At 65.7% G+C, this 62,908-nt stretch overlaps 7 protein-coding genes across 14 annotated transcripts; 3 read left to right on the top strand and 4 right to left on the bottom strand.

Annotated features, from left to right (window-relative positions):
- Positions 1-7,487: 7,487 nt before the first annotated feature.
- On the bottom strand, positions 7,488-12,441 carry LOC129516956 (uncharacterized). 4 transcript variants are annotated; one of them, XM_055336549.1, is made up of 3 exons: positions 12,312-12,441; positions 9,438-11,900; positions 7,488-9,126 (listed from the first exon to the last, which is right to left on the bottom strand). In XM_055336549.1, exons 2-3 carry the CDS (start codon positions 9,915-9,917, stop codon positions 8,509-8,511), a joined length of 1,098 nt encoding a protein of 365 aa, XP_055192524.1. In that variant the 5' UTR covers positions 9,918-11,900; positions 12,312-12,441; the 3' UTR covers positions 7,488-8,508. The 4 variants fall into 4 exon arrangements, with proteins under 4 accessions (XP_055192524.1, XP_055192531.1, XP_055192540.1 ...); XM_055336556.1 differs by having other exon boundaries at positions 9,438-11,486; positions 11,580-12,367; XM_055336565.1 differs by having other exon boundaries at positions 9,438-10,503; positions 11,705-12,367.
- A 119-nt stretch (positions 12,442-12,560) lies between these two features.
- Positions 12,561-15,036, top strand: LOC129516972 (carbonyl reductase [NADPH] 2-like). 2 transcript variants are annotated; one of them, XM_055336581.1, is made up of 8 exons: positions 12,561-12,708; positions 13,152-13,327; positions 13,452-13,606; positions 13,699-13,741; positions 13,829-13,928; positions 14,061-14,125; positions 14,407-14,524; positions 14,621-15,036. In XM_055336581.1, exons 1-8 carry the CDS (start codon positions 12,615-12,617, stop codon positions 14,722-14,724), a joined length of 855 nt encoding a protein of 284 aa, XP_055192556.1. In that variant the 5' UTR covers positions 12,561-12,614; the 3' UTR covers positions 14,725-15,036. The 2 variants fall into 2 exon arrangements, with proteins under 2 accessions (XP_055192556.1, XP_055192563.1); XM_055336588.1 differs by having other exon boundaries at positions 13,230-13,327; positions 14,621-15,034.
- A 2,356-nt stretch (positions 15,037-17,392) lies between these two features.
- DCXR (dicarbonyl and L-xylulose reductase) lies at positions 17,393-19,828 on the top strand. Its single transcript, XM_055327797.1, has 8 exons — positions 17,393-17,511; positions 18,192-18,289; positions 18,684-18,838; positions 18,934-18,976; positions 19,054-19,153; positions 19,244-19,308; positions 19,401-19,518; positions 19,645-19,828. Exons 1-8 carry the CDS (start codon positions 17,460-17,462, stop codon positions 19,746-19,748), a joined length of 735 nt encoding a protein of 244 aa, XP_055183772.1. The 5' UTR covers positions 17,393-17,459; the 3' UTR covers positions 19,749-19,828.
- A 1,926-nt stretch (positions 19,829-21,754) lies between these two features.
- RAC3 (Rac family small GTPase 3) lies at positions 21,755-24,048 on the bottom strand. Of its 2 annotated transcripts, none has more exons than XM_055332393.1 (6): positions 23,875-24,048; positions 23,581-23,652; positions 23,198-23,315; positions 22,998-23,060; positions 22,405-22,568; positions 21,755-22,260 (listed from the first exon to the last, which is right to left on the bottom strand). In XM_055332393.1, exons 1-6 carry the CDS (start codon positions 23,907-23,909, stop codon positions 22,200-22,202), a joined length of 513 nt encoding a protein of 170 aa, XP_055188368.1. In that variant the 5' UTR covers positions 23,910-24,048; the 3' UTR covers positions 21,755-22,199. The 2 variants fall into 2 exon arrangements, with proteins under 2 accessions (XP_055188368.1, XP_055188362.1); XM_055332387.1 differs by having other exon boundaries at positions 22,409-22,568; positions 23,875-24,038.
- A 359-nt stretch (positions 24,049-24,407) lies between these two features.
- On the bottom strand, positions 24,408-32,189 carry LRRC45 (leucine rich repeat containing 45). 2 transcript variants are annotated; one of them, XM_055332366.1, is made up of 17 exons: positions 31,682-32,189; positions 30,921-30,982; positions 30,739-30,809; positions 30,306-30,484; positions 29,915-30,043; positions 28,791-28,903; positions 28,414-28,472; positions 28,072-28,149; positions 27,667-27,802; positions 27,497-27,574; positions 27,153-27,264; positions 26,980-27,050; positions 26,504-26,596; positions 26,171-26,263; positions 25,457-25,630; positions 25,229-25,376; positions 24,408-25,027 (listed from the first exon to the last, which is right to left on the bottom strand). In XM_055332366.1, exons 1-17 carry the CDS (start codon positions 31,899-31,901, stop codon positions 24,831-24,833), a joined length of 2,013 nt encoding a protein of 670 aa, XP_055188341.1. In that variant the 5' UTR covers positions 31,902-32,189; the 3' UTR covers positions 24,408-24,830. The 2 variants fall into 2 exon arrangements, with proteins under 2 accessions (XP_055188341.1, XP_055188350.1); XM_055332375.1 differs by lacking the exon at positions 24,408-25,027 and having other exon boundaries at positions 25,250-25,376; positions 25,457-25,650.
- Positions 32,190-32,347: 158 nt separating this feature from the next.
- Positions 32,348-35,709, top strand: CENPX (centromere protein X). The gene is made up of 5 exons (XM_055335964.1): positions 32,348-32,459; positions 34,608-34,659; positions 34,851-34,904; positions 35,146-35,234; positions 35,323-35,709. The coding sequence occupies exons 1-5, from the start codon at positions 32,430-32,432 to the stop codon at positions 35,335-35,337; spliced, it is 240 nt and encodes a 79-aa protein (XP_055191939.1). The 5' UTR covers positions 32,348-32,429; the 3' UTR covers positions 35,338-35,709.
- A 1,016-nt stretch (positions 35,710-36,725) lies between these two features.
- Positions 36,726-59,699, bottom strand: ASPSCR1 (ASPSCR1 tether for SLC2A4, UBX domain containing). 2 transcript variants are annotated; one of them, XM_055335953.1, is made up of 16 exons: positions 59,525-59,699; positions 58,709-58,764; positions 57,125-57,239; positions 55,644-55,744; positions 49,089-49,146; positions 48,192-48,265; positions 47,621-48,038; positions 42,001-42,140; positions 41,714-41,795; positions 41,240-41,306; positions 40,524-40,586; positions 40,057-40,109; positions 37,415-37,466; positions 37,148-37,217; positions 36,895-37,070; positions 36,726-36,817 (listed from the first exon to the last, which is right to left on the bottom strand). In XM_055335953.1, the coding sequence occupies exons 1-16, from the start codon at positions 59,624-59,626 to the stop codon at positions 36,804-36,806; spliced, it is 1,641 nt and encodes a 546-aa protein (XP_055191928.1). In that variant the 5' UTR covers positions 59,627-59,699; the 3' UTR covers positions 36,726-36,803. The 2 variants fall into 2 exon arrangements, with proteins under 2 accessions (XP_055191928.1, XP_055191933.1); XM_055335958.1 differs by lacking the exon at positions 59,525-59,699 and adding an exon at positions 59,019-59,380.
- Positions 59,700-62,908: the final 3,209 nt, after the last annotated feature.

Below are 62,908 nucleotides of genomic sequence, written 5' to 3'. Positions count from 1 at the left end.
TTTTACACATAACAAAGTGTGTCTTGTAATGCACATGTACTAGATGCATAATCAGAAAACGTTAAAATTGTATGAATTAAATTTAAAAATTAAATTGTGAGCACTTGGACCTCCATCTAGCATGTTTTGAACGAGTCTTTAATAAGCATCAGGACACACCCCCAGGCCAGTACTAGAGGGACGGAGACCACAGGGCAGGCCAGCTGCTGAGAACGACTGGGGGTGGGGGGCAGGGAGCGGCTGATGATGGGGGGGCCTCCTTGGGGTGACGAAAGCACCCTTGTGCCCCATTTGAAGATCCTATCTTTGCAAATTTGCCCCCTTAACAAAGTTGTAATCAAGATCAGTACTTCTTGTTTTCCTGGTCATTGGAAGACGTGCAAATATTTGCACAAACCCAGCCACATGGGGCCCTACCTCCGAGATGAAGGCGGGTGCGGGGGCTCGGGGCCCGGGGCTGGGGTGCGAATCCCCCCTCCCGCACCTGTGGGCAGGGCAGCCTCAGGCAAGTTCTCGGAACATGTCAGAACCTCGTTTTCTCTTCTGTAAAACAAACAGAATCTAGTAGAATGAATTGTTTTTCAATTTCCAGGGTTACTGTGCATGTTGCATGAGGTCACGTGAGCGCATGCACGCACGTCCTCTAAGAGCAATGCCCCTGCATTAGCCCTCTTGGTATTTGTGGCGACTCCGTCCCACCGTGAATAACAGGGATTAACCTTATTTTGGGATTAGATAGTGGTGGTTACACAACTCTGAGAATATAATGAAAACCACTCAACTGTACACTGTAACACCGTGTACTTCCTGATGCGAAGAATATCTCAATAAAGATGTTGTTTAGACAGGGAGCCAAGATGAGATTCAAGACTGGAACCGCCCAATTCATTACATAATTCCAACAAATGAATGGAAACGTTCCCACGAAGACATATCCAGCATCAGGTGGTTTCACTGGCAAATTCTATCCAACGTTCAAAGAGGGAGGAACATGAGCAAGTCTTCGGGAGCACGGGTAAGGAGAGGCCTGGGCCCTCGTCTGTGAGGTCACTGTGACTCTGGCACCAACGCTGGGCGGGCAGATACATTTCAAACAAGCTGAATCTAAACTTTGTATGAGGGGCACCCGGGGGGGCTCAGCGGTTGAGCGTCTGCCTCCGGCCCAGGGCGTGACCCTGGGGTCTTGGGATCGAGTCCCACGTCGGGGTCCCCGCAGGGAGCCTGCTTCTCCCTCTGCCTGTGTCTCTGCCTCTCTCTGTGTCCCACATGAATAAATAAAATCTTTTTAAAACTTTTAAAAAATAAAAAAAAAAACATTGTATGGAAGCGCTAAGCACACAGGATCTTAGAAAAGAACAGAGTTGAAGGACTCCCAGAGGCCGCCGTCAGGACCCACTGAAGCTACAGTAGGGACAGAAGTGTCGACCCCGGGGCGGACACAGGTGCACAGGTGCACCATCACGGGGGTCCCAGGAGAGCCCCCAAAGCAATCCAACAAGGAAAAGTCTTTTCAACAAATCATGCTAGAATTAATTTATTAATTGGTTTGTTTTTACTTTTTTTTAAATTTTTATTTATTTATGATAGAGAGAGAGAGAGAGAGAGAGGCAGAGACACAGGCAGAGGGAGAAGCAGGCTCCATGCACCGGGAGCCCAACGTGGGATTCGATCCCGGGTCTCCAGGATCGCGCCCTGGGCCAAAGGCAGGCGCCAAACCACTGTGCCACCCAGGGACCCCGGTTTGTTTTTACTTTAAAAAAAAAAAAAGGGGCAGCCCCGGTTGGCTCAGTGGTTTAGCGCCGCCTGAAGCCCAGGGCGTGATCCTGGAGACCCTGGATCGAGTCCCACGTAGGGGTCCCCGCAGGGAGCCTGCTTCTCCCTCTGCCTGTGTCTCTGCCTCTCTCTGTGTCTCTCATGAATAAATAAATAAAATCTTTAAAAAAAAAAAAAAAAAGCCAGCTTGGAGCGTTAGCCAGGACGGGCGTGGTGGTGGCACAGAAAGGACTAAGCCCCCGACATGCGTTTGCTCCCGTCACAAGGTGCTGGCAAGGGTCAGGAACCCGGGGCGCGTCTCCCCTTGGGGCTCACCGCCTGTGCTTTCCTCGTTGCCCCAGCGTCACCCGGTAAAAGGGAGGCGGAGAGAAGAGGGTGTGATGAGCAGAGGCTCAGCGCCCCAGCCCGGAGGGGACACACAGTCACCTCCAGAAAGTGTGGAGCGGCCCTGGGTTCGGTGAGTGCCCTCGACCGGCGACTCTGAGCCGACTGGAGGGCCTGGAGAGGAGCCGGCGCCCAGGGCCCCGGTGCTGTTGCGGCGCCGGCTTCTCACAAAGCACCTGTTACCTGTTATCACGAGAGACACAAACTCGGGTTTTCAGCCGGCGTGAACCACTGTGCTCACGGCCCAAGGTTTTCCTCCTTGGAGTGTGGCGCCGGGCCTGCAGCCCCCCCGACAGGTTCTGGAAGGAGAACAAAGGGAAGGAGAAAGGCGAGGGAGGAAGCAGGGAAAAGCGCAGAGGGCGGGGGCCGGCGCCGGCTCGGGGGCCCCTGGCACGCACACGCCGCGGGCGCGGTCTCGTGTCTCCTCGGAGGAGAGGACACCAGCACCGCATTCTGAAAGCTCAGTTGCGGGGAGTCACCGCGGCGAGGGGGGTCTCCACGGCGTCCTGGCTGCTCGGCAGGGGCACACGGGGCTCAGTTCCCACGCCCGCACCCAGACGCACCCTCCAGGTGGCTTCGCCGGGCCCAGGGCCGGCCCTGCTCCGCACCCCAGGCCTCGCCCCCCACCCAGCCGGGCAGGTGGGCTTCCCTGCCCCCTCCCACAGCCACAGAGCCCCGGGCCACTCCCCTCCCAGCTCTGGGCCCCCAACCGCCTGAGGCCACTTTCCCAGCCGCGGTCAGGACAAGGCCCAGGCTGCCTGGACCCCGGAAGGTGGGCACCTCCCTGAGGGGCTCGTGTAAGAACCTGAGGGGCGCCTGGGGGGCTCAGTCAGCCGAACGTCCCGCTCTGCATCTCAGCTCGGGTCTTGATCTCGGGTTCGTGAGTTCCAGCCCCGCATCGGGCTCCACGCTGGGCTGCAGCCTCCTAAATACATAAATAAATAAGCAGCTTGAAGCCACACCCAGGGCCCCCGGGCCCCCAGCCTGTCCCCCGTTTCCCTCGCCTGGGAGAAAGGAGAAAAGCTGCCAAACGTGCGGCTTTGGGAGGAGGTACTTCCTCCCAGAAAGGTCCCCAGGACCCTAGGGCGGCCGAGCCGCTGAGCTGCAGGCTGGGGTCAAGTCCCGGGGCGCGGGTGGGCCCAGACACCTCGGCAGCCCTGGCCCTCCCCTCAGGGGGCAGCCCCATGGCTCTCCCCTGAGGCTCTCCCCGTGGCTCTCCCCCGTGGCTCTCTGCCCCCCCCAGGCTCTCCCCGGAGGCTCTCCCCCGTGGCTCTCCACCCCCCCCCGGCTCTCCCCGTGGCTCTCCGGCCCCCCCCCCCCGAGGCTCTCCCCCGGGGCTCTCCACCCTCCCCCACCCCCCCCCGTGGCTCTCCCCCGGGCATCCCCTTACAGCCACGCCGCCTCCAAGCCTCAGGCAGGAGCTCCTCAGCCTCCGGGGACATCTGCCCGCAGGCCCTCCGGGTCTAGCCTTTGTCCCTTCTGCCATCGCCCCAGTGTCCTGGGTGCAGGGGCCTCAGGCCTGAGCCCAGCAGAGACGCTGTCAGCAGTCAGAGGGCGGCTCCGGCCCAGGTCCCGGGAGCCTCCGGGCAAGTGACCCTGACGCCCAGGTGTCCCCTCGCACGCCGGGGCCCGCACCAGGCTGCCAGGCAGTGAGCTCCCGAGAGGCCAGACGCCGCCCGGCCCGGGTGGGGTCAGGGCCTTCCGGAGACGGTGGAGGCAGGGGGCCTCCCTGAGGCTGCCAGCGGCTCGGCAGGGGCCAGGCTCGGGCGCAGCCGCGGGGTAAGGGCCTGCCCCGGACGGGCCGCCGTCCCACGGGGCCTGACGACGGGGCACGGACGCGCTGCTCCCGGGTCCTCCAGAACCAGGACCGACACGGTGGCCCGGGCGACGCAACCTCGAAGGTCTTCAGTCTTTTCAAGCCCCTCACTGTCCAGAAGAAAACAAAATACAATGTCGAGATGCCCCTGGCATCCCCTGGAGGGGCGAGCGCCCCGTCCTCACCCACGGGTGTACTCAGAGCTCCCAGCGTCAGGTGCGATCCGGCCCCGCAGGATCCCGGCAGCCCCAACCCAGCCGCGCAGAGCCGCACTGACCGCCGGGCGGCGATGCAGCCAAGCCTGGGGCCCCGGGGCCCCCCTCCCGCCGGCCAGACGTGTGTACACGTGTCCTCCCACACGTGTGCCTGTGTGCGCCGTGCAGCTGCGTGTGCACACGCATGTGCTGGCATGTGCACACCTACGTGGGTGTTGTGCCCATTTCCTATGTGCACCTGCTCAGTGGGCGCACACGCGTGTGTGCCTGTGTGTGTCCCTGCATGCACGTGCGCCCACGAGCGGTGAAGGAGTGCTGGCCTGCGTCTGGTGACCTCAACAGACTTTCTCTCCCTCCTAGGGTCCTGTTGTGCTTCCTCTCTGCGGTGCCTGCCTCCTGCCTCCTCCAGGAAGCCCCCCTGTGCTGCCCTCATCCTGATGTTGCTCTGGGGGGTTTGTGTCCTGCTTGTCTCCACTTCAGGATTCACGGTGCTGTGTCATTGCCAACAGTGCTTTCTTGATCACATCCTATTGAGAGTGACAGCACCTCCGCCCATCCTGGGCACAGGCCAGGAGAGGAAGACGACGTCTCCACGGTGATTCTTACCTTGTGACCGCTGAGCCACAGGTTCTCTGCACAGCCTGCACTCATTGTAGCCACAAGTCGGCTCCCCGTTGTTCTAGAATGTGCCGGTCGAGGACACTTGGGTTGGCTGAGTGTCTGACTCGGGGTTTTGGCTCAGGTCGTGACCACGAGGTCGTGTCAGGCTCCTTGCTCAGCAGGAGTCTCTCTCTCTCTCTGCTCCTCCCTGCTCCCTGCCACCCTGCTCTCGCTCTAAAATAAAAAAAAAAATGTTTAAAAAAAAACAACGAATGTGCCGTTCATTCGTTCGTTCACTCATTCCTTACTCCACAGACACGGTTGGAAGCACAGTCTCTGCCAAGTGCCAAGGAGACAGTGGTGGATGGCACACGTGTCCTCCTGGGGTTCAGGCTGTCACGTCAGCCCTGGGGTCACCTGGGGTGCAAGAACCCAGAGGGGCGACCCCCAGAGAAGCTGACATCCCAGCCTGGCTTCATGGGCCCAGAAGCCCAGACGGTGAGGGAGCAGAGAGCCAAGCAGGCAGCGGCCAGCGGGGACGGAGCCCGGGCCTCTCCCGGCAACACGCAGGAGCAGCAGGGCTGAGAGCTGGGCTGGGAGACTGCAGGTGGGCTGGCCTGGGGGACGGGAAACAGGACACAGGCAGACCCTCGTGGAGCTCGTGGAGCGGAGCCAGCGGGTCCTGGTGGGCCGAGGCGGCCAGCGGAGCATGAGGAAAGGCCTAAAACAGTGCAGGCTCCAGGCCTGGGTGGTGACGGGGCCCAGCAGAGGCGGCCGCTCTGAGAGAAGCCACTCGCTCAGTGTGAACAGCACAGGGCAGCCCCTGTCCCTCGGCCCTCCTGGCACCGAAGTGCCCTTGCTTGGGAGGCGGTGGTGGTTTCCAGGCGCTGTGCCCACCAGCGCCCTCCCCGCCTCACCACCTTCTGGAGGGACACAGAGTACAGTCATGCGACCCTGCCTGCCCACACCTCCCGGTCACAGAAGTTTCTAGGTGGCATCCCCACCGCATCCTGCTCCAGTGTCCCCTATGGGGTGTGGCTGAGTTTCAGGCAGGTCTGCTCAAGTGCAGTCTCCTTGTCCTGAGAAACAGGAAAAGTACTTAAAACCTCCCTCCCTCTTAAGGAAGGAACCTGAGAAGTTGAGAAGTTTGCTCTGGAGGCTTGGGAAGGACCTTTGTCCGGGTGCAGCCAGGTCTTTCACGTGGGGTTTCTGGGCACCCGGGCCTCCCCACCCCCTCACCCACCTGCCAGCACCTGCCGCATGAGAAGCCAGAGTCCTCGGGGCCTCGGCGCCCTGCCCACTGTCCTCCCTGCCCTGCTGCCCTGGCCCAGCTCTGTGGCAAGCTGCCCTCCCCGGCAACCCCTGGGCCTGTGCAGCGGGCAGGCCGTGAGGCAGGGCCTGGGGGGCCACTAGGGCTGCACACAGGGGGCTCATGCACAGGGTCTCCTGGGGAAGGAGCTGCTGAGAACAGCTTCTCTCTGCAGGTGTTTTTCTGCAGGTGAGAGCAGACAGGAGCTGTGGTTGGGGGTGCTGAGGGGGTGCTGGGAGCAGAGGGCGGGGGCGGGGGCAGCACTGGAGGGGGCAGGCTGTCAGCTCAGGGGGAGGAGGGTCGGCGTGAGGGGTCTGTGGAGAGAAGAGGAGGTGAGAAGGACTGGGAACCACGGGCGGTCACTGGAAAGTTCAGAGAGGCCAGGCGGTTTGTGGGGACCCAGCACACAGCCCGCTGCTCCCGGACTCACCTGGGCGCTAAGTGCAGGTGGGACCGGGAGGCTCAGTGCAGCTGCAGGGGGAAGCAAGGCCCATCACTCCCAGGCCCGCTCTGAGAGCCCCCACGCCACCCGCTGCGAGGACCAAGTTCCAGAGGGTGCAGCCACGAGGTGGCGACGTGGCGGAGGCTGCACAGCTGGCCCGGGGCCCGGGGGGCGTGGGGGTGGCTTCCCCATGTCAGGGCCCTGGGGTTCTGGGGCTTGTGATTGCAGCGCGGGTCTAGCCTGTGGCAACAGGGCTTAGAAACTGCAGCCTGGGGCAGCCCCAGTGGCTCAGAGGTTTAGCGCTGCCTTCGGCCTGGGGTGTGATCCTGGAGACCTAGGATCAAGTTCTGCATCAAGAAAAGAAAAGAAAAGAGAAGAGAAGAGAAGAGAAGAGAAGAGAAGAGAAGAGAAGAGAAGAGAAGAGAAGAGAAGAGAAAGAGAAGAGAAGAGAAGAGAAGAGAGAAAAAAAAGAAAAGAAGAAAAGAAAGAAAAGAAAGAAAAGAAAAGAAAAGAAAAGAAAAGAAAAGAAAAGAAAAGAAAAGAAAAGAAAAGAAAAGAAAACTGCAGCCCAGGGAAGCATCATCCCCAGGAGACCACCCCCATCTCCGACAGCGGTGGTGAGGTCAGGGGTCCCAGGGCCACCCTCAGCTTCCGTAAGTCGCTAGAGCAATCCACAGAAGCCCGGAAGGTGCTGCATTTAGGATCACAGTTTTATTACAGCAAATGGAATCAGAAAACCACCAAAGGGAGAGACAGGGTGGCACCTGGCGGGGTGGGGGCCTTCCCACGATCTCTTCCCCTTGGAGTCCTGGCCTGTGACACTGAGCACATGCTGCCAACCCGGGAAGCTTGCCTGTCCTGGTGCCGGGGGCTTGGGGCGCTCACTCGCCCACTGGCTGTGTGGCCGCCGGCCCGCAGACTACCGCCCTCCCCACAGGTGCCCATCCCGGGCGCCCCCCCCCCCCCGCCGCATAAACCAGCCCCCAGACTACCCTCAGCGAGGCCCCGTACACCGAGATGCTCGTCAGGAGGGACGTTGCAGAGGCTCGGAGTCACGAACCCAGGGCCAGAGGCCAGGCCCAGACCCCGCCGGCCCATCCTTCTCCCTCGGGGTTTGGCCAGGGACGCCCACGCAGCACAGCTGAGCGACTGCTCCCCACCCCCGCCGTGGGCTCCTGCCAGCCGGGTCACACCCTTCCTGCGGCCTGTTTCATGGTCCCCTTCCCTCTGGGTCCAGCACATGCAATCCAAGTGCAGAGCACAAGCCGGACATGGTTCCTCACGCTGTGCAGCGAGGAGCCAACACCCTCCTTTAGGAGACGGTGATGAGCCCGTGTGAGAGGCCCTGGGGTGGGGGCGCGCGTGGGGGAAGGCAGGGGGCTCGCTGGAGGCTGCGGGAGGCCGTGGGGCTGCCCTGTGCCCCAGCCGCTGGGGGGGCGCATGTTGGCACCTGTGGGCATCCGCAGGCCCTGGCCCTGCCCCCGTGGCCTCTGGGTCCCAGGCTCACACAGACGCTGGCAGCGGCTGGGACCCCACAGGAGGCTGGGCCCGGGGCTGGCGGCGGCCTGCTTCGCTGCGCACGGTGGGCTGTGCCCCATGGTGTCTGCGTTCCTGTGCCCGCAGCTGCGCACCGCTCCGCAGCAGGGGGGTGAGGGGCGGGGGGACGGGGATACAGGGCATGTGGGGACGGCAGGGACGGTGGGGGGACAGGGGGACAGGGGCGGCAGGCTGTGCTGTCTGCTTCTCCTGGCGCAGAGACACAGGGGAAGGGGCAGTCCCAGCACAAGGCCTACACAAGGGACCCGAAAGTGTCCTCAATAGTCCTGGAAGCGCTGAGCTTCTGCAGACGCATGCTCAGTGTCACCCCGAATGACGGTGCCAGGGGACCGCTCGGGTCCCAGGGACACTGTGTGAAAGCAGCAGCACCAACCGCTGAAGCACCCAAGGCACATTGGGGTGGGTCGCGGGGTCACACTTTGCACCCAGTGCGGGGAGCCCAGCGTCCCTCTGCCGAGAGGCCGCGGCAGTTGGGCTGCATCGTCCCGCCGCACAGGCCCCGGGCAGCTCCGGCCGCTCGCGCAGCGGTCCGTCCGTCCGTCCGTCCGTCTGTCCGCTGGGCCAAGTAGCAGCGTGACTTTGGGGACGGGTGTGCGGGACTCCGCGCGGGGACAACGGGCTGGGAGCGGCGCCGAGGGCGGAGGGCACACAGAGCGGAGAGGGCAGCCTGGCGTAGGCCTCCGCCGTCGGCCATCGGGGGGCACCGGGACGCACGGCCGCCGCCGCCCACCCGTTCCTGCAAGGCCACGGCACGAAGGGCACGAAGGGCACGAAGGGCGGATGTGGGCGGCTGCTCCTCCGCAAGGTGGGGAGGGAAGGTCACAGAGGCTCCTCTGCCCCAGAGAGCGGCGGGGCGGGGGCGGCGAGGGCCAGCGGGGCGCCGATCCCCCAGGACGACGTGTGGCCACCACGCTGGGCCGCAGAGCTGGGCGCAGTCAGAGGGTGGGGGCCGGGCCTGGCGGGCGTCCACGCGGGCGCTTCTCCCTCCTGTCCTGCTCCCGCCCCAGCTCCGGTGCCAGGGCGGCCTTACCTGGAAGTGAAGTCAGACGTGCTGTGGCCCGTCCTCCTGGGGGGGCGGACAGCCCGCGGGGCCCAGACCCAAATCCTCTCCGGCGCCTCAGAGACAGCGCGGCCACAGGGGACGCTTGCCAAGGCGCTGAGGACAGATGTGAAGCGGGAGGACGACGCTGCTGCGCCTGCGGTGGTCAGAGCCGACACCCGGGTCCCACCACCTTCCAACCCTGAGCCTCTCCCCGCCACCCCTGACGGAGACCCACAGCGTCTACTCACGACGGAACACGGGGCAGGCCCAGCTGAGGGACTTTCTACCAAAGAACTGACCTCTGGGGCACCCGGGGGGCTCAGGTGGCTCAGGTCATGATCCCGGGGTCCTGGGATCGGATCCTGCTCGTTGGGCTCCCTGCTCCGCGGGGAGCCTGCTTCCTCCCTCCTCCTCCCCACGCCCCCTGCCTGCGGTCTCTCAAAGAAAGAAAGGAAAAAAAAAAAAAGAACTGACCTGCAGTCTTCAGAAACGTCAAGGTAATAAAGGTCAAGGAAAGACTGAGGAGGGTTCCCAGTGAGGGAGATGAGAGACCAGGCCCGCCCCAAATCCAGGGGGAGCCTGCTCTGGATGCTTCCCCTGCACAGAACTGACACGGGGGATCCAGGCAAGAGGAGTGAGGTCCAGGGACGGCCGAGCCACCAGGACGCCTGCGCAGGGGGTGGGCCTGTTGATGGCCTCGATCGCAGTGACCGGTTCACCGCCCTTTGCCGAGGCCCCAAGGCCCCCAGGTGTATCCGTTCAGTGTTGCTCAAAACCATCAGCCCAAACTGCAGTCACTGAGGACAGAGACCCCTGACCCAGTGGACCTGGGCATGGCCCGGCAGGGCCCGGAAGCAAACTGAGAAACCCCGCTCCCCCCGGGAGGCCGCCTTGCCCGAAACAAGGTAACTTCCCTTCTCCTTCCCTCTCTTCCTTTGAAAACCTGTCCTTGAGACCTGGGGTGGCTCTGCCTTCGGCCCAGGGACTCGATCCCTGAGTCCCACATCGGGCTCCCTGCAGGGACCCTGCTTCTCCCTCTGTCTCTGCCTCTCATGAATAAATATAAATAAAAGCTTTAAAAATAAATAAATAAAAAATAAACAAAAACGTGTCCTTCCCTGCTGCTCAGCGGGGCCTCTCTCTACTCCCCTAAGTGGGAAGATGCCTAATCCACAAATTGACTGAGAAACCCAATTAGATCTTGCAAATGTGGGGATCCCTGGGTGGCGCAGCGGTTTGGCACCTGCCTTTGACCCAGGGCGCGATCCTGGAGACCCGGGATCGAGTCCCGCGTCGGGCTCCCGGTGCATGGGGCCTGCTTCTCCTTCTGCCTGTGTCTCTGCCTCTCTCTCTCTCTCTGTATGACTATCGAAAAATAAATAAAAAATTAAAAAAAAAAAGATCTTGCAAATGTACTCAGGTGAGTCTTTGTCACTTCACAGTGCCTATCAGGTAAACCTCGAGGAAGCCGTGCTTTTTAAAAAGAACATCGGGATCCCTGGGTGGCGCAGCGGTTTGGCGCCTGCCTTTGGCCCAGGGCGCGATCCTGGAGACCCGGGATCGAATCCCACGTCGGGCTCCCGGTGCATGGAGCCTGCTTCTACCTCTGCCTGTGTCTCTGCCTCTCTTTCTCTCTCTCTCTCTGTATGACTATCGTAAATAAATAAAAAAAAAATTTAAAAGAACATCACTGGGCTAGTTAACGAGACTTGGATGGGAGCTGGCGACACGTGCTGCTAGACTCCCAGCTATCGTGTGTGTGCGCGTGTGCACAAGCATGTGCTGTGCTTGTGCGGGATAACGTCTGTGTTTGAAAGAAGCAGACATGAAGCTACTTGGAGGTGACAGGGTGTGTTTTACTCTCAGATGGTTTAGAGGGAGGAGACTCTGTGGCATCCTCGTAATTCTGAATTATCTCAAAAACTATCTGTAACATTTGGAATGTGTCAGGAATGTGGTGGTGACCGTGGAGGAGAGGGGCACCTGCTGCCGGGTTCTGATTTGGGGTGTGGGTTAATGAAAGCAGGGAGATGTTTTTAACCAGCGGGTGTTTGGGAGAAGGCTCCCCAGAGGGACTTCTGTGCACAGATCAGGCAAGCGGCGGGCGGAGGGTGGGGGCTGTCCCCCAGGCCACATGGAAGCCAGCTGCCGGGGCTCTGGCAGGGGTGGGGCAGGGGCACTCCGTGTTGGGGATCTGGGTTTACACCTGAGGGTTCCATGGTTGGCGTGGGCTTAGCTGCAGCGAAGGTCGCGCTTCCCAGCCAGCCCTCGGTGCGTAATGGGGCCTGCCGGGCACAGGGCAGATTCAGCCTTCCACCCCCACAGCTGACACCCTTGGAGATGAATTTCTAACAAGTATCCGGGAAGAAAGTCAGATGGAATGTGCTGTGTCATACCCAGGGCGAGGGTTGCCAACCTTCTATCCCCAAGGGCAAGCCCACCTGGGTGCTCTGGAGTTCAGGGGTCTCAGAGACGCAGGATGGCTCTCAGGACAGGAGCCTGTCTTGCTGGGGCTGCACCTGGTGTCTGGCCAGGTCTGAGGGAGGGAGAGGCGGCCAGGGCTCACCTGTGTGTCCGGGCCACACCTGGAGGGCCTGGCAGGGGTGTTCATGTGCCCCGAACGCAGGACCTCCGGACGGTGGCTTTGGTCCCACAAGGCCCCCTGCGCAGGACTGGGAGGCACTCAGGACATGCCCCCGGCTCATCCCCATCAGAAGCCACAGGGATCAGTGGCACTCAGGAGCCCACAGCTCCTCGGGCACCTGGAAGAGTACATCGGATTTGCACGGAGATGAAATGCAAAAGGCGGGGAGGGAGGGAAACCAGAGAAGGACAACTGGGGAAGGAGAGGACCCCCCCTCCCAGAGCCACACCCGAGAGGGAATGTGGGCACCTCAGGACGGCCACTCCTGTGGACAGGGCTCAGCGCTGGGTGGGCGGCCAGAGGGTAGGAATTCCCGGGCTGGCCAGGGGCAGGTGAGGAAGACTCTGGAGCCGCAGTGGCCCCCACGCTGGGGCCCCGGTGGAGTCAGGGTCAGCAGGGCAGGAGGCCAGCCTTGAGCCCAGCGTGCCTTGGCCACTGTCTCCAGCCAGCCAAGAACAGGCATGGCCCCAGTCTAGGATTTATTTTTATTTACTTTTCCAAAACTCAGCGTTGAGCTTTGGGCCAGCACCTGTGGGGTGTGGGTGAGGAGGGCAGCAGATTCCTGTGAACAATGGTGAAGCGTCTGCCTTCGGCTCAGGTCATGAACAATGTCCTGGGATCAGCCCAGTGTCCTTGCTCAGCAGGGAGCCTGCTTCTCCCTCCTTCTCTGCCCTTCCCCCTGCTTGTGCTCTTTCACAACCACAAGCTCTCTGTCAAGTAAATAAAATATTAAAAAAAGAAGATTCCTGTGAACAAGGAAACAGAGCTGCTGTGATGCCCCACCCCTGCCCTGTGCCCCCACAACGGCCCGCCCCAGGCCTTTAAAACCTCCATGCCTTCCTCTCCCGCTGGACGGAGGCTCCGAGTGAGCACCATGCAGCTGAATTTCAGCGGCCTGCAGGCCCTGGTGACAGGGGCAGGGAAAGGTGGGTATGTGTAGAGCAGGTGAGGGCGCAGGAGGGGCTGAGCTGGAGAGGAAGGTGGGGTCTCCCCTGAAGCCTCACAGGCCTGTGTTGGGGATCCTGGGAGTCCCTCCATGCCTGTCACAGACCGCCCCGCCAGCAATTATCCCCCCCCACTGCACTCCTAGCAGCCCCTGGACCTGAGCCCAGGCTGATGTCCACCACCTAGCAGGCTATGTTGGAACAGGACACTGGCCACTCCCTGATCAGTGCAAGCAAGTCCCCCGCCCCTAGACGGTGGCCCTCAGGCTCAGAGATCCAGCCAGGGCCTCTTCCCCCGGCCCAGGGGGAAGGAGCTGCTCTCCGGGGGCTCCCGTGGTCAGATCCTGGTTGGTCGAGCTTCTGACTCAGACGGCCTCTTGCCCCATGGTGTCCATCCTCTGGCCAGCACCTTGTTCTTTCCTCAGTGAAAGGGGCTGCAGCCCCGGCCCTCAGCCTTGAGCTACATGTACTGAGCCACCTGCTCACCCACTGCACCCCTGCAGGGATCGGGAGGGACACTGTGAAGGCCCTGCATGGCCTGGGAGCCAGAGTGATAGCCGTGAGCCGCACCAACACTGACCTGGTCAGCCTCTCCAAGGAGGTGAGGCACACAACCTCCACCCCACCCCCTCACCCCCAGCGCCAGGGCCAGAGCCTGCTCCCGCACACCTTCATGAGCCTGCTGGGACCACCTCCTTTGGTCACCAGCCAATGCTTCTCCACAGTGCCCTGGGATAGAGACCGTGTGTGTGGACCTGGGTGACTGGGAGGCCACGGAGCGGGCGCTGGGCAGCGTGGGCCCCGTGGACCTGCTGGTGAACAACGCTGCCGTGGCGCTGCTGCAGCCCTTCCTGGAGGTCACCAAGGAGGCCTTCGACAGGTGAGGAGTAGGAGAGCTGGTGGACTGGGGAAGGGTTGCTGAGATCGTGGGGCAGATGTGGCCACGCACTTGACTCTATGCCCCTCCCCCAGGGCCTTCAACGTGAACTTGCGCTCGGTGGTCCAGGTATCCCAGGTGAGCCAGGGGGAGGACAAGGCCCGGCGATAACAAGGCCCAGGTGGGAGCACAGTGGGGTCAGATTGCCCCTCTCTTGGCTTCTAGATTGTGGCCCGGGGCATGATCCACCGTGGAGTGCCTGGGTCCATCGTCAATGTCTCCAGCATGGTGGCCCATGTCACCTTCCCCAACTTATCAGTCTACAGTGAGTCCCTCGGCCCAGCCTGTAGCCCCGCCCCCCACATTCCATGCAGGAGATGCTGGGCTCCAGGCTTAGCCTCTGTGCAAAGAAGGCTGAATCCCTAAGTGTCCTCAGCACTGCCCCCTCCCTCCACAGGCTCTACCAAGGGTGCAATGACCATGCTCACCAAAGCCATGGCCTCAGAGCTGGGGCCATACAAGGTGGGCGTGGAAAGGGGGCCCTGAGGGACGGGGGGGCGGGGGGGGGGGGCACAGGAGGTGGGTCTGCAGGCACAAGGTAGGTGCTGGGAGTGGGGCTTGCAGCTGGCAAGGGTCATGGGCAGCATGGGGCGTGGGGTATGGGAGAGGCCTGAGGAGGATCCGAGGCTCTGGCAGTGGGGTCAGAGATTGGACACGGAAAGTAAGTTCTGCGGGGGCGGGCAGGGGGGCGGGCAGGGGGGCTCACCTACCTGCTGAGGCCGCCGTGGGCCCCCGGGCCCTAGATTCGGGTAAACTCCGTGGACCCTACGGTGGTGCCGACGGCCATGAGCCAGAAGATCCTGACGGACCCCGAGCTAGTCCGGAAGCTGAAGGAGCGGCACCCGCTGCGGAAGTTCGCTGGTGAGCGGGGCTGCGGGCGGCGGGCACGGGCGGGCGGGGCCGGGGCTGCCGGGACGCGCCCCCGCTGACCCCGCCTGCCCCCGCCGCAACCCGCAGACATGGAGGACGTGGTCAACAGCATCCTCTTCCTGCTCAGCGACCGCAGCGCCTCCACCAGCGGCTCGGGCATCCTCGTGGACGGCGGGTACCTGGCCTCCTAGGGCGCCGGCGCGGGCGAGCCAGCGGGGCTCCGCTCGGTCCACCGCGCCGCGGCCACGCCCCCACTGGCCACGCCCCCGCGAGGCCCCGCCCCGTCGCGGCCCCGCCCCTCCCTGGCCACGCCCCCACCGCGGCCGCGGCCCCGCCCCCGGCAGCCCGTCCCCGGTGCAGGCCCCGTGTGTGGCCGCGCTCCGCATCCACAGCCGCGCCGCCGTGAAACTCGCCCCGTCGCCCCCGCCCACTGTGTCCTCCGTCGCTGGTGGGATTTGCCTAAATAAACGGAGGCCATTGTCCTGGATCCGGTGCTTGCCGGGTTTGGAGGGAGGCGCCGGGAGGTGAGGGGGCGGATCCCGGCCGCCGGGACTCCCCGCGACCTGGCTCCTCCTGGCTGCAGGGCTGCGCCTTGTTTGCACAGAGAGCCTCGCGGCCCAGGCTCTTCCCCAGAGCAGCGCAGCAGCCCTGCGCGGAGGCCCGAGGGCAGGGCAGAGCGCGGCTGCGGCCACCATCCCCACCCCGCAGCTCCGACCGCCAGCAGCCGGGCGGCTGCGGGTCCGGGAGCTGGGGAAGGTGCCCTGGACTGGACCAGGCCATCCCTCGGGAAGACGGGACCGGCCCCCAGCCGCTGGGACGGCGCGGTGCTGCAGCAGCCCAGTTTATCCCGCACACTTCCCTCCCCGCACCAGACCACTGGCCCGAAGGGGTCCGCAGCGGGGCCTGCCTGCTGTCCCCGCCGAGTCCAGACCCAACAGCTCTGCGGGCCCTGCGGGCTTTCACTGGAGCTCGCCTGAGTGGAGCCCCCACATGGCAACCGCGGGGTGATGCGGCCTGTGGTGGTCCCTCAGCTCGACTGGGAAAGCCTCCCTCCCTGGCCCAGGAGGCGGGGAAGAGGGGTTGGGTGGGTACTGCCTGGCTAGGAGAGCCTCCGGCCCTGGCAGGGGTGGGCACAGCTCGGGGCATTTCCGGCCAACCTGCAGGGCCCTCCCGCAGCAGGGCTTGTGGCAGCTGGACTGACCCACTGGGAATCACAGGACAGGTCTGAGGGTTTGGACACCGTTCTGAGGTCAAAGGAAAGTCACAGAAGGGGGGCAGCCCCTGGTGGCGCAGCGGTTTAGCACCGCCTGCAGCCCGGGGTGTGATCCTGCAGACCCAGGATCGAGTCCCACATTGGGCTCCCTGCATGAAGCCTGCTTCTCCCTCTGCCTATGTCTGTGCCCCTCTCTCTCTGTGTGTCTCTCATGAATAAGTAGATAAAACCTTTAAAAAAAAAAAAAAAGAAAGTCACAGAAGGGATCTAAGCCGATGTGCCTTCCCAAAAGGACCTCAGGTGGCCTCCGGCAGGCAGAGGACAGGATTTGCTGGGAAGCCACAGGGTGTGCACCTCAGGGCCAGGCTGGGTGGGGAGGGCTCCCTTGGCTGTTCTCCAGGGGCTTCTCAGGTCTGTGCCGTATGCTGCCCTGGCTACCGTCTCCTCCAGCCTGTCCACTCCTCTGGGCCCAAAACCCCAGTGACCCAGATGCCCTGCAATCACCGAGTCCCTATTCTTGACCACAGAAGGGACTCCAGGCAGTTCTAGGCTTTCTCACCATGACCCACAAATCAGCTTTTATGGGCGAGGCGGTGCACACACGGGGTCATATATGTCTGTAAATGACCCCACAGCCTCAGGAAGCAAAGCTTGCCCTCGCTGGACACCACAGCCCGACAAACCCAATCCCATGTCTCCTTATCCTGCCCCAAGTGTTTTATTTTATTTTTTTTAAGATTTTATTTATTTACAAGAGACACACAGAAAGACAGAGAGACAGACAAACAGAGGCAGAGGGAGAAGCAGGCTCCATGCAGGGAGTCTGATGTGGGACTCAATCCCGGGACCCCAAGATCACGCCCTGGGCTGCAGGCGATGCCAAACCACTGCACCACCGGGGCTGCCCTGCCCAAGTGTTTTAAACAGCTGGTGGTCTCGGGCAGCCCAGGTGGCCCAGAGGTTTAGCGCCGCCTTCAGCCCAGGGCGTGACCCCGGGGTCCTGGGATGGAGTCCTGCCTCGGGCTCCCTGCATGGAGCCTGCTTCTCCCTCTGCCTGTGTCTCTGTCTCTCTCTGTGTGTCTCTCAGGAATAAATAAAATCTTAAAAAAAAAAAAAGAGGGATCCCTGGGTGGCGCAGCGGTTTGGCGCCTGCCTTTGGCCCGGAGTGTGATCCTGGAGACCCGGGATCGAATCCCACGTCGGGCTCCCGGTGCATGGAGCCTGCTTCTCCCTCTGCCTGTGTCTCTGCCTCTCTCTCTCTCTCTCTCTGTGACTATCATAAATAAATAAAAAAAATAAAAATAAATAAAAAAGAGCTGGTGGTCTCAAGTGGGCAGGCCTTTACACTGGGGCTCAGCCCCCTGGAAGTTCCAGTGGACCTTTGTGGCAGTGGCTTCTTCAGGCTGACAGTTGTCCAAGTGAAGCGGCTGAGCCACGCCCGGGGGGGGGGGGGGGGGCGGGAGGGCCAGGCCGTCCTCCCCGCCGCGGCCTTCTCCGGGCGCCACCGACCACCCCTGGGTCTGCAACCGCCCGGCGGGAGGAGACGCGCGGAGGTGGACCGGCCGCCCCGCCCCGCCCCGCCCCGCCCCGGGCGGTGCTCTCGCAATGTCCCCGCCCCGCCGGACCCCGGCCTGTGACTGGTCCCCCGCGCCCCGCCCCGCGCCCTCCCGCCTGCGGTCCGGCCGCGCCGCGCGCAGAGACGGAACCGCGGCCATGGAGCTGGGGCTCGCGGGCCGCCGGGCGCTCGTCACGGGGGCGGGCAAAGGTGGGCCTGCGGGGCGGCCGGGCTCCGGGGGTCCAGGGGTGGCCGGGGTCCAGGAGGAGGGGTCCAGGGGGTGGCCGGGGTCCAGGAGGAGGGGTCCAGGGGGTGGCCGGGGTCCAGGAGGAGGGGTCCAGGGGGTGGCCGGGGTCCAGGAGGAGGGGTCCAGAGGGCGGCCGGGGGTCCAGGAGGAGGGGTCCGGGGATCCAGGGGGTGGCCGGGGTCCAGGAGGAGGGGTCCAGGGGTCCAGAGGGCGGCCGGGGGTCCAGGGGGTGGCCGGGGTCCAGGAGGAGGGGGCCAGGGGTCCAGGAGGAGGGGTCCAGTGGTCCAGAGGGCGGCTGGGGGTCCAGGAGGAGGGGTCCGGGGATCCAGGGGGTGGCCGGGGTCCAGGAGGAGGGGTCCGGGGATCCAGGGGGTGGCCGGGGTCCAGGAGGAGGGGTCCAGGGGTCCAGAGGGCGGCCGGGGGTCCAGGGGGTGGCCGGGGTCCAGGAGGAGGGGTCCAGGGGTCCAGAGGGTGGCCAGGGGTCCAGGAGGAGGGGTCCAGTGGTCCAGAGGGCGGCTGGGGGTCCAGGAGGAGGGGTCCGGGGGTCCAGGGGGTGGCCGGGGTCCAGGAGGTGGCTGGGGTCCAGAGGGTGGTGGGGGTCCGGGGGGCGGCGGTGTGCCACACGCACCCACACTCCCTGCAGGCATCGGGCGCAGCACAGTCCAGGCGCTGCATGCCATGGGGGTGCAGGTGGTGGCAGTGAGCCGGACCCAGGCCGACCTGGACAGCCTGGTCCGTGAGGTAGGCTCCACCCTGTCCCCCCTCCCCTGCCACGGCCCACGGGCCACGCGCAGGCGCCAGGCGCTGAGGCTGACCGGGGACCCTCAGCAGCCCCTCCCAGGGCACAACCGGGTGTCCGTGGGCGGCCGAGTGTCGGGGGAATGGCGACGCCGCCTGGGCTTGGAAGGAGCCAGAAACGGCTGCCCTGCAGCCTAGGGTGCGGGCAGTGGACCGGCCAGGGGCCCAGGGGCCGTGTTGGCGCCTCAGCCACCTCCTTCAGCCGCCTGGGGCGCCGGACCCTCCGGGACCTCTAACCCCTCCCGGTCGGCCTGGAAGGCCTCACATGGCAGAGGCCCAGCTGTGCCCCCCCCCAGGCATGGAGCCTCCCCCAGCTGTGCCCCCCCCATACACACAGTGTCCCGGGGTGGAGCCCGTGTGTGTGGACCTGGGTGACTGGGAGGCCATGGAGCGGGCGCTGGGCAGCGTGGGCCCCGTGGACCTGCTGGTGAACAACGCTGCCGTGGCGCTGCTGCAGCCCTTCCTGGAGGTCACCAAGGAGGCGTGTGACACGTGAGCCGGCCAGGGTGGGGGAACCCTAGGGCAAGGGCTGGCCCCTGCGGCAGCGGGCCCCAGTCCCTGACCAGGGTCTCCCCATCTGCCTCCAGGTCCTTCCATGTGAACCTGCGGGCTGTCATCCAAGTGTCCCAGGTGAGCTGCCTTCAGAGCAGTGGTGGGAACGGCCGTTGGGTGACTAGTTCTGCCTCACGTTCCCTCTGCAATTCCAGATTGTGGCCCGCGGCTTAATAGCCAGGGGAGCCCCAGGGTCCATCGTGAACATCTCCAGCCAGGCCTCGCAGCGAGCAATAGCCAACCACAGCGTCTACTGTGAGTAAGCCCCCCGCTCCGCCCTCGCCCGACCCCACGGACCCCCAAGCCTGTGGCCAGCTCGGACTCCAGGCATGCCGCTCCTCACAGGCTCCACCAAGGGTGCCATGGACATGCTGACCAAGGTGATGGCTCTGGAGCTTGGGCCACACAAGGTGAGCCCTGTGGGATGGCTCCCACCACCCAGCCCACATACCCTGGGGACCTAGTCTGCCTTGCTGACCTCCTCCCTATCCTCCTGGTGCAGATCCGCGTGAACACGGTAAACCCCACAGTGGTGATGACCCCCATGGGCCAGGCCAATTGGAGCAACCCTCAGAAGGCCAAGACCATGCTGGATCGAATCCCACTTGGCAAGTTTGCGGGTGAGTCAGGCAGGAGCCCAGCTGGAAGTTGCACCAGTAGCCCCAGTGCCTGCCTAGATGAGGGGTGGGAAGGGAGGATGGAGGAGCGCCCCCGCACCTGTGCCCTGACTCCCACCCTGCCTGCAGAGGTGGAGAACGTGGTGGACACCATCCTCTTCCTACTGAGTGACCGGAGCAGCATGACCACGGGTTCCACTGTGCCGGTGGATGGGGGTTTCCTGGCCACCTGAGTCTCTACCTGACACCCCTGCTCCATGCGCGCCCCCCCCCCCCCGCCCAGTTTCTCCAATAAACATGAGTCTTCTGCTCAGCCCGCACATTGATTCCTAGGCTCTGGCAAGTGGCCAGACGATGCAGAGTCCCGGGCTGCGTGCAGGAGTGAGTCCCCGGTGGACTCACACCCCAGGCCGGGTGGCACGTGACTCCCTTGCCTGAGATTTTCAGGCCTGGGAAGTGGGACCTTCCAGAAGGCCAGCTACTAAGCCTGGTGGTGAATTTGACCAAGGATGACCTTTGGCCCTGTCCAGAGGCCTTTGGGGTACGGGCAGCGGAGTCTTTAGCAGCCGGCTCTGTGGGGTAATCCTGACGTAAATGTTGGTTCATGTTCCTCAAAGTTAATGAGTTAGACAAACGGGAAACGAGAAAGATGGACATGGGAGCTTCGCTGATTGTCAGGGATCTGAACAACTTCTTTGCTGAATTAGATGATAGTTCTCAGATACTGGAAGAACATTTTTTTTCACCTTTTTAAGAGTTCCTCACAAAGTACTGAGCACACGAGACGCAGCACGGGAGCTTGATCTGCACTTCTCCGTTGCTTTCCGTCTAGACAGTTCATGGTAAATCAAGTCCCGTGGGAGAACCTGCCTGTTGCAACCGTGTAGACGCGCAGCCGTTTGATGGCATTGAGGACAGGGCTGGGGAGAGATGCGTGGTCTCCCACCTCTTTTTTTTTTTTTACTATTGATTTTTTTAAAATACTTTTTTTTTTAAGATTTATTTATTTATTCATATAGACAGAGAGAGAGAGAGAGAGAGGCAGAGACACAGGAGGAGGGAGAAGCAGGCTCCATGCTGGGAGCCCGACGCGGGACTCGATCCCGGGACTCCAGGATCGTGCCCTGGGCCAAAGGCAGGCGCTAAACCGCTGAGCCACCCAGGGATCCCTAAAATACTTTTTAAAATGATTTATTTATTCATGAGAGACACACACAGAGAGGCAGAGACACAGGCAGAGGGAGAAGCAGCCTCCCTACGGGGAGCCCCACGCAGGACCGATCCCGGGAACCGCTGAGCCCCCCAGGCGTCCCTTGATTTATTTTTAGAGACACAGTGTGGAGGGCGAGGAAAGGGAGAGAGGACCTCAAGCCCCCTCCCTGCTGAGTGCAGAGCTGTCTGCTCCACACCGTGCTCGAGGTCACGACCTGAGCCGAAACCAAGGGTCGGAAGCTCAACCGAGGCGGGGCCCCCCCCCCCCCCGGGGGCTCCCACCTTTATCCTTACCACACGGAAATGGACAATAGGGCTGCGTACGGGATCAGCTAGGGGTGTTTGCAGTATTCGGAGTTGATTCTGCTTTCAATTCGGCTACGTGTGATCATACGATGGTCAATAAAGGCTCTCTGGTAGCTGGCTAACGCCCGGCAGCCGCAGCTGGCCCTTCAGACTCCGCTGGGGCCTGCTCTGCGCACAGCACCGTGGGGAGGTTGCAATCACGTGTCTGCCTGGAGGTGCCCTGCGGCCTCAGGGTGAAATCTGAGCGCTGGGACCAAGCCCCCCCCCTGCAGCCCCGGCCCCCCCCCCCCCCCCCCGCCCGCCCGGCCCCACCTCTCAGGATTTCTCAGCCCTGCCAGACTGCACCCCCTGCCTTCCCCCTTGAGTGTCGCCCAGGCCCGGCGGGGGCAGGGTTGGGGGGGCTGCTGCACAGTCCTGACGGGGTCCGTGGCGCTCGGTGGACCCCGACCACATCTGGCTGCTCAGTGAGTGTGCCCCTCTCAGGACCCGGAAGTCAGTACTGCGGGGGTGGCCCTCTTCACCCCAAAGGGGCTCCGTGCCCTTACTCCCACTTTGGTCTGGTCACATCCTTTGGCCCCGGACACAGCTGAGCGGGGTCTTCTTCTCGTCTTGCCCAGCGTGTGGGGTCAAGCTCCCCCCTCTGTGCTCTCCCTGACGGAGGTGAGGGGCGAAGCACCCCGCGGAAAGAGGCGAGCACCCAGACAGGCGGGAGATATTGGTGGAGAATGTTTATTGTATAAAAGAAGAAAGGGCCACCCCATCCTGGGGCGCACGAACAGGACCCATCCCCCCAACCTCCCCCATCAGGAAGCCCATCCTGGGGCTGCCCTGGACCCGCCCCTGCAGCCCGAGGGAGACCCTGCTCCCTTCCAGCCTCCCGTGGGGGCCAGGCAGAGCTGGAGCTGTGCCCCCAGAAAGAGGAGACAGAGCAGACAGGACTCTGGTGCCCCAGCCCCGTCCCCAGGAGCGGCGGCCTTGTCCCCATGCGTCTTCCCCCTCCCCACCCACACCACTCCCCCACAGCGGACTCAGAGACACCAAACATCTCAATACGACAGCAAACGGCCGGGCGGGGCTGCTCCTGCAGAGGCAGGCTCTAGAAGACCGTGCACTTCTTCCCCGGCTTTTTCACGGGGGGTGGGCAGAGCACAGCCCGGATGGCCTCGTCAAACACGGTCTTCAGGCCCCGCTGGGTGAGGGCCGAGCACTCCAGGTATTTGACAGAGCCTGGGGGGAGCGAGGGACGGGGGTCAGCGACGGAGGGGCCGGTGGCGGTGGAAGATGCAGTGCAAGCGGGGTCAGCACGGCGGGGGCCCGCTCTGTGCCCTCCAGGGCACGCCCCCGCCCCCTTCCTGCCCCTGCGGTGCCCGCTCACCGATCTCCCGGGCCATGGCCAGGCCCTGGGGGTAGGTGATAGGGGCCAGCTTCTTGTCCCGCAGCCGCTCGATGGTGTCCTTGTCGTCGCGGAGGTCCAGCTTGGTGCCCACCAGGAGGATGGGCGTGTGGGGGCAGTGGTGTCGCACCTCTGGGTACCACTGTGGGGATGGAGGCTCTGACCCCTACACCTGGGGCCTCGTCCTGCAGCCATGCGCACAGCAGGCCATGGCCCCCCAAGGGTCCCCTCCTCTCAGGCCCTGCTCCACACCGAGCCCTTCCTGCTTCATGAAGTGGCTAGTGGGCTTGGTGGGGAAACCGCCAAGGACAAAAATACCCACCGGGAAGCTTCCATGGCCCTCGTAGTTGGCCCGGAGCGCCTCACCCAGCGCCCCTACGCTGCCTCTGCCCCCTCATCGCTCCCCTGGGTCACCTTCAGACCCAAGCAAAACAGATCTCCTCCGCCTCCCAAGGACACGTGACCTAAGGTCTTCAGGCAACACTGTCCCTGCCCTGCGGGGAAGGTGCTCTGGGCACCCCCCCACGCCCCCTGCTCCTGCACACGGGTCCTCCCAGCGGCACAGCCCTACCTTGGCTCGAACATTCTCAAAGGATGCCGGGCTCACCAGCGAGAAGCAGATCAGAAAGACGTCCTTGGGAGAAAGGCGAGGGGGGCCCGGCTGGGAGCGGTCAAGGACCTCCACATGGCCCCCGTGCCCCCCGGCAGGACCTCAAGCACCCCGCACCCCAGCGCCCCAGCCCCCCGGGGGCTGGCCCCGTTGTCACCTACAGTTTGGGGATAGGACAGTGGCCGCAGCCGGTCGTAGTCCTCCTGCCCCGCGGTGTCCCACAGCCCCAGGTTCACGGGCTTGCCGTCCACCATCACATTGGCCGAGTAGTTGTCGAAACTGCCAGGCAGAGCGGGACTGTCGGCGGGGCCTGGGCCGGGGCCACACACCCCGCGTGGCGGCGCCGCCCAGGGGAGCCCGGGGGGGGGGGGGGGGAGGGGGAGCCCGGGGAGGGGGGGGAGCCCGGGGGGGGGAGGGGGAGCCCGGGGAGGGGGGGAGCCCGGGGGGGGGAGGGGGAGCCCGGGGAGGGGGGGGAGCCCGGGGGGGGGAGCCCGGGGGGGGGGGAGCCCGGGGAGGCAGCCCGCCGCCCCCGCGCCGCGCTCACACGGTGGGGATGTACTCTCCCGGGAAGGCGTTGGTCGTGTAGCTGATGAGCAGGCAGGTCTTCCCCACGGCGCTGCGGACACAGGGGACACAGGCCGAGCCTCAGCCCCCGCCCCGCCCCCGCCCCGCGCCCCCTCCCGCGGCCCCGCCGCGCCTCCGCGGGGGGCGGCCGGGGGCGCAGTGCAGGTGAGGCCCGGCCCCACCCCCGAGGCCGCGCAGCAGCAGGTGGGCCGCAGGCCCGCGCCCCCCGCCGCCCCGGGTCCGGCGCCCCCGCCCCCCCGCGCCCCGCGCTCACCCGTCGCCGACCACCACGCACTTGATGGCCTGCATGGGCGCGGGCCGGGCGGGCGCGGCCGCGAGCCGAGCTGCGGAGAAATGCCCGGCGCCGGCGCCGCAGCGGCCGCGGACCCGAGCCGAGCGCCGAGCCGAGCGGCCGGAGACAGCCGAGCGCCGCCGAGCGCCGGGCGCGGAGACAGCCGAGCGCGGCCGGCGGGGGGCGCGGGGGGCGCGGGCCCGCCCCGAACCCGGCGCGCGCGGCTCGGGACCGCTCGGTGGGGGGCGCCCAAGCCCCAGCCCCGGCGCTTCCCCGCGCCCCCGCCCCCCCCACTGCCCCCGGGGCGCGCAGGGGCGGCGGAGGGGAGGGGCGTCCGTGTGCACGCGGCGCCGTCGCGGGAGAGCCCCGGGGCGCAGCCGGGACACCGCGTGCCCGTGTCCCACCACCCCCGCCCCCCGCAGTGGCCCCGGGGTCCTCCCTCCAGGGTCGGGGCAGAGGGTCCCCTGGGTGGTGGGGCGCACAGACACGTGTGGGAAAAGGCACCACCCAAAATGTACCACAAAGTGTAAAAAGTGTATTTTAGAAGACGCAGGAGGTGCGGGCCAGCCTCCCGCACCAGGTTACAGGTGAGAAGGGTGGGGTGCAGGGGTGCAGGGGTGCAGTGTGGGCTCCCGCAGGTCTTTTGCATTTCCTCGCCCTGGGGGTGGGAGGGGGGCTTTCCAGCAGATGCATCCAGCGAATTCCCTGGACTGGAAGGGCCCCGGGAAGGGCCGGGGGTGCCCACTCCCCACCACCAGGGCCAGCCCGCCCTGGGCCCTGGGCCTGACTGATCCGGCCTGGCCCCGGACCCCCGAGTCCCCAGCTGCAGACCCCGCCCCAGCTGCCAGGCTGCCTCTTGAGACGAAGGGACGGGCAGGGACGGGCAGGGACGGGCAGGGACGGGGCACGGTGTCTGGGAGACGCTGCCTTGCCGCCCTTCACTTCTGGGGGCTCGTGGCCCTCCGGGAAGACCCCTGCACATAAGCCAGGACAGCATTTTGCAGGAAGTTGGCCCTCTGGGCCTCCTCCTCCCGGATGCGGGCGATCTCGACCTCCTTGAGCCGCAGCTTCTCACGGAGGGAGGCGTTCTCGCTCTCCCTGTCCAGCAGCGCTTCCCGGTGGTCACCTGCGATCACTGCAGAGGGGGACACCGGCTGGAGGTCCAGGTGGAGGCCTGGTGGGGCGCGGGCAGGCTCCCCGATCCCACACGATCCCACACGATCCCACAGATCCCACACCACCAGGCACCGCTCAGCCCTGCAGCCCTGCAGCCCGGCCACCTGTGTGTGGGCCAACCCCCTGCGAGAAGGCCCCGGGGGCTCTGGGCCCAGCTCACCCTTCAGCTGGCGCTCCAGGGCCGCCACCTTCTCTTTCAGCGCCTCCTGGGCTGTCAGTTCGGCCTGCAGGCGGCCGTTCTGCTCCTGCAGCTCCACCCGCACCCTGGTCACCTCAGCCACCTTTTCTTGGTCCTTGTTGCTTAGTTCCTGCCAGACACGGGGGTGAGCGTATGGCTGGTGGGGGAGAGCCCGGGGCACCGTGGGGAGACCCTCAACGCCCCAGCCACCTGCTGCAGCTCCTCCAGGCGCCGGCGCAGGCCTTCCACCTGCAGGCCCAGCTGGCTGGCCCGGGCCTGGGCGTCGGCCACCGTCTGCCTCTGCTGCATGCAGGCGCTCTGAGCCTCGTCCCGAGCCTGCACCAGCAGCCGGAGCTTCTCCTCCAGGTGAGCCAGGCGCTGTTGCTGGGGTCACGGGAGAGGGGCTGGTGAGCAAAGTGAGGAGGACTCAAGGCCTGCCTGCTGCCGCCCTGCATGTCGCCCCAAGCACCAGGGAGCGAGGCGGACACCCCACCCCGCTCAGCCGGAGTGGGGATGACCTGTGGAGACGGCCTCCTAACCCGAGTTACCCAAGTTACATGTGCATATTCTCAACAGGCTCAACTTGAACTAGCCTGTAGGTAGTCCCCTTGCCGGGCTCCCCCCATCTCCCAGGCTGACCACTCGGTTCCGTGGTTCCGGCTTGGGCCAGGCCATCACAGGCTGCATGTGGGTGAACCCCTGCCCCCATGCCAGGGCTGGACACCAGCAGCTCTCAGCAGCTCTCTGTAGGGGGTGGGATGTGATCCTGGGCCTGTCCTGCTGGGATCCTACCTGCCCCCGGCCCCTTATGGCTCCTGTCCCCCCACCTCCCCCCACTGAGCCCAAAGCCAGCCTGAGTCCAGCCTATGCACCTCAGCCCCCCAGGCCTCACTCCCTGGTGGGCGCTGCCAGCAGTGGGCTCACCTCCTCCAGACGGACTTGGTTCTTGGCCTTCATGAGCTCCTCCTCAGCCTGGCCACGCTCACTGAGAGCTGCCGCCTTCACTCGGCTCAGCTCCTGTAGCACAGACGGTGACCCCCGGGGCCTGTCCTCCCAGCCCTGGCCAGGGACCCCTCTGGCCCCACCCAGCTGCTGGGCCGGGGTGACCCCTGCACCAGCCTCCTGAGAGCTTCGCTCACTAGGCAGGGATCCCATGTCCCACCTCATTAGGTCCCCTGGCCTCAGAGGGATGTCAGTGGGTGGGTCCTGATGAGGTTCTGAGACCGAGAGCCTAGCACCCAACCAGCATGTGCTCACCTCCTCCAGGGTCAGCCGCGAGGCCTCCAGCCTCTGTACCCTCTCCTGCATGGCCCTCTCACTCTCTTCCAGGTGGCGAGTCATGTGTTCCACCTGCCAAGGTGAGGGGCAGGAACAGGGCTGGAAGACTAGCGCCCCAGCTTACATCCCCCATGCAATCTCCACCCTGTGGCAGGCAAATCGTGGTGACACTTCCTCCTGAGAAGGGGCTGCCCCCCTGGCTTGGCAAGAAGTAAAGATGGAGGGCACGTCCCAGGGCCACGCCCAGATGGCACAGAGCGCCTGGCAGCCTGTGCTATGGTCTTTTCTAGAGGCTGGTCAGGACTTTCTGGGTCTGTCACTTGCTGGGGCTGGCCGAGATCTACCACGCAGCACCCCAAGGCTGCCAGGGAGCACAGCAGGGGTGTGCTTTGGGGACACCATGCCCCTGAGGCTCCCGCGGGCCCTAGGAAGTCACAAGGGATGGCACGTGGCACCTCCTTGGCTCGCAGCTGCTCCAGGTCCTCCAAGCTCTGTCGGGACCTCTTCTTCTCCAGTTCCAGACGCTCTGGAAGCCCAGGGGGGACAGCGTGGGTGGGACTCCCCGGGTGCCCTCGCCACCCATCCTCCCCTCTCTGGGCCCCTCCGCTGTGGGCTTGCGTGTGCCCACCCTCGGCCTGGATGGCCCGCGCCTTCAGCTCAGCCGCCGTGTTGGTCAGCTCCTGCCTGGCCAGGAACAGCTGCTCCTGCTGAGATCTCACCTTCCGCTCCAGCTCGTCCACCTGGGAAGCCAGCACCATGGACGGAAGCTCTGGTCTGGCCCCTGCCCGTGACCCTGGCCCCCTGCCTTTGCCCCCTGCCCCGTGGCCCCAGCCCCTGCCCTGGCCACCTGCCCCATGATCCTGCCCCCGCTGTGGCCCTGGCCCCCTGCCCCATGACCCTGCCCCCTGCCTGTGGCCTGGTCCCCTGCCCCCCACCCCAGTCTCCCCAGGGCCCTGGCCCACACCCCCATACCTGGTTCCGCAGAAGCAGGTTCTTCTCGTTGGCAGCAGATAAATCTTTGAGGAGCTTAGACTCCCGTTCTGCAGCCTCCTGAGGGGGAGATGGGGCATCCCTGGTCACCCCGCCTGCCCGCCCTTGCCCACCCTTGCCCACCCTGTGCCCACCCAGCCCTCCCTGCTCACCTGCTGCTCTAGCCTGTGCTCCTTTGCCTGCCTCTGTGCCAAGCTTCGCTGCTCCTGCTCTGTGGTAGCCAAGAGCTCCCCCAGGCCCTGGGCCTTCTGCTCTGACAGGGCCAGGGCAGCCTCGGCCATCTGCAGCCTGGGAGGAGGGGAGAGCCAGCCCCGTCCCAGCTTCGCCTTGAGCCTCGCACACGCGGAGCCGTTCTCACTCTTGCCCACCACTCTTCACCTCAGCTAGAGCTCACCTCCTCCAAGAAGCCTTCCGGGGTTACCAACCCAGGGGTCTACTTTGTACACTGGGGACTAGAGTTCTTGTGTGTGTCACTTTTCTGCCGTGGGCCCGTCTCTAAAATGTTCCAGAGCCCCCCACTCCTGCCCGCCCCCACTCCTGCCCCCAGCCCCACTGACTTGGCCTTGAGGGCGTTGATGATGGAATGTCTCTCGTTCAGGGCTTCCTGAAGCTGACCCACGCGTGCTGCCGACGCCCTAGAAGCAGAAAGGAAGGTCCGAGAAACCTCAGAGCACTCCCAGGCCCCCTGGCTCTGGCAGCAGCGGCTGCTCCTCATGCTTCCACGACGTCCCAGCCGTGGCTAGGGGTGTTCTCAGCGGCCGCCCCGAACCCACCAGCCCGTGTCCTTGGGAAGCACACGCCACCACCTCGGCGGGCAGGTGACGAGGCTCGGGGTCAGTCATCCCACAAGGCCGAAGCCAGGACCCAAACCGCAGGCGCGCCGACGGGGCTGCGCTCACCTGCTGCTCCTGGCCATCTCTTTTCGCTGCTTGTCAATCGTCTCCATCAAGTCCAGAAACTGGGGGCAGAGGTGGCCAGAGCCCTGTGAGGGCCCGGAGCCCGCCTGCCGGCCCTGCTCAAGCAGGAAGGGGCGCCGACGCCGGGTCAAGCAGCAGAGCGGAAGGGCACTGGCCTCACGGAAGACGGGGCTCCCGCACTGGGGAGCACAGAGGCCCCAGGGACGCCCACCTGCCCGCCTGCCTAGACACGGGCCGGACCAAACTGGCCGAAGTTCTGGCCAGTCAGAGGAGCTTGGGGTCCTGCCGGCCCCCCGAGGCTGGCCCCTTGCCCCGGCTGCTGGCATGAGGCTCCGCGGTCAGAGCAGTGCTGTCCTCACCTGCCGGGATTTCTCTTCCTGGAGATGCTGCACCTCCTTGCTGAGCACCTGGGTGCGGGCCCGATTCTCCCGGGAAGCGGCCTGCCGCTGCTGACTGTGGGCCATGGCTTGCTCTGTGGAAGGAGCCCCGCAGGAGCGGCCAGTGTTAGCCCAGCTCCGGGCCCCGAACCTGTAACCCGACAGTCGACACTGTGGGCAGTCTCGCCCCACACGTCAGAGCGCGCCGTGAGGCCAAGGGCTGTGGAGGCATAGGGAGGGGGCAACGGTGGGGCCAGGAGCCCGGGAGGCACCTGCTCAGGGGGGCATGCCTGCGGGAGGGGCAGGGGAAACCGCTCAGCTGCCGCAGATGGGTATGGTCCTGGGGCATCTGGGCTCACCCCAAGAGTCAGAATTCACCGCATGACTTTCAAGAACTGAACGTCACGCTCAACTCCCGTGTTCTGGAGATCTGGGCAGCAGCTGGGGAGGAGCCAGCCCAAGGTGGTGCCAGAGGCAGTGAGGAGAGCTGGGGACGACACGGGCAGGGCAAGCCCAGCAGGGGTGGAGGCCACGAGCGGGACTCCTGCCCACATTCAGGCCCTTGGGTGCCTGGTGCTCCTGAAGGACAAGTAGCCGCGCTGAGTGGCAGGGTGTTCAACTGGGCCCGGGGCTGCGTTGTCGGGGTCACGGATGGCAGGGGACCACGGAGGCCGGGTGGCCCCGCTCCTACACGGCTCCCGCACACAGCCATGACCTCTGGGGTGTCGGGGCAGGGGCCAAGAAGCCCCTTTCCAGCTGTGGCTGGGCCACCAAGGTATTGGCATGACCATCGGGGCAAGGCCGCATATGCCAGCACCTCTGCTGCTCTGTCTGCCACGGGTGACCCCCCACCTCACGGGCCCAACAAGCGAGTGCACACGGGACAGCTCAGAGCGCCACAAGTGAAGTCCCCCACGAGCTCCCCGCCACCACACCCTTCCCTAGACACCCTCTCCCTCTTCGTCCCGTTTCTGGTTCAGGCCACCCTCCCGATGCTGTTCCACGTCCCCGTCCTGGGCCCGGAGCCGCCCCTCCCTCGGTGGCTGGCCCAGTCAGACGGCCAGCTCCAAACCGTGCGGGCCATCGGCAGCCCCGGGTGCCCATACCCACAGCTCTGAGGATGTCGCCGGGGATGTTGTTCCCAGCCAGCTCCAGCTTCCACAGGCCTCTGTTGCGGGGGAGGCAGTTCACCAGGGCCCGGCCTCCCAGGAGGCCGATGCTGTTCCAGCGCAGGTCTGGAAGGAAACCTGTGGTCACCAGATGGGGTGCACCCGGACAGAGCTGGCCCAGCCCGAGATGCTTCCTTTGGGAAGAGTGCTCCCCGTGATCCTCAGCCGAGCAGGAGCCCAGCTCCCCAGGCCCCTCCCCACACCTTTCCGCCCCCTTGCTTCTAGAAGGACAAGAGCAGCAGAAAGGCGGAAGGAACAGTGGGATAGAGCCCCAGGTCTCCAGGACTGCAGATCTGGAGAAGGCCGGGGGGTCGGGGGGAGGCCTCACCCAGCTGCTGGAGGCTGGTGTTGCACGCCAGGGCCAAGGCCAGCTCCTCCGCGCCCTTGTGGTTGATCTGGTTGTTGCGGAGGTCCAGCTGCTGCAGGGCACTGTTGCCCGCCAGGGCCCCGCAGAAGGTGGCAAAGGCATCGTCCCACGAGCCCAGATTGTTCCACTCCAGGGTGAGACTGCAGGAAAGGCGGACCTGAGGTGTGCGGCCCCAGGGAGCACCCTGCTGCCACAGGGGCCAGAGGACAGGTGCAGCCTTCGGGGTCTTCGGCAGAAAGGCTGGAGCCTCGTGAGGAACTTACAGTTGCCAACACCCTGCCAACGGACGACTGGCCAGGAGACGACTCTCCTAGGCTGCAGGATGGCCCCTGGGCCAACCCCGAACCACTCATGGGGTGCTGGTGGCAGGGCGGGGGCCAGGATCACACCTCACCTCTGGATGGACTTGTTCTGTCGGAGGAGTTGTCCCAGAGCCTCAGCCCCTGCGGCTTGAAGGTTATTGCCCTAGGGCAGGAGGAGGCAGGCTGGTGACTCGCCATTGTTACAGGCTGGGCTCCAAATGCCCCATCTGCACCCCACAGGGCCCCGGCCAGGCAGCGGATGGGGCCTGCTCACCTTGAGATCCAGAAACCGCACGATGGTGTTGGCACACAGCCCCTGGAGCAGCAGTGAGGCCCCTGTGAGGGGGCAGGGCGGTCACTCCTCCCCGTGGGCGCCAGCGTGGGGCAGCTCCACAGAGGAGAGATGACTGTCCCAGCGGCCCCAACGGTCAGGATTCGTGCCCGAAGAGAGTTGCCCTGCTCCCTATTTGGTGCGAAACACCTGTAACCTCTGCTGGGCGCAGGGCCGGGCTGCTGACCTCACGCCCCCCGCATGCCGGGACTCCCGTAAGTCAGGGGGAGGGAAGGTCTCTCTTTCACAGAGAGATTGCCCGCTGCCGCCAGGGACGCTGCTGCCTGCTTTAACCACACGCAGCGCGCGACGGAAGCCTCAGAGGGGCGCCTGGGTGCCTTGTGGGTGAAGCATCGGTCTTCGGTTCGGGTCATGATCCAGGAGTCCTGGGATCGAGCCCCACGTGGGGCTCCCCGCTCAGTGGAGAGCCCACTTCTCCCTCCATCCCTCTCCCTGCTCCTCCGCTCTAGTTCTCTCGCTCGCTCCCTGTCTCTCAAACAAACAAAATCTTAAAGAAAAGAAGACCCCTCACAAAGACGAGGTCTGGTGGAACGGAAGAGCTCTCCGCCAGGGGCTGCCGAGGCACCCGGACCCGGCGCAGCGCCCCAGGCCGAGCGGAGCGCGGCAAAGGGCGGGACCCCAAGCGCAGCTCTCCAGTTGCAATGGTTGCAGCCCCGCGGCGCCCGGCAGCCCGGGGTGCCCACCTTCCTCGCTCAGCATGCAGTCGCTCAGGATGACCTCCGTCAGCAGCGCGTCCCTCGGCAGCAGCTTGCCCAGGGCCCTGCAGGTGTCCACGGTCAGGCTCTGCGCGGCCAGGTCCAGCCGGCCGCGGGGCAGCTCCTGCAGTCGCTGCAGGACGGCTTCCTGGGGCTCAGCCCCACCTTCCCTGCACAGCCGGCTGTAGGCGAGCCGGAGCTGCTGCATGGCGCTCCGGAGGGGCCGGCACGGACGGAGCCGGGTCCCCGGGGCCCCCGGGGCCCCCGGGGTCCCCGGGGCCGAGCACAGGTCCCAAGTGCTCAGCGGCCGAGCGCCGGGGCTCCACGGGAGGGACACCCGTGAGCGCGGGGGCGGCGGGGGCGGCGGGGTGAGGGCCCCCGCGGAAGCGCTCGCCCGCGGGGGGCGCGACCCCAGGCCCCCAGCCCGCGCGCTCCGGACCCTCGCTCTCCCGCCGCGGATGCCCGCGGCCGCCGCGAAGCCTCAGTATCCAGGAAGAGCGAGGCGCGCCGGGAAGGGCGGGCGCAAACTGCAACTCCCAGGAGGCTTTGCGGAGGCGGGCGCTCGCCTCCGGCCAATAGGGACGAAGGGGCGGGGCCGCGGAGGGCGCGCCGCGGGCTGATTGGCTGGGGGCGCGGGGGCGGGGCCGCGGAGGGCGCGCTTAGGGCGGACCGGCCGGGGGCTCCGAGGGCGCCGGGGCTCCGAGGGCTCCGTAGGGCGCGCGTCGGGGCGGCGGTCATGGAGGCAACTGGCGGCGGCTTCCGGAAGGTGAGCGGGCCGGGCCGGGGCGGGGCGGGGCGGAGCGGGGCGGGCAGGCGGCGGGCCGGGGCGCGGGCGGGCTGCGGGTGCACAGAGGCCGCCGCCCGGCCCCACGCGGCACTCACCGTCCCGGGTCGCGCCCTCCGCCCTCCGCGCGGGGCCCTGCAGCCGAGCGCCCGCGGCCCGCCGAGGGGTGTGTGCAGAGACCGGGGGCCCCGCTCGCCGGTGGGCCCCCTGCCTGCAGACCCTTGGCCCGTTGTCTCGCGGGCCAGTGCTCGGGGCCCAACCGAGGCCCTGCTGGTGCGAGTTCCGGGGCCGGGACCGGGGTGCGCGTGTGCCTCGCGTGGCCCTAGACACCTCCATTCAGGCACATTTGCGTGCTCTTGGCGGAGGCTGACCCGGTGAGGACGTGGGTCTTACCAGTGGGGAAACTGAGGCCGAGTGAGGGCTTCATTCAGGCCATTCCACTCTGGAGCAGCAGCCGTTTGAGGTTCTGGGTGGGTGGGAACGGAGGGCCCCGGCCCCCACCCCTGCAGGCTGCGAGTGGCTTCTGCGTCTCACTGGGTGGGCCTGTCCTTGGGTGAGGTCAAGCAGGTGCGCCAGGTAGGCCCGAGGGCCGTGCTCCACCCGTCCCAGGGCAGGAGTTACGGCTTCACAGAGGCATCCGTTCTGTGTCTCACCTGCCTCAGCCTCCTCTTCTTTGTCATCCAGGACGGAGGCTCGGCCCTGGCCCAGAGGGGTTAATGACGGGAAAAGGGAGGTCACCGAGGCCAGGGTGACTTGGCCAAGTGACCAGGAGAATCCCCCCGTCATCACTGCTGCACAGAGGGTCCTGGGGGGCGCACCCTGGGGCTCCGCCAGAGCCGAGTCCGTGATTACCCTTGGGCAGGGCTGTCCCCGCTGAGGGTGGTGGGGACGGAGGGGCCAGAGCCCCTGCAGGCAGCGGGGCGAAGGCTGAGTGCGTCCAGGTCCTGTCCTGCCCTCTGCGAGTTGAAATCACTGGTCTGACTCCTTTGATGTCACAGCCCTGCTCGGTAGCTCGGGGGGCAGGAGGGCGTCCCCTCCCCGGCAGGTGGCGCCAGGCTCTCACGGTCGCTGCCGGGAGGGCGAGGCTGCGTTCCAGTGGTCCCAGTGACCGGGTGGCAAGTTCTTACCCCCCTGAGCCTGGGCCCCTGGGCCCCGTGGCATCCACGCCTTCTCCTGCCCCTCTGCTCTGCTCCTGGGCTTTCCCGAGCTGCACCGGGCTGAGACGGCGAAGTCCCCATGGCTAAAGCTGCAGGGCTGGTCAGTCCCCAGTTCACCCTCCCTGCGGGACACCCCACTTCTGGGCTCCTGTGGCCACGCTCCTGCCTCCCTGCTGGCTTGGCTGGCTCCTCACTGACAGCCTCTTCCGGCCGGACCCTGCTCTCTGTACCCGCCCTTGGCCCACTCCCCAAATCCTCATCATCCTTCCCCAACCTGGCGGCTCTGCCTGGGTGCCTCCCAGCCCCCAGGATCTCTCACCCACAGCCCTCGGCTCTGCAGAGGGGTGTTGTCCCTTATGGGCTCAAGCCCCCCCCCCCACCTTGGGGAGTCCGGGCTAGGACCCACCCTTATTTGTCAGGAGGCCCTGTAGATGTGCCCAGGCTGTGCTCCCTTCCTCCTGCACCCACCCTGGCAGCCCAGCCCCCGTCCAGCTCTGTGGTTCCCAGTGTCCATCCCGTTACAGGAGAACTCCCTCCTGCACTGCAGCCTCCTGGGGGTGGGGGGCACACCTCCGATGGACCACCCACCACCTAGACCTGGCACCTAGCGCACGGTCTGGCACAAGCTAGGCAGTGTTGCCAGATGTGTCCACACCAGGAGCAGCTACGTCCTGCCCCGCTAGGAGTGCCTCCGCCCAGGGGCGGGAGCACAAGACCACCCTGGATCCCGCGGACTGGAGCCCAGACAGCAGCAGGTGGGCGCCTGGACTGCTCCCACCTGTCCCCCCCGCGTCAGACTTCTGATCCTGGAGGCACCTCGGGGCTTCTCACTGCCCAGTCCCCCACCCTGGGAGAGGCCACACGGATGGAGGGCCTTTCCAGCAACCAGAACTAAATACCTGAGGGGTCTGGCAGGCAGGGTGCCGTGCGGGCCGCTGACCTCACTCCCCCACCCCTCTCCTCCCACCCCCAGGAACTGGTGAGCAAGCTGTTGCAGATGCACTTTACGGACAGTAAGACCAAAGGTGCGTGGGCACCAGCCGGTGGGCAGGGTTGTACCTGGGGGCTGCCAGGCACCCGTGACTTGGGGGAAAGGGGTCACCTGTGTGAGGAGCTCAGATTAGTGAGGAGAGCCCCGGGGTGCAGGCCGGGCCTGGGGCCCCAGGGCGGGGGCGGGCAGGGCGTGGCCCATCACCTGCTCCCTCCCACCTTGCAGTCAGTGGGGATGCGCTAAGGCTCATGGCGGAGCTGCTGACCATCTTCGTTGTGGGTGAGCCCGAGGGCCCTGGCGTGTCCGTGTCCCACGGGGCTGGTCCTGACCCTGTTCCCCTGGCTTTCTCAGCGGGGGGGATCAACACGCAGCTGGGAGCCATTTCCCCATCAGCCCTACGCCCCGTTGCTGGAAAACCCCGTGTCCCAGGGGCCCCCGAGCTCCATCCTCTGAGCTGCCAGCCAGCGCTTGGGGGGGGGACGACCTGGGATGCCCCATCACTTCCCCCGTGTCACGACAGAAGCAGCTATCCGCAGCGTCCGACAGGCCCAGGCAGAGGACCTGGCTCTTGTGGATGTGGACCAGCTGGAGAAGGTGCTGCCTCAGCTGGTAGGTGCCTGCGGCCCATCCTGCATCCTGCGCTCCCGGGAGCAGGGCTGAGGCCCGTGGGCTGAGTGCTGCTCTCCCCACCCCACAGCTCCTGGACTTCTAGGGGCTCCCACCCCTACTGCGCCTGCTGTCCCAGTCAAGACCAAGCCCTGCGCCCACATTTCTGTGGCCTCTGGCCCCAGCCTGAGGTCCTGGCAGATGCTCTGCTGCTCCCGGGGTTCTCTGTCCTGCTGCTGACCCGCTGGACACAGCAGATGGAGTGGCTGAGGGGAGGTGGGGGGCAGGTGCCCTCCCCTCACCCCTCACACCCACCGGGGAGAAAGCAGGTGCGGAGAAGTAGGGGGCCTGACACCCCGACATCAAAGCTTCCCTGCAACCTCTTAACCACTCGCTGCCCCTCGGAAGACGCTTCCCTGAACTACACGTTTACTCTCCCGAGGCAACATCAATAAATCAAAGCCGCCCGCCAGGCACACCTCCGTTGCCATTAATCACGCAAAGTCCGGTTGCTTCGAAGCCCACGGGCCTGCCTCTGTCCAAGCCGGTGGAAGGACGGCATGGAACTGTGTGCGAGCGCCCCGCGGAGGGCCACGGCGAGGGCCAGGGAGACCTGAGGCCCCACGTGTGGCTGGGAGCACGGACGGCGCTCCTGCCGCGGGATGCTCGGCTGTGCGGCTGCCACTGGCCCAGCAGCGTCGCTGTGGGCAGGGTCAGCGGGGCCTGGAGGCCGGAGGCTGGAGGCCTGGCCTCAGGCCGCGCCCCCAGTGGAGATCCGGGGCCGCACGGGACCCTCAGGAGCCGGGCCGGGTGGTATGGCTGCCCGTGGATGCTCACGGGCCTGCCCGGCCCCCGGCTGCTCCCTCCGCACCCTGCAGCACCTAACTCGCTTCAGCTCCAAAACCTGCTCAGGGACTGTGCAGTCTGGACACAGCGGCAGGATGTCCACTGGGGAGGATGCCCCACCCACCCCGGGAATTGGGAGCAACCCTAGAGGACCTCCTGGGGGCAGCCTCGTCCACACCTGAGCAGGGCATGGGCTGCGGGGGCCAGCCTGCCCTCCCTGATTCACCCCGCTGGCTGGCTCCCCAACTTTCTCCTCCCGCCCAGCTCCTCGGGGAGTCGCAGAGGTTCAAAGCGCTGGAAGGACATGGAAGTGATTAGACCCGGAGGGGCGGCTGGGAGAACCCGTGCCTCGAGGCCGAGAAGTGCTCAGAGGGGGCAGCAGCCTGCCTTCCCTGTCCCTCCCGTCGTCCGGTGCCCTGGGTTAGGGCGGCCCTGCTCGCCTGGGGCCTTTCCCCACGCAAGTGGGTCCTCGCGGGAGGGGTGATTCCTGGGGTCAGTTAGGTAAAGTCGCGGCTCGCAGTAAGACCCCTGTGCCTTTGTCCACAAGCATGAAACCTGGGTCGACACGTGCAGGCCAGCGGCAGGACCCACGGGCCCAGGGGACAGCGGGGCCCTTTGCTGTAGAAAGGACGACAGGGGGAGCGGGAGAGCAGCTCACACCTTTATTCCTGCTCGGGGTGGGGGGGAGTCCTGTGGCAGCAGATGGTGCGTCCAGGCTGGCGGCCCTCACCTCTTGCCGGCTGCAACGGGAACACCAGGATGACCACGGGGCCCTGGGTCAGCGGCCCCTTCCCTCCGCCGCGCCCTGCTACGGTACCTGGCAGCTTCAGCCACTTGGGCACCTTGCCCAGGTCCCTTCTGACCGGCTGGGCCGACCCAGGGCTGGGTTCAGGGAGCCGCACTGCCTCCGCCTCAGCTGCTGGCTCCAAGTCAAGGGGTGCAGGGTCAGGGGCCAACATTGGGGGTGGGGTCCCAGCAACCCTGGACATGCACCTGTGGACAGAAGGCCGGGGTGCAGGACGGCCGACGCGCCACAGCAGGGACTCCCCCTCCGCAGTGCAGGCACTCACCTGGCCACCAGCACGTCAGCCGCAGACGGGGGGACGGTGTGTTCCAGCAGCCTCGGCGCCAGGAAGAGGCCTGCAGACACCCAGCCCACCGTCAGGCCACAGCTGCCGGGCCCTGGGAGGGGAGCAGCCTGGGCGGGGGGCTGTCTGGGCACAGACCTCCCTCCCACATGTCCACACGTCCCTTATTCTGGGGCATATGACAAGCCAGGATGCTCGGGGCCCGGGGCTGGCCAGCTGCGCTGGGCAAGGGGAGGGGCCCCCACTCACCTGTCGGTTCCTCAGCTCCAAGATGCACAAGGGCAGCAGGGAAGAGATTCGCCTGTGGGAGAAAAGGAAGCAGCTCAGGGCACCAGGTGGGCACCAGGGGACAGGTGGGGGGGCTGCAGCCCACGTTTGTGGTGGCCTCTTGCAGGCTGCATGTGCAGCTACGTGCACTCCCCAGGACCGGGGCTCTGCTGAGAGGGGCCACTGCCCAGCCCGGCTCTACTAGGTCCCCCTCCCACCAGCCCCGGTGCAAGCTGGGGGCGCGGTGAGACCCAGGGGTCCCTGCAGGAGCCCCTGAGCACTGGGTCCTCTGGCATTTCTACTGACCTCTTCTCCCACCGGCCTGGCTCCCTGGGGAACCTGCCTGGAAGCTCCCCCGCCCCGCAGAGACTGCAAGGGGCCGACAGGGCAGGGACAAAGATGGACACAGAGACTGGGGCAGGGGGGCGGGAAGTCTGGGGAGCAAGGAGGGGCGGTGTTCCTCAAAGAACAGCCCACAGGGGTCTGCAGCAGTGGGGGGCACGCAGACCTGCTCACCACAGTGCCCTGAGAGTCCTGCGCAGGGAGGGGCCACCCAGGTCAGCCAGACCCCGAACGCCCACACCAGAGTTCCAGTCCCCCCGACGCGGCTCCGGGCAGAGACCTGGTAGGGAGCACTAGGACCAGGGAGGGCGCTGCGCCGGCAGGGCTCCCGCTCAGGTGTGGGTCAGGGTGGGTCTCGGGGCCCCTCACAGGCCGGGGAGGGGGGCACGCAGACCCAGCAGGGGCTAAGTGGAGGTGCAGCATCAGGGCTGCAGGCAGGGGGCCCCAGAGTCCACCAGGCCTGCCTCGGCACCTGAGGAGGCGCTCAGTGGAGGGCGGAGGCCGAGGCCAGGGCAGATCTGAAAAGCCCTCGCCCCATCCTGACACATCAAAGCCTCCTGCGGGGACGGCCTGTGGGGCGTGCAGGGTCCTGGAGGCACCAGAAGATGGGGAGCAGGATGGGGACACAGGGATGGTGCTGCCCCAACCCCCGGGAGCCCCGGCTTGGCCGACCCTCCAGGCACCACGGCCCCTCTCGGCGCTGCATGTATGAGAATGTTCCGGTTCGTGGGACTTTGCCCACACCCGCCTGGCAGGGCGGTCTGGGGGCTGCAGGGCCCTTGAACCCAGCCCCCCACCAGCGGTCCACCCTCGCCCGCTGGCATCTTTGGGGCTCCAACCAGGTGAGGGGTGAGGGGACAGCACAGGCGGCCACGGCCACCAGGAAGGAGCGCTACCCCTCCGCTCGGGCACACGCCGGACCCTCCCTGCGGAGCGGGCGGGGGTCCCCTGGGCCCAGGACAGCACCGGCACTTGAGCCCACGTGATGGGCACCAGGAGCGCCCGCGCCACCAACTGCACCCCCTCATCCCCCCTCACCTTGGCCCGGGCCCCACCTTCGCCAGCACGCGCCCACCCCAGCCCGAAGCTCCCTGGGCTGAGCGCGGCCCCCGGCGGGCAGCCTCCCGGGCAGCCGGCGGCCAGAGCACGGCCCTGCCAGGGACATGAAAGCGGCGGCTTCCGCGCCCGCGCCCACGCCCGCGCACCCACACGCGGCGGAAGGCTTCCTTCCCCGGGCGCTGCCAGCGCTCTGATCGCGGCAGGCGGGGCGGCCACCCCGCGCCGAGGCCCCGCGGCTCCGGCTCAGCTGACGGATGAAAGGAGACAGCTGCTGGCGGCGGGGGCACAGTGTCACCGGGAAGCGGGCCGCTGGGGCGGGAGGGAGGGCGCGCCGGTCCCCCCACCCTGGGCATCTCCTAACTTCAATGTTTATCAACAGGCTGCCCGGGAGGGAGGGAGGGAGGAAGAGAGGAAGAGGCCCCTGGGGCTCCCGGGCCCGGGCTGGGAGCTGGGGGGCAGCGCCCTGCCCCCGCCGCCCTGGCCTCTTTCCTTGCTAAACTCCCAGTCCCTGTGGGCCTTGCCCCGTGTCCCCCCCCAGCGGGGCAGCCACAGGCAGCACGCAGCCCCTGCCCCAGCTCAGACCTCGCGGCCTGCCAGCCACTTAACGAGGGCGGCCTCTGTTACTAATTAAAATATCTGAAAAGACTTTGAAGAGGAAACCATTAGGCCGCAGGGCTGGGGAGGCCCCAGGCTACCCTCCGGGGCAGAGAAACAGGACATTCCTCCTCTGGAAGGCAGGCCCCCAGGGCAGGGCAGGGCGCCCCAACCCTGCTCCCCCCTCACCTGCAGGAGCTGGGGGGGCCACAGGGAGCGGCAGCGGAAGCAGACCCAGCTCTTGGGGAGCGCACATTCCCCGCAGAGGCCTCGGGGTGCAGGGGAAGCAGCAGGGGAGCAGGCCAGCAGCCGCCCCCGCAGCCGAGGCCGCCCCTCAGGGGCCCGCAGCCAGCCAGTCGCCACCTGCAGGTGACGCCTCCGCCCTTCATCTTCGGGGGCCCCCACAGCCCTGCCTGCTTGGCCCGTCACCCAGACCCCAGGACGGCCAGCCGGGCAGGCCCCACCCTGCGGGGGCAGGAACTGGAGGCTGGGAAGCCGCAGAGGTGCTCCCCCCATACCCCTTCTCCGAGGCCTCAGATCCTCCCGTAGAGCTGCCAGGGTGCTCCTCCTCCAGAGCCAGCGGCCGCACCTGCACCCCCAACCCCTGCCCCCCCGCCCCAGAGCAGTACCTGAAAGAGGGTCAGCGTGTGGTCATCCAGGACAGTCTTGGGAGGAGTGATGACTGCAAAGAAACAGCTGTCTGGGCCACGGAGCACCTTGCCCCCCACCCCAGCTCACGGCCCCCTGCCCACCTCTGCCGCTATGGGAGCCCTGGCGGGGGGCTTAGGGGCAGCGAGGGGTCCCCGGCCTCACACGGTTCTCCGCGCAGCCCAGACACCCGGGAGAGGGGAGGCAGGCTGGAAGCAGAGGATGCAGGGGCGCTGGAGGGGCATGAACCAAGCTCCCCTCCCGAGCCCCTGATCACCTGCCTCGCCCTCTGCCACCAGTGAGGCTCACACGGTCGGGCGGGCCCCCGGCAGGACCAACAGCCCCGCAGCGTCATTTCTAGGGCAAGGCTGCTTCGAGCCCCAGTTGGGAGGAGTCAGGGGTCACCAAAGGCCACCCGCAGGTGTCTAGGGGGCCCAGGAGAACTCACACAGGTAGAAGGGCAGCTCAGGATTCCCCAGGTGGCTCCTCACAAAGTCCCGCAAGTCCCCCACTGGAAAAGTACAGGGAAGGCAGAGAGGCTCCATGGGATGGGCACAGGCCCCTAACTCAGACCTGGGTCCCACACTGCAGACCCCCCAAGACCTGCGGCCAGGGGCCACCCCAGGCAGCTGGGCACCCCCACCCTCAAGCCAAATTGAGGCCCGGGGGTAGGAACCCAAGCGAGTTTGTCCCAGAGTCCCGAGGTGCTCGGCCTGCCGGGGCATCCCTCTCCTCACCTCTGCCCACCACCCAATCCTGAGCTCCGCCCTGGGGAGCCCGCAGCAGCACCCCAGGGACCTCAGGGCCCACCTACTGTCCTCATGGCCTGGGGACAGGTCGCCAAGGACCCCACTCAGGACTGGCAGCACAGGCACCTTCCTTCTAGGTGAGCTGCAGCCCCAAGCCAGAGACCCCTCCTGGGGGGGCTGGGTCCACCCCTGCTCTGGGTTCTCCTGTTTCATCTGAACAGGGGGGCACAGGGGTGCTCGGCACCAGGCCAGCCCCCAGGGCCGTGCCCACACCCCCAACACCGCAAGCTCACGGCCTGCCCCACACAGGCAGCAGCAACTGGTAACACCACAGTCCCACGCCCTGGAAGAACGAAGCCCAGAGGAGCTCAGAGGGCCCCCCGCCCACCCCGGACGCCCAGGCAGGGCCGCTTACCAGTCTCGTTAGGGCGGAAGAAGCCCTGCAGGATGTAGCGGTCCGGGAACAGGACCCTCAGGACCACCTGCGCCGGAACGAGGCAACGTCAGCAGAACAGCCAGCCCCCTCCGGCTGGGCCCTAGACCCTGGACGCCCAGGAGCCGCACCCAGGGCTGGGGCAGCAGAAGGGCCAGCAACTGCCTGGGCCTGGGCGACTGGCACGCTCCCGGCCAGGGCTGCAGCCTCGGCTCGCCGCACACGAGGGCCCGTCAGGCAACCACCGTGCACGTTTGCGAAAACGTATCAGTATCTGCTTTCGACACAAAACAAGGCTGACTGGCCACGACCCACGGCTGGGCAGGCCCCGTGAGGCCTCGTGTGAAGCGTGACCAGGCCGGCGGCCCCGGGGCTGCGTTTGCTGCTGGCAGGGCCGTGTCTGCGGCAGGAGCCCAGGAGGCCGCGGCCCAGATGCGTCCCCAGCCGCGCTCCTACCTTGGGGTAACGCTCCAGCTTCTCCCTCATCTGAGCCTCTCTGAAAGCCTTGGTCACTAAGGGCGCTTCTTCCAGGCGCTTCCTGCAGGGGTGTGGGTGGGGGCGTGAGGTCTGGGGTCTCCCTGGGCAGGCCGAGTGGGGGCCTCTCATGCCCACACGGGCTCCGTGGGCTGCTCCCCTCGGGGCCAGATGGGACCGGGGACACCCTGCCTGAACCCCTGCACCCTCAGACCTGCTACGGGGGCCGAGGGAGCAGGGCGGCGCCGATGGGGCCGGGGCGCACCCACCGCTCACTCTTGAGCTGGGCCAATCGTCTTCTCACATCATCCACGGTCACTTCAAAGAACTCATCCGGCAGCTCCGCGGGCCAAGCCTGGAGCAGCTCCTCCAGGTCCGGGTGGCACACCACGGGGTCCCGATCCACCGGCTGGGTGGGCAGAGGGCTCGGCTGACGCAGGACCCCAGGGCCCGGCTCCTGCCTGTGGGGCTGGTGCGCCCAGGCCTCACGGCTGGGGTGGCCACACGGACCCCGGGGCCTCATGCTCACTGGCCACCCCATCCGCCGTGGCGAGGCCCCGCAGGCGCCCTCGCAGTGGGGGGGCCTGGGGAGTGGGCGGAGCAACAGTGCGGCAGGGCCGGCCGTCCCCACAGCTCCCTGCTCGCTCCCTGTCTTGACAAGAGACCCCGATATCAGGCTCCCCCAAAGAGAGCAAACTTGGGGAGCAGCATCCTGGTCGGGGTCACATCGGGGATCCCAGGAGGGCAGGGGAACCGAGAGCCCCCAAATTGCAGGTCTGGCAAAAACGTGCCAGCCACTGGCCCCACGGCCCAGCTGCCCCCACCTCCCCTCCGTAGGGGAGTAGCCCAGCCCACCCTCTCACCCCCGGGGACACAGGAAGCGACAGCATCGCTAATTGGCAGCGACAACGAAGGAAACGGGAGGCAGGGCAGGGCGTGCTTGGCTCGAGGCGCCTCCGGGGGTAAGCGCCCCTGTGAGTCTCCCGAGCGTGGGGGTGGGTCACCTCTCGGCGCCAAGGCTGCCGTGGGGCCGGGCCTGCCGGGGTGTGCAGGTCCCACCGGGAGGCCGCCACGTCCTCTCCGTAGCAGGCGAGGGCCCGGCAGGCTCTGGAGGGTGGGCCACCCTGGGGACGAGCCCCGGCTGCCCTGCACACCCGCTGTGCCCGCACGGCCGACTCCGCAGCCGCACCCCGGGCCGTGGCCGTCCACCCCGGGCCGGCGCGTGCCCGGCTGCCCAGGCAGGGAGGCGGGCTCCCATCACGAGGCCCTCGGACCTGGGCCGCGGGGCGGAGCGGCCACGGAGGGCCGGCTGAGCCGGGGCAGCAGGGCCCGTCGGGGGCTGGCCGAGGCCCCTGGGGGCTGCCCTTCGAAGCCACAGGATCCTGCGCTACTGCGGGCGTCTACATCAGAGCTTTTTATAACAAGATGCCAGGCGCCAGGCTGCCCCCCACAGCCACGGCGCCTGCATTCCAGAAGGGCCAAGGGCTGGCCTGGGCGCCCGGGGCGAGCTGCGGGGGGGGCGAGGCAGGACGCGGGTGCGCCCGAGCCGGGAACCGCCGTGTACACGCGTGCCAGGCCCCGGGCACTCAGGCACGAAGCCCGCAGGCTGCCGGGCGCCTCCCCGGCCTCTCCCGGGGCGGACCCAGCGCACACTCGCCCGCAGAACCGGCGACCCGGCGGCACGGCGTCCGCGGCGCCCAACACACCTGCCCGGCGAAGCCAGTCCCAGGGAGCCCTGCCCACTGGGTCCTCGCGGTCCTCCTGGGCGCAGCCCGTGGTGCCCACGCCCCAGGCCCCTTCCAGGACGGGGGACCCCAGGGACACCCGCCCCCCACGCCACACTGCTCAGGGACCACAACTCTCAGTCAGAAAACAAAACCGACCAGACCCTTCCTGGTTTGGGATCTGCCCTGCTTCCTTCTCTCCTCCCGCACCTCACGCCCTCCTGTCCGTCCCGCGGGAGCCGGGATGCCGGGCAAGAGCAGCCGGCAGAGCGCGGGGCCAGACCTCCTGCCGTCGGGGCCCAGGCAGGCCCTGCCCCGCGAGGCCACACGGAGGCCCGAGCTAGCGCCGGACGCTGGAGAAACCGGCACAGCCCCACTCGGCCTTCCCCGGGATGGCATGTCCCCCGCAGAGGAGGGGGCTGTGGGCAGGGGGAGCCCTGGCCCTGCTCACGCCCAACCCTGAGCCAGCAAGCGCCCCCGCCCCCCCGTCCCCCGGCGTTCCTGGTCCAGCGGTCACGCCGCACGCTCCCATCCTACGCGGATTCCCGGAGAGCTTTCTGGATGGAGAGCACACGGCTCCAGCATGACACCCTCAGGAAGAGGAGCACACGTGGTGGCCACCGTGAGGGACAGTTCTGGCAGGACGGAGGACACGTGGGCACAGAGCAGGACAGCTCGACGGCTGTAACGCTGCCTGCAAGGTGGGTAACGCTGGCCAGGGGCCCAGGGGGGCGCAGGAGAGGCCCGAGCTGCAGAGGCTGGGCAGGCCCGCAGCCACCGAGCACCCGCGGGGGCCGGCCTGCGGGAGGCGCCCTCCTTCGCCAGGACGGCCCGGGGCCTTGCCCGCCCTTGGCCTTGCCCACCCTTGGCCCCATGCCAGGCTCGGGGCGACGGAGGGCAAAGGTCAGCACCCCACGTGGAGGGCCGGGCGGGCCGGGCGCTGGGCCCACACCCTCTGGCAGCGGCCTTGCGAGTGGCCGAGCGTCCACTGGGCACACGGGTCCCCTCCTGTCGGAAGTGGCCTCACCGCTGCTGAGAGTTCATTTTCTTGACAGTAATTTTCCGGGACGTGATGACACACAGAGAAAAAATGTAAAAACGATTTGGGGGTGACCTCAACCCCAGATTTTCCAGCTTTCCTGTGAGGGCCCTTGTTTTTCTCCCCCAGTCCCAGCCCAGACTGTCCTCTGACAATGGTCTCTGGTCAGAGGGAATGTGAAGCGTTTCCCCTTGAGGCTTGGAGCTTAAATGAATCAGTACGCGAGGGCCGCGGGCCAAACCTCCCGAGTTACTCACAGAGCCGGCGCCCTCCGCCCGCCGCCGCCGGAGCCAGAGGGCGAGGCCAGCCCGGGCCCAGGGGGGCTGCCAAGGGGCCGCGCAGGACACCTCACCCCGGCCCGCGGCCCCTCCCGAGCGGAGGGAACGGCACAACCGGGCGGCCGAGCACCAGCAGTGAAGCTCAGGCTCCCACGTATCGGTGGCGTGACCACACGTGTGTCACCGTGGAGGAGACGCCAGGCGTGGCGTGGGGCCTCCTCGTGCACAGTCCGGGCCGCTGCCCCCGAGGACCCCGGGGAGGCGACACAGCGCGAGCTCCGCAGCCACAGAGCAGAGGCCCCCACCCGGTGGGAACAGTCCCGGGGGGGCCCTCCGCCTACACGGGCCGCCTGGCCCTGCCCGGCCAGCCCTGGGGGCCGGGCCACCCTGCATGCCCACTGTCCACCGTGCTGTGTGCACTGGGCGTCTCTCCCCCACACTCAGCTGCAGCAGAGGCGGCTGGAGGGCACCTGCCGCACCACGTGGCCAGGACCTTCGGAGCCACCACCTCTGCCTCTGCGGCATCCCTGCTAAGGCCACGGCCGCGCCTCCTGGGACAGCTGGGCCCCTGGGCGGCTGCTGGAGCCTGAGGGCTGCCACAAACAGTGGCCGCATGGGACAAGGGCAAGTTCCAACCATGCCCTGGGCCCACACATGGGGGACAGTGGGGCGTGCTCGCAGGAGGGTGCTAGGGGGGTGCCCGGGCCAAGAGGTGGGAGCAGAGGGCACCGCTCGAGGTCTGCTCTGACCCTCAGGCCCTGGCCGGGCTCCTCCAGCCCCACGTGCTCTAAACCTGCCCACAAACCAGGGAGCAGGGACGGCCAGCGGCCAGGCTGACACCTGCCCCGAGACGGAGGTCGACGGCACCAAGGACGGCCCAGGTCGGTGTCTGAGGGAGGAGACCCAGTGCTGCTGGGTGAGGGGAGGGCAGGGGAGACTGCCGCCAGCTGCCCGGCCTGCCCAGGGCACCGGGGCCTTTGATCAGAGCCCCCCATACCGGCTGGGGGGTGGGGGGCGCCTGCTGGGATCGCGGCCCAGCCGCACACAGGGCTGCGGGGCGGCCTCCTGGGCCGGCAGAAGGACTTCAAAGGACAGGCCAGGGGCCGCCGGGCAGCCCCAGCCTCTCCCCGCGCCCGGCTCTGATGGCCAGTAAAACTACCTTCTAATAATTAATGTTTTGACATCAAAGGCAAGAGCCGCCCGGGTCTGTAAACCATCCCGGTTCTCAGCCGAGGACCTGCCTATATTTTATCCTGTCTCTTCTGACTCTTTATTTAAATCCAAAACCACACGCAGGCAAAACATTAATGGAAAACTTGGAAACTCTTTTTGATTACCAAAGTGCACCTTTGAAGTTCCCCCAAAAGTTCCGTTTTGTTCCCTTCTCCCCCCACCCCCCCCGGGGCTGAAAAGGGACACAAAGCAGACACCATGTGGCCGGCCAGCCCTCTGGGTGTGGGGCTGTTAGTGACAGGAGGCACGAGGCAGGCGGGCGGGCAGGCGGGGGACGCTCCACAATCAACCAGCTGCTGGGGCGCCCAGATCAAAGGCACCCGCTGCTGGCGGCCAGGCGGCCCCTCCCCGGGACTCCTCCCGCCCGGGGGCCCCAGGTTCACAGCCTGGGGATGCACAGGGGCCAGAGAGCAGCCCCCTCTGGGAGGGCACCAGGCCAGACCCCCCGGTGCCCGCGGGGCCGTCTGCAGCTTCCCAGGACACCTAGAGAGCCAGGGCCTGCCCGGGGCCAGGGGGTGCCCCGGCCCACCAGCCGCAGGCCACGGTGGGGAGAAGACAGCCAGGCCTGGCCCTAGGGTCCAGCCCCCAAACCCAAGGACTCCCAGAAGAGCAGGCCCAGGTGGAGCCAGCCCCTCGGGATGGGCTCACCCCAACCACACACGTGTGCTTTCAGCCACGGATGCCCGGCCCAGGTCACAAAGACCACAAACATGGGGACTGCGTATTAGTTTCTGAGACAGCCCAAACGTCAGCTGAGGGTCCAGGGCACCCCCACCGGCTCCCCAGGATGGCGGCCACGGGACTCAGGACTGGCTGCGGCCCTTCCCTATGCCCCCCCCTTCCACTCGGCAAGGACGCAGTGAGGGTGGCTCACCCGCAGAGCAGGAGCAAGTCCCAGCTGTCTGCCCCTGAAAGGACACAGGCTCTGCCCCCGCTCTCCACCCCACGGGCACAGGCACCCCTGACCCTCCACCCCCAGATGTGTGACCTGTAAGTAAAGAGGAGGACCCCAGAAGGGACCGGATGCACGTGGGTGGCTTCAGCGATGCCCACACGCTGGTTTACCCGAGCTACTGGCGCCAAAGCCTGAACTACAGCATCAACTCCAACAGAGAGGCTGCGGGAGGACCCATGTCACCCAAACTGGGTCACTCCCTGGAATGCAAGGATGGTGCAAGGCAGGAACCTACCCAAATCCTCACACGTGAACAAACTAAAGGAGAAAGTGGGCCTGCCCCCACGCCCACTAGGCAGCAGCAGGAGACAGCCAACGAGCGCAGGGACCCCGGCTCGGGGACAAGCAACACCAGGGCGGCCTTCGGGTCCAAGAGCTGGCGCGGGCACAAGGGTGGAGGGCCACGGCTCCCAGGCACCGCCTGCGCCCGGAGCGCTCGGCTCTCCGCCAGGACGCCAGGACACCGCCCACAGGGCACGCATTTTGGTCAAAACCCACCGTGCTGTACGTCTAGAATGTGCCTCGGGAAAGTTAACACAAAACAGCAGCACACAAACCACTCCCCAGAGAAGACGAACACGCGCCCATCGACCCCGCCGCGCCCCCAGGCTCACTGGCCAGGAGGGTGGAGCCCCCCCCCCCACCCAGCCTGCTTCGTACCGGCTCTGGCTCTGGCGGGGGCTCCTGGCCCGGCCGCGACTTCTTGGGCTTGGAGGGGCCTCCGGGGCTGGAGAAGGACTTAGGCAACTTGGCTGAAGGTGACACCACAGACCTGGTGGACCCAGAGGGGCCCCCCAGGCGCTGTCCCCCTCCTGAGAAGGGAACAAAGGGGGCGGGGGCCGGGGCGGGCTCCTTCGAGGTCGGCTTGGCTTGAGCATCCACCCGGCCGGCCCCCGAGGTGGCTGCTTCATCCTGATGGCTCACGTCACCCTGGCTGAGCCCCGCTGCATCCAGCGGGAGCAGGGGGCTGCCAGCGGCCTGGTCGGCGGACAGGGAAGGGGTCGGGCTTCCTGGGGTTTTGCTCCGGGAGACCCCAGGGTCCTGCCCGCCAGCCGAGCTGCATCGCTTCATGGAGAACCTGAGGCGCAGACCCAGGAAGCGAGTGAGACCCCCCCGCGCCCGGCCCACCCGACCCTGGCACTGAGGGCCTGGCAGGAGCAGCCGTCAGCCAAGTGGGGGGGTGCGTTCCCTCAGACCCAGATGCCCCCCGTGTGGACTGCAGGGCCCCCACCTGATGATGGCGCTGCCCCCGGTGAGGCCCAGGGACTGGAGCGTCGTGGCCTGCAAGGCGGCTCTGCCGGTCACCTGAGAGGACGGAACAGGACACGCAGCTGAGCCCACTGGCCGCCCCCAGCGAGGGCACTGCAGGCTGGGTCCCCCGGCCCGAGCACGGGCACCACTGGCCCCACGGGGGTCCCCAGCCACCCCCTGGGGGACACTGCTCCCCACAGGCCGGGCCCTGCCTCCCGCGCCCCACCTGCACCCCAGCATCTGTCGGCTGGTCCGCAGCTGCCTCCCCCACGGTGCCCTGTCCCACCAGGTCCCTCCCACTGACGGCCCCGGGGACCTGCCCCTCACAGCCCCGTCCTGGGGCACCTCCAGCACGACAAATAGGTGGGCACAGCCCGTCTACACCGGGACACCTCCCAGGGCCCCTTGGGGACGGGGGCCACCCAGGGCCAGGGAAGGGCACTTGGCCAGACTCAAAACAAAAAGCCCCTGTGAGCCAGGGGACCAAGTGCCAAGAGGGTCCCCGTCACGGGCGGGCGGGTGAGGACAGGCAGGGCCGTGGTGCCGGGCTACGCCTGCACCGTGCTGCCCTCGGTTTTGAAAAGATCAAAACACGGAGCAAAGCAAATATTTATTAAAATGAAACCACTTTTGTGACTCTCAGGCTTTGAGAGACGCTGGGAAAACAAACAGGGCGTCGAGGAGGTTTGGGGAGCAGCCCGGGCGGCCCGTGGTTAGCGCCAACCGAGCCGGCGCTCTGCTTTTTTCCATGAAACACATCACGCTTTCAGAGGCCGCTGCTTTGAAGGCGGGCCTGAGAGTGAATTTTCCAGATTGGAAAGCGGGGCCGGGCCGCGTGGTGACTCGGGCCAGGCGGGGGGCGGGGGGGGGCACCTACCTCGTCCCTCATGTACACACAGATCGGGCTGGCCTCGCTTGGCTGCTCCAGGCGCTCCCTGCGGGGGAAGGACACCTCACAGGCCGCTGCCACTGCCCTCAGACGGCTCCGCGGGCCGGGGGGGGCGGGCAGGACGGCGGGCCTGGGCGGGGTGGCGGCCAACAGCTGGCGGGGAGCCACCTGCCACGGGGCCCCGGGCTCCCAGACAAGCCTCGGGCCACCGTCCACGCCGGGGTCCACGGGAAGGAGCCCCGCAGCCCCCGAGCTGGGCTCCCATGGGAAGCCGTCCCCGAGAGCCCCAGGCCGGGAGGGCAGACACCCTGTCCCCCTGGGTGCTGTGGCCTCGGTCCTCGGCCCAGCCGCGTGGAGGGCAGCAGGGGCCCCCTGACCTCGGGTGGTGACGTGGAGGCCGGGCTCACAGAGGGCCCTCCGCAGCCCCGCGAACCACTGTCACCGAGAGGTGAAAGTACAGGCCGTGGAGGGGCGCGAGGTCGGCACGTGGGGCAGGACGCACGCCCTAGCCACTGTCACACGGGCCGGGCACCGGGGTGACACGGGGGCACACAGACCAGAAACACCACGGATGCTCCACACAGACACGTCTCCATCATCCGGACCCAGTGTCCCCTCAACATGTCCTCCAGGTCGCCCAGGGCCACACCACCGCCCCTCTTCTCCACACATCGCCTGCACCAGACCAGACATCCTCTCCCCTGGTCCACGCACCCCGTGGGAGGGAAGGGCCCCGGGCAGCGCAGCTGGACAGCTGAGGGACGGCAGGCGTGCAGGTGCGCACACGACACACACGCTCCATGCACACCGGTGCAGCACCTGACGCCGACCCCTGCTCCACCGCCCTGTGCTGACACTGGAGGTTACGGGACGCAGGCCGAGTCCAGGCCTCGGAACCCTGAACTGCTGCTGGCAAAGTGGCGGGAAGCTCACTGCGAGCGCCCACTCGAGACCACACCTGGAGCGGCCTATCTGGTCATCCGCCCCCTGGAAGGGCGAACCAAGGGGTGGGGCCCACCCGGGTGGGAGGCTGCTGCCCACGTACACGCGGCTGGGACAGGAAGACCTGGCAGCAGGGCCCCCGGCTGCCCACGGACACTCGGGATGCACGGCTGCCGGGGCCCGACCTCGAGACCCCTGGGTCTCTCTCCTCTTAACTCTCAGGTTTTGTTTTTGCGCCTGCCCAGAGCTGAGGCCCCCAAACCGGAGCCAGAACCAGACCGTGGAGGATGGATGGCCCGACCCCACCCCGGCCTCCGCCCCACCCTGCTGCCCCACCCCGGCCAGTCCTGTTGCTCCCAACATCCCCACAGGAATGTGGGAGGCCTCTCAGTGAACAGCCCCCCGTGGGGCTCACCCTGTCCCCTCCGTACAATGGAGCTGCACCCCAGAGCCGGCTGCCAGCCTCAACCCGAGCAACACGGGGGCTGGCCTGGACCTCGTGTGCACCGCCCCAGCCTCAGGAAAAGAGGACCCCAAACTCCTAGAGTGACGCCCCTGGCCAGACCCACACGCTCTTCTTACTGAACATAAGACAGAAGACGTGTGGAGGAATCTCTCAAGGAAGATGCGTCCGGCAAACAGGACCCCAGATCCAAGGACCAGGAGACAGGGGTTCCAGGACCAGCGGGACTCAGAGGGCCTGCCGACACCCACCACGTCCAGGGGGTCCCCTCTGCTCTCGGCACCTCTGGCCAGGCCTGCTTTCTCCAAGCCCCTTCCTCTGGGCACCTGACGCCCCGGCGGGGCTCACAAATCGCAACCCCACGAGTGCCCGGGAAGGCCCGCTCCCGCTGCTGTGCCCTCCAGGCCTCTGGACATCAAACGCCAGCCGGGCTTTGATGTGCGGCTCCTCCAGAGGGATCAGATTCCGTGCGGATCTGAGGGAGAGGCCTGTAAACACGCCAGGGGAGGGGCGGCCGCAATGGCTTCCAGACCTTCCTGGCCAATGAGCAGAGCTCTCCCTCCAAGAACAGTGCACCCGGACGGTCCAGGGTATCGGCCGCTGCGCCCTCAACAGAGACTCACTGAAGTCCCCAGACTCGCGGGGGAGCAGGGCCACGGGCCTCCTGAGGACGAGCCCTGTGCCCGGGCTGCTCCCACGCCGCACCAGGCAGAGCCGCTGGGCCTCGTGCAGGCCTTCCGTGGGCGCCGCCCGCCCCTCAGACGTGGCCTCAGTCCCGCGGGAGGACGCTAGCTCCTCTGAGGTCAGCGAACCTGCTCTTCGGTCGGGCCAGAGGCCAGTGGGGATGGCCGGGCAGGGCAGAGGTGCTGCCGCTGGTGGCCGTGCAGACGTCCTCACTCACCACAATCGTGCTGTCCCCACAGGCGTGAGACGTCGTCGCCCGGGCCAGCTCCTGGCGGGGCACCGTGCTGGGGGCGAGCCAGGCATCCGGGGACCCTCCTATTTACCTCACCTATTCGGGCCTGAGCGAGACGGGCCGGCACAAACACAGGCGCTGCCAACACAAGCCACTACGTTCCCCGCGCCAGAGCTCAACGGGCAGGGCCCAACCCAGACCAGCAGAGCCATGACTTCAAGCTCAGTGGCCACAAGGAGCCCCCTACCCCGGGCAGGGCCACATCCCCAAGGTGGAGGCGACTCGTCCCCCGACACAGAGATGGGGTCAGGGCTGCAGACAGCCACACAGTCCCCTCCCCCTGGGCAGTTCAGTCCTCAGCATGACTGTGGCTGGTCCCAGAGCTCACCCGCACCCCCTCTGCAGCCCACGGCACCCCAGGGTCGCACAGCTCTGAGCGAGACCCGCAGACAGCCTGCCCTGCACAGGGACACGGAAGCCCTGAGTGTCCCACCAGGGAGGCGATGGCGCTGAGACCGGGCGGGCTGGGCCACGGGGCCAGAGGGAGCAGAGCGGCGGGGACACTGGGGCAGCACCCCGGAGCCCCTCCCCGGTGCCCCCCCCCACCGTCTCTGGCGGCTCCCGGCCTCGGGCTCCGAGCACGCACGAGCACACACGCGGCTGCAGCCACAGGGGCCCGTCCACGCGGGAGACGCGGGATTTCAAAGCCCTCCACCCAACAAAGGACTAAAAACATCTCGTTTCCCTACTAATCACGTGTTCAAAGCATCACGCTGGGGACACCCTGCGTCAAGCCGATCATGATCCTAAAATTAATCGCACCTGCTCTGACTGGTGTTTTGATGTGGCTGCCGACTCCCCTCCGCGGCCCACACGTGTGGCCCACGTGGCCCGGCCGGTGGCCAGGGAGCAGGGCCAGGCTGGGAGCAGGGCAGGGCCGCCCCCGACCAACAGCGGGCCCAGGACGCTGCGCTCCCCTCCGCCCCCCCCAACCTGAGTGAGAAAGGGCAGCCCCTGCTCACCCCACCCCACGCACACTCAGGACTCCAGAGCTGCCGAGTGGGCACCTGCCGTGCCCGCCACACGAGGGGCTATGGGGGCCACGCCCACGCGGACCCCACAGTGTCCCCACGGTGGCCGCCCCACCAGCTCATCAGGGGCCGTGCCCGGGGCTGAAGATGCCACCGGCCCTCCTGCTCGTCAATCCTGCTGCGCGGCCCGTGGACGCCCGTGGAGCAAAGGCTGGGCGCAGGGCCTTTGAGGAACTCCACGCGGGGCCTACGTGCCAGCCCTGCACCCTCCCCCTGGAGCGCACGGTCAGCGGGCACTGGGGGCCGGACCGACGGACGGCGGCCGTTCCCGCTCTCCCCGCGGCAGCTAGCAGAGCAGCACCCCTACTGCCTGGAGCCGGGGGCCGCATCCACACGGCCATGGCCAGGGCACTGGGAGGAAACTTCTAGACAGCTGGCGGATGCTCACAGGCCACATGTAGAGGATGGAAACTGCTCAGTGCACAACGAGGGAGCCCGCGCCCACGCACATTCATGGGCGCCCCGCTGCCGAGTAGAGCCGAGGGGCCCGGCCCCTGCTGGTGTGAGCCAGTTTCCCCCAAGAGCGGTCCCTCCCCTGGTCCTGCAGCGCCCCTCCCGAGGGGCCGTCCACCGTGTCCTCACCTGCTTCGTGCCCGACTGACCAGGGACCAGGTCCAGCGTCGCCGTGGGAGAGACTCGCCACTCGGATGCTGATTTCTCAGGGGTTTGTTTCCAACACTGATCCTTCTGTTTTTATTTGTACCTACTGCTGCCCCCTCCGGAGGGAGCGTCCTCACAGTGAGGTGACCCGGCTCCCTGCCACTCTGCTCCCCCAGGCGGGACTCCTGGCCTGCACCCACGTCCAGCTCCTTCTGAGGGGACCCTGCCTGCCCTTCGGTGGAGCGGTCTCAGCAGCTTCCTGAGAGCACGGGCAAGGGGTAAGTGTGACCCCCTCCCCCACCGGCCAGGAGTGGCTCTGTTCCATCCTTACCTTCCACTGATACTTTGACAAATAGATAATTCTAGAATAAACACTTTTCCTACAGTTTTTGAAGGCCCTGGTCACCCAGCTTCCCGGTGGGACCTGGGGCCCACCTCTGTCCCTGTCCTGTCCTGACACTCGGCCTCCTGGCTGTGTCCCCAGCTCCCATGCGCTCGGTCCCAAGCCTCAGCCAGAACAGCCAGGACCCGCACCCTCAGCTCCAAGGAGGGCACTGCCGGGCCTCACACGCCCTGCTGCCACCCCGAGGTGCCCGGGCTACCAGCCGAGCCGCCCAGCCCAGCTGACACTCCACGTGAGCGGGATGGCGGGTCCTCAGACCCGGGAGCTCTGGTGCCACAGCCCGGCCTGGGGCCTCCCGACCCACGGCCAGGTTGCCCAGTCCCTGTGGCTGCCATCTCCCGGCCACTCCCACACGAACCAGCACCCCCCCCCAGGAGCTGCAAGTGCTCTGGGGGCCACTGCTGGAGGCTCCACCCACATAATCCCCGTTCAGGAAACAGCGCTCACAGCCTCAACCAGGCAGGCACCCGGAGCTGCACACAGTGGGGGAGCGAGACCCCCTCCCCTCCTGCTCTTTGCCCAGCCATCGCCCACCTGCCCGCGACCTGGTGCAGCTGCATGGGTCGAGCTCTAACTTTACAAAATCCTTCGGTGTTGGCTTCGGTGCCTTTTGGGAGGGGGAAGCATGACACGCTGCACTCCCTGGTCCTTGCTTCTGCGGCAGGGCCCAGAGGCTCCCCCCCACATCCTGGGCAGCTGCTCCCGAGACCTCCCGTGACCCAGAAAATGCTGCCCTCCCTCCCTGTGACATCTGCTTATCCGCTCCGCGCCACGCGGCGAGCTCCAGGAGGCCCTGGCTGCCCACTGCAGCCCACCTGGCCCGAGCGCTCCAGACGAAGGAGAGAAGACAGACAGACACAGCAGCAAAAGGCAGACGCCCACGGCCCCTGAGCGCTGAGGAGCCCCGAGCAACTCCAGGTGTCCCGTCCTTCTTCCAAAAATCATAATAGAAGCCTGGCCTCACCCAGCTGATGGGAGGCCGTGGTCAGACAACAGGTGCCACCACTGCTGATGGCCACTGAGGCGGGGGCCACCAAGTCCTCCCCAGGAGCACCCACGGAGGGAGCAGAGGCAGCCCTGGCTGCCAGGGCCCAGGCGCAGGAGAGCAGAAGGGAGCCAGCTGGTCAGGGCACAGCAGCCCCCGCAGCCACATCACCAGTAGGACCAGCACAGCAGGAACGGGAAGAGAACAACTCCAGGCAGGGGGGAGAAGTCGGCTGCTGGGACGGGGGCGAGGGGGGCAGTGGGCCCCGCCATCCAACCACTGTGGGCTGTCCTATGGGGGGCCCTGCCACCCGGAGGGCCCTACCCAGAGTCCCCTCTCCCACAAGCATGCCACCCTCACTTCGCCCTGGGGAGGCCCAGAGGCAGCGGGCAGCAAGCCCAGGGCCACACAGCGACCACCACATCCTCCCGTGGGCGCTTCCAGGCCAAAGCAGAAGACCAAAGAGTAAAGCGCTACCATCACCATTGCGACACATTCAGAAATGAGATTCAAACCGTTAATTATCGGACGGAACCTGGCGTGTGTCAAACTTCATTACAACTTTCTTTTCAGGGATCCCTGGGTGGCGCAGTGGTTTGGTGCCTGCCTTTGGCCCAGGGCGTGATCCTGGAGACCCGGGATCGAATCCCACGTCGGGCTCCCAGTGCATGGAGCCTGCTTCTCCCTCTGCCTGTGTCTCTGCCTCTGTGTGTGTGTGTGTGTGTGTGACTATCATAAATAAATAAAAAAAAATTTTTTTAAAAAAAAAACTTTCTTTTCAAACGTGACTGTTACCACGATAAGGAAGTCTACGCCCAAAGCCCTGGTCCACTGAGGAGCCCAGAGGCCCCTGTGCCCCTCACTGCTCACCAAGCCCCTCATGATGACAGAGGACAGCTTCGCCCTCCAGGAGGACAAGGCCCCACTGTCATGACAGAAAACTCAGTAAAAACGATGAGCTGCTGGCAGCCAGCACCTGCCGGGGGCAGCCAACAGCCGGCAGCCTCCTCAGCTCAAAGCAGGCCTCTTACCAGGATCACAGAGCCCAAAAGGCACGGGCTCCGACCACAGCAGCCCTCGGCGTTGTGGCTCTGGGCCGGCCGCACCGACCCACGGTCCTCACCAGAACTTGCCAACACCCACCTGGTCTGTGCAAAATGGCTAAGAAGCTCCCAGAGCGTCTGGCCCGAACAGAAGGTGTCTTGCAACCGAGAGCCATCATCCAGCTGCAGAGCGATGCGGACCTGAGGGAGGCAGACGCGGGAAACCAAGTCAGGGAGAAAAAGAGCTGTCCTGCGCTGCGCAGGGCCCGAGTCTCAGGGCCCAGGTGAGAGAGCGCTGGCCTTCGGGGCTCCCGGGACCTCCTGGGAAGCTGGCTCCGGAGGTGAGCGCTGCCTCCCGAACACTGCTGATGGCCACCGAGGCGGGGGCCGCAAGCGACTGTCTGTCCCTGTGTTGTAAGCTGCTGTGTCTGCGGTTCACCTGTCGTGTGGGCAGAGATTAGGAACGTACTACGTCTCCTGAGCTTCCTTCACAGACGAGCACACTGCTGCTGCAGCTCCACAGTTAACAACTACGGCCCTAAGTGAGGACGTCTACGACCCAAAAGAACTTCCTTCCTGGTCCTTCCGCCAAGTGACAGACACACGAGGGCACGTGTGCACAGAGCTCGAGGCCAGCATGTGTCCGACACCCACGTGCACCTCACTGGGTGCCCGGTTGAGGCCGGGGGCTGGTTCTGCGGCCTGACACGCTGCGCTCTGGCCAAGACACCGTGTCAAGTGCACATCTGCACTGAATCCCAGTAACAAGAGAGGAATGATGTGTGTGCAACAGAATCTCCCCCCGCAGCCTCAAGGAACCCCCAAGGGAAGTCAGGGTTCCTTCTGAAAGTTTGAGAACCACAATCATAACAAAAAGAGGGGTGCTGGGCTAGTCCCTGCTGCCTGATTCCTGGTGAGCCGCGGAGAGGTGTCGTCCCCAGGACCGAGCTTCCTTATCTCTCTATGGGGATGGAGACCCCCTTCCCTAAGGAGTCTGCAGGACCCACAGAGACACACAGAAGTGGGCAACCAGCACTGCAGTCCTTCCCACCCACACAACCGTGGGGTCGTCCGCTCCATCTCTAGAACGTACAAGTTACTGAGCTGGTGGACAGCTGCAGGCCTTGGTCAAAGACATGGGCTGTGGTCCAGGCGAGGCCTGTGAAGTCTAGGGTGAGGCCTGAGCCCCCGGGCCACATGTCCTCCTCCCAACACTAGGCTGCGCTTGGCATCCCACAGGACTCTGCAGGTTCCCATCGCTCAGCGAGTCTACGACCAGAGTCATGAGGCTGGGCAAGTGCTGCTGACAGACGCAGCACAAGTAACCTTCCCCCAACGATAAATTCGGAGGGAAGACTCAGAAGGTTCCTTTCCAATCCACAGCTGCCCCTGGAAAGTGGTGCAGGTGTGAGGACACGGGTCTCGCCTGGCACATCCCTCCATTTACCCTCACGCTCCTCCGACCACTGCAACAGACCATCCCGTCTGCTCAGCATGCTGAAGCCTCCTGTGGTCCAAACAGCTTGAGTCAAAGAGCCAGAAGAAGCGGTCCTGCCGGCCCCTCCCTTGAGAGCCACCTACCATGTTCTCGGGCCCCTCACGGCTCCGGGAGACAGGCACCATCTCCAGCTTGGCATTATTGGGCAGATTGGCAAACCTCCACTGGAGAGACAGGTCGAGCACATTCCTCTGAAACCTGCAAAGCAAGCCACAGCTCATGGGCTCCCCTGCAGATCCTGACACAGCCCAGCTAGGAGCAGGGTATTAGCCGAGCGATGTCTGGGTCCATGCAGCAACTCCCCCAGCCAATGCCCCCAAGGCTGCAGGAACAGAGCGGCAGCCTGCAAGCTCGCAGAGGCACAGCGGGTCCCTGTCTGCAGTGGATCTTCCCATGGAAAGAGAAAGTGGCATGGACTCAGCGTTGACCAGACGAGCAAAGAGCCAAGACGGAGAAACCAGAAACAGGTCACCCTCTGGGGCAGGAAAGGAGCTGCCCGCCCAGGCGTAAAGCAGCAACGGGTCCGAGTACAGACTCGGAAAATAAAGACACATCAAAGGGGCGGCTGAGGGGCGTGTACCTAACTCTGCTCTAGAAAGTTCTAACCTGCTTCTGGGAGGTTGGGGGGAACAGAAAGAGCATGAGGCTCTGTAACAGCAAGCCGGGGGCAGGCAGCATGGAGCACAGCCCTGAGTTCTCAGGGGCAGCAGGGCCCAAGAAAGCAGGCTCCCCCACCAGCGGCTCCTCTTGTCCCCGATGTAAAGACGGCTGTACCACTAAGACACGCTGCTAAGGTGAACCGCTCCTCAGGTGGCACAGAAACCCACACCTACCGTGGCAGGGTTCTGACCCTTCTGCTGTTCCAGACCACCTAAGAATCTGCTGAAAGCCCTCCCCCTCCCCTCTTTTTTTTTTAAGATTTATTTATTTATTTTTATTTATGATAGAGAGACAGAGAGAGAGGCAGAGACACAGGAGGAGGGAGAAGCAGGCTCCATGTCGGGAGCCCGACGCGGGACTCGATCCTGGAACTCCAGGATCGCGCCCTAGGCCAAAGGCAGGCGCCAAACCGCTCAGCCACCCAGGGATTCCCCAAGCCCTCCCCCTCTTTAGAGAGATACCCAGAGACCCATGCATGCGAGCCCAGGGCCGTGAGATCGCCGGGCCCCACCCACACACTGTGCAGGTTTATCCCCGTTTCTGCATGACCACTTCCTCTTGCCCTCAGAGCCCCCACAGGAACTCATACAACCAAATGCACAAATACCATCTGCAGAAACCCCTAAAAAGACACATCCACAGCCTGACCCCCAGAACCTGGGAAGGGAACCTTACTTGGAAATTCGGACTTTGCAGATATAATTGAGTTAAGGATCCTGAGATTAGGGCATCCTGGATTTGGGTGGGCCCTAATTCCAATGACAAGTGTCTTACAGGAGACAGAAGAGGAAATAACAACACAGAGGGAGGCGGCCTCATGAGGATGAGATAGAGGCTCAGTGCAGCCAGCAGAAGCTGGAAGAGATAAGGAAGGCCCTCTCCTAGAGTCTTGGAGGGAGTGTGGCCCTGCCACACCTCGACCTGGGGTTTCCGTCAGACAACACACTTGTCGGTTTAAGCCCCCAGACCGGGGAGGGGTGGACGGACTTGGATCCTAGCAAACTCACTTCAGATCGTATTCGCTGGGGTTGAAGTCCTGCCGCCGGCATGTGTCCTCCAGAACCTAGGAGTCAGACGACAGGATGGTGAGCCACTGTGGCCTGGCCTGGTGGCTGGGTTGGCAGGCACAGAGTCCACCTCTTGGTGAACTAACTGGCTTTGCCAGACCAGGCCTAGTACAAGCCACACGATGGACTGTCCACCCGACAGATCCACACCCTCCGCTGCAACTCCCAGGCTCTCGGCCTGTCCTCGCTGGGGCCGCCGTGCCCCCCGGTGCCTGCAGGACAGCCCACGGCCACAGACCTCCCAACACACCTTTGGGACCCTGTCCCCACGCACGGGGAGCGCTGTCTGCAGTGCTCCCCCGTCCTCTCCAGGGGCCGCCACCGCCCCACCCTGGGGGCCGCTCCCGGGACGCAGCAGCCCCGGGACGGCGGGGCCCAGAAGTCTCTTTAATGCAACAGCTGCCCCGGAGAAAGTGCAGCGAGTGACTCAGCAAATAGTCTCCAGGCGCCAAGGCCGTACGCGCAGTGGACCCCGGGCGGGCACACGGCTCGGGGCTCGGCAGCGGACTCGGCGGGGTGCACGGAGGCGCGGCCCCCGACCCCCGCCGGCGCGACCCCAGCCCCGCAGGGACCCGCGGAGCCCGGAGACCCGGAGCCCGGCACGGAAAGGGGCGGGCCCGCCGCGCCACGAGGCCGTTCATTGGCCGCCACAGGCCCCGCCCCCGCAGGCCCCGCCCCCTCGGCCATCGGGAGCCAACCGCAGGCGCGTCCCGCCGCCCCCCCCCCCCCCGCCGCCCCCCGCCGCCGCCCCCGCACCTGCAGCAGCACGGTGCTCGGCGTCACCTTCACCGTGTGGCGCCGCCCGTTCGGGGCCAGCACCGACACCGCGGAGCCCCCGCCGCCACCCGGGGCCGCCATCTTCCGCTCACGTGACCCGCCGCCGCCGGCTCGGCGTCAAACCACTTTCTCGCTAACAGCCGGGACGCAGAGCCACGCGGGGGCGGGGCGGGGCCTGAGGGGCGGGGCGCGCGCGCGCTTCCGGGCCCGCCCCCGGCCTGGCCACGCCCCCAGTCCTGGCCCCGCCACGCCCCCCAGTCCTGGCCACGCCCCCCTACGCTTGCGCGGAGACCCTGAGCGCTCGCCGCGCGCGGGGTCCCCCGCGGACCCCCCACCCGGCCCGCGCGCCACCCGCCCCGCCGGCCTGGGCCCCACTTGCCCTTCGCCCCCGGGTCCAGCGCCCGCCCACTGTCCCCGGCCCCTGCCTCTCCCGCCGGCTGCCGGGCTCGCTGCGCCAGAACTTGTCCCCGAACCCAGGCTGCCCCGTGGGAGTCTGGGATCCTGCTGCCGTCTTGTGCGGGTGCTGCCCCACGTCCACCCAGGTGCTGCCCCCACGTACTGACCAACGCAGACCCCGCAAGCCTGTGACAGGAAACCAGGAAAGGTCGAGGGTGGCTGCAGCTCCAGGGACACCTGTGCTAGTCCAGCCTGATGGCGCAGGTGCAGCCCAACACTCAGGGGGACCTGGGTGTCTCCTGAGCCCTCTCCCCAGGGTGAGCCCCTCCCCTGAGGCCGCGGAGCATCACAGCACATTGGAGATGTCGCATCTCCAGGAGATGACCTGGGAGGTCATCTGGTCAAGCCCCATTACCAGCCACTGCCAGGTCTTCAGTGGCTCAGAGACAACGCCTGCTGCCCTGTCCCTTCCTCGCTATCGCCTTGCCCTGCCCCCTCCCGTCCTCCGCTGTCTGTGTGTAGCTGGGGACACTGGGGTTTGGAGCAGACACTCGGGCGTTTGTGGTCACTGCCCTGTCAAGCTCTCCCACCCCAGCCTTCAGCCCATCAGGGCCCCCACAGGCAGTTCTGTGGCAGCAGGGCCTGCCCCCCAGGTCGTCCTCAGCCCAGCCTCTTCCGCACGGCAGCCTGCCGGGGCTCCCTCCATCCACAGGGACAGGCCGTTGGCACTTGTTCACTTGGCTGCTTACCACCTATGGGGCCCTTCGCTGGGACGGCTCACAGAGCAGAGCCGGGCATGGGGCAAGTGTTTGGCAAACATCTGCTTGACCATTGATGGTACAGCAAACCCAGCCCCGAACTGTGCCTTGGCCTCCTGCCGCCGACTCTCACCTGGCTCTGGCGGTGGGAGGCGGGAGAGCCGGGGGACCCGCCCCCCTCAGTGGCCTGGCTGGGCCAGACCCGGTGAAGACCAGGGCGCAGTGAGGCACCTGTGGACACAAGCCCTGGAGACGACCTCCGGATGCCTGCTTGGAGCCAGGGTGCTGCACCCACCGCCTGACAAGCCTCTCAAGGAAAGAAACACCCAGCAGTGCCCCACACCCCGGGACAGGGGTGCACTTCAGGCCAGAGTCAAAATTTCAGGTCCTGGACATGCCAGATCCCCACCACAGTGGGAAGGCCCCTCACCTCCCTTTGGGGACTTTGCACGCTCGGGGTTGGCCGCCCACACTGGGACCGTGTGTTTGCTCTACTGAGAGGCCTGTCCCCGCACCTGCCTTCCTCAGCTCCTCTCTGCACCTCAGCAGGTTCACTGCCACTCCAACACCTCCTGCAGGCATTTCAGGCACAGTCTCCAGCTACCCAGATTCCAGAATGTCACACATCACATCAGAGGCCACCGGAGGAGACCGCGGGGCCAAAGATCATCTTTGGAGGTTTGCAAGGCCTTAAAAAAAAGTCTTTTTTTTTTTTAAGATTTTATTTATTTATTCCTAAGAGACACACAGAGAGAGGCAGAGACACAGGCAGAGGGAGAAGCAGGCTTCCTGCGGGGAGCCGATGTGGGACTCGATCCCGGGACCCAGGATCATGACCTGAGCCCAAGGCAGACGCTTAACCGTTGAGCCCCCCAAGTGTCCCGAAGGAGGTCTTTGCTTAGGTGTTTGTTCAGTGTCTTTTTGCAGCTCCTGTTTTTCATTTCTGATTTGGTATCTCAAAAAAGGACAGGTCTGTACATTAACGTACACAGCAGCTTTATTTGCAATACCAAAAAACTGGGATGAGCCCACATGTCCTTCGACAGGGGAGTGGTGGAACACACGGGCACAACAATCTGAAAGAACAAAATACGGGAAAAAAAAAACACCAAAATATGGAGCAACCTGGGGGCTCCCTGGGGGAGTGCACGGGCGCATATAAAGGCACTCCCCGACGGCTGCAGGCATCTTGTACAGCTCCAGCGACAGAGCTTTATGGAAACAGTATTTTTAGAAATGGTGGGCAAGGGACGCCTGGGTGGCTCAGTGGTTGAGCATCTGCCTTCAGGTTAGGTCATTATCCCAGGGTCCTGGGATCAAGCCCCGTGTGGGGCTCCCTGGTAGGTAGAGGGTCTGCTTCTCCCTCTGCCTTTACTCCACCCGCCCTCATGCTAGAGCTCTCTCGCTTGCTCTCTCTCTCAAATAAATAAAATCTTAAAAAATAAAAAGTGACATCTATAGGGGCACCCAGCTGGTTCAGTTAGAGGAGTGTGTGACTCTTGATCTCAAGGGTCGTGAGTTTAAGCCCCAGGTTCGGCTCAGGGATTACTTACTTAGGATGCCTGGGTGGCTCAGTGGTTGAGCATCTGCCTTCAGCTCAGGTGATCCCAGTCCTGGGATCGAGTCCCATGTCGGGCTCCCTGCACGGAGCCTACTTCTCCCTCTGCCTGTGTCTCTGCCTCTCTCTGTGTGTCTCTCATGAATAAATAAAATCTTTTAAAAAAATGACATCTAGAGAAAAGCTAACACTTAATGTCTTTTCTCTGTGCATTTATATTTGCGTATGTATTTATGTTTGAAAGTCAGTTGATGATATCCTGGCACTTTCCAAATAATTCATCAGCTCCTGCTAAGAACCAGGACCTTCTCTTAGTGCTCTGTAACCCATCCCTGCACCCAACGGGCATGCAGTCATGGATACAATGACATTATCTAACACAGGCTTCACTGTAGCACTGCCCTTGTCCCAAAATGGTCCTTTACAGCTGGTTGTCACATTGCCTTTGGTCGTCACATCTGCTTGTGTTCCTTTAATCCACAACAGACGCTCCATCTTTTGTTTTGCTTGTTTTAATTTTTCATGACACTCGCATTTTGTGACAAACCCAGACCCATTTTCTCTAGACTGTTCCATAGTCTGGATCTGCCTTCTGGGGCTAAACGTTCAGAGCAGCGAGGCAGGGCAGGCGACAGCCCATTGGGAGATCTA

This window comes from Nyctereutes procyonoides, unplaced genomic scaffold (genome assembly GCF_905146905.1).
Source record: "Nyctereutes procyonoides isolate TBG_1078 unplaced genomic scaffold, NYPRO_anot_genome, whole genome shotgun sequence".
Classification (NCBI taxonomy): Eukaryota; Metazoa; Chordata; class Mammalia; order Carnivora; family Canidae; genus Nyctereutes; species Nyctereutes procyonoides.
This window is presented reverse-complemented; position numbering and strand designations above follow the sequence as displayed.

Excerpts from the sequence above, each read along its gene's own strand:
- LOC129516956 (XM_055336549.1), bottom strand. The coding sequence starts at position 9,917 with ATGGTTTTGAGCAACACTGAACGGATACACCTGGGGGCCTTGGGGCCT. Across the intron at positions 9,127-9,437 it reads GCCCCCCGGGTGCCCCAGAG|GTAAGGCCGCCCTGGCACCG; the intron begins GTCAGTTCTTTG and ends CTTCACTTCCAG.
- LOC129516972 (XM_055336581.1), top strand. The coding sequence starts at position 12,615 with ATGCCTTCCTCTCCCGCTGGACGGAGGCTCCGAGTGAGCACCATGCAG. Across the intron at positions 12,709-13,151 it reads GGTGACAGGGGCAGGGAAAG|TGAAAGGGGCTGCAGCCCCG; the intron begins GTGGGTATGTGT and ends TTCTTTCCTCAG. Across the intron at positions 13,929-14,060 it reads CCCCAACTTATCAGTCTACA|GCTCTACCAAGGGTGCAATG; the intron begins GTGAGTCCCTCG and ends CTCCCTCCACAG.
- DCXR (XM_055327797.1), top strand. The coding sequence starts at position 17,460 with ATGGAGCTGGGGCTCGCGGGCCGCCGGGCGCTCGTCACGGGGGCGGGC. Across the intron at positions 18,839-18,933 it reads ACCAAGGAGGCGTGTGACAC|GTCCTTCCATGTGAACCTGC; the intron begins GTGAGCCGGCCA and ends ATCTGCCTCCAG. Across the intron at positions 19,519-19,644 it reads CCCACTTGGCAAGTTTGCGG|AGGTGGAGAACGTGGTGGAC; the intron begins GTGAGTCAGGCA and ends CCCTGCCTGCAG.
- RAC3 (XM_055332387.1), bottom strand. The coding sequence starts at position 23,909 with ATGCAGGCCATCAAGTGCGTGGTGGTCGGCGACGG. Across the intron at positions 23,061-23,197 it reads CACTGTCCTATCCCCAAACT|GACGTCTTTCTGATCTGCTT; the intron begins GTAGGTGACAAC and ends CTTTCTCCCAAG. Across the intron at positions 22,569-22,997 it reads TTGAGAATGTTCGAGCCAAG|TGGTACCCAGAGGTGCGACA; the intron begins GTAGGGCTGTGC and ends CCATCCCCACAG.
- LRRC45 (XM_055332366.1), bottom strand. The coding sequence starts at position 31,901 with ATGCAGCAGCTCCGGCTCGCCTACAGCCGGCTGTGCAGGGAAGGTGGG. Across the intron at positions 30,044-30,305 it reads CACCAGCCTCCAGCAGCTGG|ACCTGCGCTGGAACAGCATC; the intron begins GTGAGGCCTCCC and ends GTTTCCTTCCAG. Across the intron at positions 26,264-26,503 it reads CGCGGCTGACCCTGGAGGAG|GAGCTGAGCCGAGTGAAGGC; the intron begins GTGAGCACATGC and ends TCTGTGCTACAG.
- CENPX (XM_055335964.1), top strand. The coding sequence starts at position 32,430 with ATGGAGGCAACTGGCGGCGGCTTCCGGAAG. Across the intron at positions 34,660-34,850 it reads TACGGACAGTAAGACCAAAG|TCAGTGGGGATGCGCTAAGG; the intron begins GTGCGTGGGCAC and ends CCCACCTTGCAG. Across the intron at positions 34,905-35,145 it reads GCTGACCATCTTCGTTGTGG|AAGCAGCTATCCGCAGCGTC; the intron begins GTGAGCCCGAGG and ends GTGTCACGACAG.
- ASPSCR1 (XM_055335953.1), bottom strand. The coding sequence starts at position 59,626 with ATGGCGGCCCCGGGTGGCGGCGGGGGCTCCGCGGTGTCGGTGCTGGCC. Across the intron at positions 55,745-57,124 it reads GTGAGGGGCCCGAGAACATG|GTCCGCATCGCTCTGCAGCT; the intron begins GTAGGTGGCTCT and ends TGCCTCCCTCAG. Across the intron at positions 48,266-49,088 it reads GTGTGTACATGAGGGACGAG|GTGACCGGCAGAGCCGCCTT; the intron begins GTAGGTGCCCCC and ends CCGTCCTCTCAG.